Below are 72,089 nucleotides of genomic sequence, written 5' to 3'. Positions count from 1 at the left end.
TGTGAGGTCACAAGGGGGCTATGGAATGAGATCTTTAGAAGAATGGATATTGCTTGGGTAATGCCTTCACGGGTGGTGGATTTATTGGCCTGTTGGAAGGAGCTTAGGCTGTCCTCAAGTGGCGGCAGTGTGGAAGATGATCACGTTGTGTATCATATGGTGTATATGGTTGGAGAGGAATGAGAGATGCTTTGAAGATAAGGAACGCAAAATAGAGGAGCTTCATAATTTATTTATGCACACTTTCATGCTGTGGTTTTCAGCCATTGTACTTGATGGAAATAATGTCCATGATTTTCTTTCTTTAGCTAGAATGTAATTAGGTGTTTCTTTTGTATACTTCTTGTGTACAGGAGTTATGTCTATTTCATTTGTACGAATAAAATTCTCTTATTACTTATAAAAAAAAAAAAGGATTAAGAGTAGCGTTCATCGCCTCTACGAGACACTAAAACCAAAAGATTGTTGATCATAATTATAACGTTTATTGTCCTTTAAATAGCCAATTGTATTTATTTCCAACAAGACTTCAGTTACCTAGATGATCAAAGGAAAAACTTACTTGAAAGCCGGTTATCTTCAGCACATCGCACAATTGTTTACGTGGCAAATTGGGTCTACTTGAAAATGTACGGTTCGGTGAAGGACAACTTCAAGTTTGAAACGAAATCCTCTCTTCTTGAGTCTCTTCATTTTGAATAAAGAAACTAAGTTCTTCCCCCTTCGCTTCACTCTCTACCCCGCTGCTTCTCCCATTTTATCTTTTGCATATGTTCTCAGTTATATAAAGAAATCGAGTTCTTCCCCTTTCGCTTCTCTCTCTATTATGTTGCTTTCTCATTTATCTTCTCTTCTGCATTTGTTTCGTGTCCTATTCTAATTATTATTTTTTTTTCTTGAGTATGGAAAGGACAACTTTTTCTTGTTTATCTCATGGGGCTCTGGTCAACTTGCATTACGCATAATCAAAAAGCACTCAAAGAGAATTAGCTCTCATAATCTGTGATATGAGTTGGAGTCAATCGGCTTGCTTGCATGATTTTTTTTTTTCAATCGAGGAACAAATGTGAAGGAGAAACTCTCACAAGTAAGGTGCTGATTAGGAAAAGAAACTTTTACCTCTCTAGAATTTTTCCAGTACAAACTAAGAAACTCTCGTACCTCTATAGGAAGAGAATAAACTCCTACGAGGAGTAGTCTCCTTGGCTTGTCGTTGAACTCTCATTGTATTGGAGGAGACTTGTGATTTTGTTGGTTTTTATGTTGCAGGGGTGTTTAACTTACAAATAAAAATACACACTGGCAACTAATTAAGAGGTGTGCGGTGTATGAGGCCTTGGTATAGCATAACTCATGATCAAAACACAACAACACATGTTAGCTTCCTCCAAGGATTTTATATTTTGCACCTCAATACTGAAACTAATACATTGTACTCACAAACTAACACTTTGCATCCTCCATTTAATATCTAACCATATAAGATTAGACGATTTCACCTATTTTTATTTATCTTAACGAGCATGATTAAATTAAGATGCAAAGCATCAATTGTTGTTGCTTCTTTGTTACAATGATATGGGGTCATGATTCCTAGCAATGTGTTTAGTGGATTCCCACCTATTAGATAGATAGAGCAATATATTGATTTTATGTCAGGTTTAATAATCCATACCCGATATTTCTTTGAAGAACATGAGTCATTGATATACTTAAAAGGACAAGGTAAGTTGTTGACTAGAATGCATGCTAAGTGGGAGGAATGTATTGATACTTTTTCTCATGAAATATAATACACACATGGTAAGGAAAATCTTGCGGTTGATACATTATCAAGAATGTATGCCTTTATCTTCATTTTAGATGCAAAACTATTGAGATTTGAATATGATAAGAAATTGTATGCTAATGATAATGACTTTGCTAGTGTGTATGGAGTACGTGCTATAGACTAGACTAGTAATTGTTTAGAGAGAATAGACTTTGTGAGCCTACTAGTCTTATGCGTGAGTTTCTTATGCATGAGTGTGGTTTGTTGGGACATTTTGGTATAAGAAGATTTTGTCGTATTGCATGAACACTTTTAGAAGTATGGTTTGTCATTTATTGAGTTTGCATATAATTGGAATTGTTAGTTTAGTGTAAAGAAGATTTTTGACGTGTAGCATGAACATTTATTGGAGTATCATTTGCCTTTCATTGACTTGTTACATGCACGCTTGCGGGAGTATCATTTGTCATTTATAGAGTTTGCATATAATAGGACCATGTATAATACTACTTCATATTTTCAAAAAGGTTTTATTCCACTTACTCCTTTAGATTTGATGTTTTTGCTTGTTGATGATAGGAGTAGCTTGGATAGAATTTTTCAAATTCTTGAGAGAATTAATGATAATTCATATCAAGTGGATCTTCTAGGTAAGTATTATGTTTATGTTATTTTCAATGTTACTGAACTTTTTCCCTTTGATGCAGGTGGAGATTCGAGGTTGAATCCTTTTGAGGAGAGGGGGAATGATGGGTCCCAAGATAGACCAAGTCTTAAAGATTCTTTGTAAGTTTCAGATGTGACAATCACAAGATCGAGAGTTAAGAAGAGCAATGAAGCAATACAATGATTAATTCAATCTACTTGAGAAGAGTCGAGCAAGAGCCCAACATTCAAGATGAGCTTGAAAAATGAAAATTCAGTTTTGATTTATTTAATACAAGCTATGGAAGAGAGCAAAATAACATGACTTAAAGATTTTGGACAATTGAATGCTTTCAACTTATTTAATTCATTTAAAGAAATTATTTTATTAGTTTAGAATAATTGAGTTTATTATGAGAAAGGCTTAAGGGCATATTGGTAAAGTTATTTTTTTGTTGAACTAGAGTTTCAAGAGGGTTATTGTAGCGCGGTACTATAGTTGCGACACTATTCACTTAGTGACATTTTTGGAAGATGTGGCTTTATTTTACCTAGGGTTTCGTGAGTTTTTAGTTTAAATATTCTTTGTTGTCTCATTTTAAACAATATATGAAAGTTTATGAAAATTGATGAATTTTATTAATTATGAGTTGAGTTTATCTCTTCTTGTTCTTGATTGAATTTTTAAACTTATCAAAGGTAAATCACAATATTTATGGCGTTCCTCCTTTGTTATCTGGATTTTTGAGATAAGTTTTTCAACAAGTCTAAAATTTCATATAATTTACGTTCTTGAAATGAGTTTCTCAACGGTCTACATTTTTCCATTAACTTGATCTTGGCTTTCTTAGGCAAGTTTTCAAATTGATTGTAAGTTCAATGAATTCCAATTCTGCGGGTATATATCAGTGTATAAACAACGTGCAGTCGCTTTAAAAAAAAGTAAGGTCTACTATTAAAATATTAATTTCTTTTCATGTTGGTCTCATATTTGTTTACTTTTTTCAAAGTAATTGCATAGCGCTTCAGCACTCACGACTGCAAATATCATTTCTCTTCTCAAAAATCGGGATATTTGCTTGTTTTACCTCATCACTTTGTTGTGATTATACCTCTACGTTGCTTAGGAGGCCACTAGTCTCCTAAATAATTCTACGCTTCAAGATCAAGAGTTGATCAAGATGGTTTTTCTAGAAAATTGTAGAGAGATGGGAGCCTTTTTGTATATTCACTTTTTCTTTCTTATTATTAATGTACTTAAAACTCTCATTTATAGATTTTTCTAATGGGGTGGTTAATTAACTTCTCTGAAGTTAAGTGGTAGTGGTGGATAGTTAATTAATAAGTTCCCCACCCACGTGGACACAACATGGGTCATGGGGGTACCCACTATTAACATCTCCCATTTGTTCACAATGGGTGCTATATTTTGGGTTGGACCTCAACAAAAAAAATATATGAATCAACTTTAGGCAGTGTTTACATACAATGCATGCCATGATATTTGCAAGCACATTATTCATCATATTTCATTCAGCATATTATAATTATATATGTATTATGTATTTCACATTTCATAAAACACAAGTTTTCTTAAGATCAAGTAGAAGATAAGATAAAACCAGTTTAATCGAATGGCCATTTAGATGCATAGTATAAATGCAGTTTTAGCATAGATGTGCAAGCCACAGACTCAAGCGTGGTCCATTGTAGTACGCCAGAGTACTGCATAGTCAGCTTCCTTTGCTGCAGTAGGGGAAGTTAGTGCACAACCTTGCACAATAGGGTTAAATTAGTGCACAACCTTGCACAATAAAGTTAAGTGTGTTGGTTAGCCAAATAAGTCATATCAATCAAATCAATCAGTTAATTCAGATAAATCAATCATGCGTAGCATAAATATTGGTATGGTTAGTCATGATTTTAAGTTCTCAACATGAAAACTTCTATTTAAAACCTTATGTTAAGTTTGTTTATGTTATTATGAGTTTTTTACTGAATCATCAACTCATTTTAGCTTGTTTTTATGTTTTTAAACCATTAAAGGTCAGAATATTTATGAAGTTAGAGCTACAAGACTGGACTTAGATCATGACAGTGGACTTAGTCCTGGGAGCCGTGACAGTGGCTTAGATCATGTGCAAAGATTTTAAGTTATGATTTTTATTGTATAGATTTTGAGAAATTTTAATAAATTCTTCTGTACACTCATTTATAATTTTAGTATTTTAATATAAAATTATTATAAGGAATTTTTGTACTTGGAGCTTCCTTTAGAATTAAAATAAAATATTTTTAAGTCAGATTCAGTAGTAGTATGTCAACTTCCCCAAAAATTTTGAAAAGTGCTTTATTCTTAAACCTGGGGAGTGGGGTGTTACACATTATAAGGAATATTTTCATGTAGATAATTCAACCTTAAACATGTCATACCGTAGCCTTTAATGGCATATAACCAATTACATGTATTTAAACCCATTCTAAAGCATCAAAGAACATGTAATCATATTCATGGGGGTGAAAACAAGCACTATAGGCTCTTATAGCATTGTTATATAAGGTTAATTCCAATTACTTTGAGGAGCGAAATTTCCACAAACTTGGATGTTTGCTCATCTTACAACCCACATCATTTTATTTTGTTTACACCTCTACGTCGCTTAGGAGGCTATTAGAGTCTCCTAAATAATTCTACACTTCAAGACCAAGAGCTGATTAAGATAGTTTCTTTGGAAAGTTGTAGAGAGAGGAGAGTCTTTTTGTATGTTTACTTTTTCACTCTTATTATTGATGTGCATGAAACTCTCATTTATAGGGGTTTTTTATTTTATTTTATTTTATTTTTTATAATGAGGTGGTTACTTAAGTGGTAGTGGTGGGGAAGAAGACTACAATAGTAGGAAAATGCCAAGACTTGGAGAAGACTTGTTGTAGCACATTGAGCACAAGACTTGGACAACATCATCATGCTAAGGCTTGTGAGACTGATACATGACCTCGATAAGTAGATTGACAACATAACTATTGGGCCTAGAAATGGTGAGATAGATTGGTTGGCTAACAAGAGGACAGTAGTAGCTAAGATTAGGCCTTAGGTCACCATCTTGATTTGTGAGTTAGAGATGTTCTTCCATTATAAAAACTCTAGGAAAAGAGAAAAAGTTTTTGTTGTCAACCAAGATGTCAAGAGCATATTCTGTTGATTAAGGAAGATTTCATTGGTAGAGAAGGCAACTTCCAAACCAAAGAAGTACTTGAGAGTGCCAAGGTCTTTGATGCAAAAGTGTTGTGATAAAAATTGCTTGAACTTTGTTAACATCCACACCTAGCCAAGTAAAAGAAGAATCCTGAGCGCAAATAACAAAGAGCAATTGGCCTAACAAATAACAAATCTAGAGTGACTAGTTGAAGTCAATATAAGGGGGTTTTCCCAGCTAGCAAATCTGTTGCTCCGCTTTATGGGAATATCTCAGAGGAGAGCCGTGTATAATTCTTCATTAAGGTCCCTAGTATTGTCCCTATATGAAATTGTAGATTTACCCAAAGCTGTATAACATGTGATGCCCCTGACCTTTGCTTGAGATTTGCCAAAGATTGAAGTGTTGGGACATGCATCACTTCAATACTTTTCTACAAAGATCAGCATGCTAGGTTGTAGGTATATAACATTTTGTTATATGTCCTAATATTTCAATTTCTATCAAATCCGAAATGGAGGTTGGGGGCGTCACATGTTATATGGCTCTGGGTAAATCCACAATTTCATATGGGGATAGTACTAAAGGCCTTGATGAAGAAGTTATACATGGCTCTTCATCCTTGATATTCCCATAAAGTGAGCAACAAATTTGCTAGCTGAGAAAATCCCCTCATATAGACTAAAGCAAGTCACTCAAAATTTGTTATTTGTTAAATTGATTGCTCGTGTAAGTATATTATTTTATAATAATTAACTCATATTAGTATATTATTGAATTTAATTATATAAGTTCTAGTTATTTAACTATATAACTATATAACTATACTAGTATATATAATAAATATATAGATAAATACATATTTTTATAATATATGTAAAATATCGGAGTAAGATTTAGAGTCAAAGTTGAAGTCAAAGGGCAAAGTAGTAGTCAGAGTCAGAGTAGTATAAAGTCGGAGTCAAATTGGATCGGAAGCTAGTGACACCTTAGACTCTAGCTAAAAAAAAAAGAATCCGACTCCAATTTCGTTTTGTCGCAATCAAAGTGGAGTCAAATTGGGAATCAGATTTTTGCTGAACCCTAAGTATAACATGTAGATAGCCTATCACTACACTCAAAATACCCAAGACCTATATGCTCTTTCAAGAGAGAATTTTGGGAGAGAGAGAGAACTTTGAAAGAGAAAATAATGTTACCCTAACCTAACCTCTTGGAAGAGGAATTTGAAACACCCGTTTAAAAAAATGGTAATATACGGTTGGCCATAAAGGCCAGCCTTCATTGCCATGATCCCAGGCATTACTAGCCTGGGCAATGAATAGTTAGGGACATGCCCATATGGGAGAGAGAGAACAGGAGAGAGAAATCCCAATCACTTTGAATATTTCATTCAACTTGATCAAAAGTAAATCTATACATGCATTTCTGCCAACTAGAGTCATACATGAATTACCTTAATTTCTTGCATGAAAATAGCAAGAACCTCACTAATGACATATATGAATGGCATTAGATTCATATTCTAGATGTTTCTAAAATCAAGTTTATCATCTACATAAATCTTTGATAAGTAGGATTAATTGTTATTAGTAATTTGTTGGATTTTTTTTTTTTAAATTAAGAGCAGTGGAGTGTATTTTAATTTGGACAATAAAACATAATTAAAAAGAAAATAGGCACAGTTAGGATTACCTTCACTTCCCCCAGTCGCTTGAAGGAAGGAAGTAGTGATATTGTACAAGTATTTGAAAATGTTTTGACAGTTATCCGAGGCTTTTATTTGCAAACATCAGCATGATCGTATATACATGAGACCATATATATATATAAATTAATTACAAGGAGCACTAGCCTTTGTGGCAACTTTTATTTTTGGCAGCAGAAATATGCATTGAGTACAAATTATGCGATGATTTATGACCGCGACTATTACTGCTGCAAAAGTAGTGATATTTTACAAGTATTTGAAAATGTTTTGATAGTTATCTGAGGCTTTTATTTGCAAACATCAGCATGATCGTATATACATGAGACCATATATATATAAATTAATTACAAGGAGCACTAGCTTTTGCAGCAACTTTTATTTTCGGCAGCAGAAATATGCATTGAGTACAAATTATGCGATGATTTATGACCGTGACTATTACTGCTGCAAAAGTTCGAGTTTAAAATCTAGCAATACCTCAATTTTTTCCTCTCTCCCTCTCTCGCTGTATTCCTCCTCCTCTCTCTCTCTCTCTCTCTCTCTCTCTCTCTATGTTTCTCTTCCTCATTCTTCTCTCTGTAGAAGCCTTCTTGCAACACACAATAAAGCTTCTAGCTTTTCTTCTTCTCCTTCAACGCATCGCAGGTCAAGGGTCTTTATCTCTCTCTCACGCTCTTTCTCCCTTTCTTTCAAAAAATACCTTGCAAAACTCTTTCTCATTCAAATCATTCTCTTTAGATCATAGAAAAACCCACTGAGAAGAAGACTGATGGTCGAGACCTACGCTGGTCTCCTTGTTCAAAACCCCTCGTGGTCTCCAATATCTAGAGAGGATTGGTCTCCTCTAAAGGAATGAAGATTTATGGGATCTCTATTTACAGATAAATCTCTTGGATCTCTTCTGAAGAAGAATCCATAGGTATGAAGTTTTTTTGAAGGCTCAAAAGTCTACTTTTAAACTCGAAGAGCACCTGCAAGAAGGTTGTGATTTTATGGATTTTTGTTCTCGGGATTTGGTGTTTTTAGCCAATTTTGGTTTTGGCAAGTACTTTATTTCTCTTTTTTTTTTTCATTTTATTTGGGTTTTTTGGTTGATTTTAATTTGGAGTTGGATTTATTATTTTGGTGGTTCAAATGCCTATCGTGTTGAATCTGGATTTGGAGTTGTACGAGGACGGCTAGAAGGTTCAAAAGTGGAATTTAACCTTGGACAAGGAAGGTAAAATGTTATTAAGATATTTTGAACTATTGATCACCTCTTTGGTTACAGCTTATCCTTGCAGAAGTGAGTGTGTCGCTGGCAGAATTTGCTACTCGTAAGGAATAAAGTTGGAGTTTATTCTTTGTGGGCTTATTCCCCTTCTTTCACTAGCTTTAAGTTGGCGTAGATCTTATAAAATTTTTGTTTGCTTTTGTAATTCTTTCAATTTAAAAGTTTCCTTTCCAGTTTTCACCATTTAACCTAGAAGATTTCTATAACTAGCTTTAAAGTGAGATGATTAAATTACAATTGCTTTCTTAAATTAGTTTTCTTATGGCTTTAAGAGCTAGTTGGCCTCTCAATATTTTTCCATTGAATTGTTTCACTTTAAAAAATAATAATTTCATTGAAGTAATATGCTTAAGTTTTGATTGATATGGAAACATTTTTTGTGGCAATAATTTCTAAACTTCACTATCCCTGATATCATCATAAATATTAAGAACCTAAAATTAGTACATTTGATAAATCTTTGAGAATGCGGTGTTCCTTTACAGCTTAAATCTTAGATATGTCACTGGATGATCTAGATACATTCTCAAGAGAAGATAGCCCCAAATTGATGTGACATGATAAAGAAGTGAACATTTTATTCGTAAAAAAGAAAGAAAACACTTACAGATTGGCTAGCTATGCATAATAACTTAATGGCCGCCCTCTGGCAACTATCAATGTTGAAAATTGCTTGGTCATTTCAGTAATATTCTTGAGGTTTGATTGATGTAGATTTATTTTTGTGCATTCTTAACTGGTTGTAGGAGAGGAAAGTGGAAGAGATATATTTCTTCTGCATGCACTTGTAACTGTTTATAGCAGATCTCCCCAAAATTGATGCTTATGGTATTGACCATCAAACTTTGTATATGTATTTGATAGTTGAAGCATTGCATGATGGCTTAGAAGCTAAAGAGATTGAGGTGGTAAATGCTTTTTTCACATATTAGATCTGTGCAGGATGTGGTTTTTGCTGACTTTACATAAATTAGAACTGACTTTTATGATGTGTTCGACACGAGTTGTTCTAACTATTTAATATTCATATGCTTGTTTGTTCTTTACCTGTCAAAGTTGATCTTATTCAGATGCTGGCTCAATATTATCCCATGGAGTCCAAGTATTAGTCATGCATCCTAGGGAGCTTGAAAAAATTTGTGAAAGGTGATGGAATAATGGACGGACAGCTGGATGATAGAATGTATAGGAGGTTCACAGAGAGGGAAGAAAGATTGCAGAAAATAACACTAGGGATGGAGGCCTTGCAGAGGGAGAATGAATCCATAAAATGAAAGGATATAGGATCCAAAGGAGATGGAGGTCAAGCTAACAATAGATAGCACGATGAGGAGTCTCAAAGTGAAGGAGGAACAACCTAGAACAAATAGGAGGAGAAGAAAATGATTCATGATAGCTTGTGGGACCTTATGGATATATATGAGGAGATAACGAAATGAGTGGGACCGTTGTCGTCAATTGGCAACCAACTCAATAGCAAGAAAATACCATATAGCCGAGAGATAATAACGATGCTTCTCTCGCCAAAGTACAAACATATCATATAGCCAAGATCACAAACTGACCTTTACAATGGGTTCAAGGACCCGGTAGAGCACATGGAAACCTTTCAAGACCCATATGGCCTTACATGGCTTCCCATGAAGATTGCATAAAGAGCTTTCTTGTTAACCCTCAAAGGTGTGGCGAGAAGGTGGTTTGGCAATCTACAAGTAGGCTTGATCACTAGTTTTGAAGAACTTTGTAGGTAGTTCATCATGCAATTCATGACGAACAGGAGGAAGAGACGGTTGGCCGCCTACCTCATCACAATAAAGCAGGATGATGAAGGCCTTAAGGGATACCTTGGTTGAACAAGGAGCGTTTGATGGCGAATGATCAAAATAAGAAAATAACCTTGGCAGTACTCCTAGGAGAGGCGTGGCTTTAAAGCGCCTTCATGGTCAACTTGCTGAGGAAGACGTCAATAACTTTGCAAAAATTCATGGATAGGATTGAAAACTTGTCAATAAGTTTTCATTTATGAGCATTGATGTTGGTTTAATTGTTTAAAATGTGCTAAATAGGTAAAAGGTGTAAATATACACCGCGGAAGAAAATACCTAAAGGATAATTTGCATAGTTGTTCCACAAAGAAAATCTAGTGTTTAAACTTCTGACTTTTCATTCACCCAATGTGTGAGTGTGCTATGTAGATAAATTTAGAGACACACTCAAGATGCCCAAAGCCTAAGAGTTTTCACTCATAGAACAGAGAAATTTATTTTGTTGAGAGATTTTTTAGATCATTGAGTGATCTTCCAAGGAATGGAGGGTTGATTTATTAGTTGGCAGCTAATATGTATTGGTATCTTATCAAAAAATGATATTGGTAGGTTTGCTTGCGCCATCATCAATCTATCTCAAGTAGTGTTCGATTTTTCTTTTCTGCCACGCCATTTTGTTGTAGTGTAAATGACATCGTCAACTGCCTTTCAATTCACTTTTCATCACAGAGCCTTTTAAATTGCCCTGACAAATATTTACGTCCACGGTTAATTCTTAGAGACTTTATACTCTTGTTTAAATGATTCTCAACTATTATAAGATATCACCTAAAGCACTCTAATGCTTAGATTTATAGAAGATTAAGTAGACATGATCATAAGGTGAAATATCATCTATAAATGTGAGGAAGTAGACATAAGGTGAAATATCATCTATATTTGAGTGGACTAATTGCAATGGAAAAGATGCTCTAGTGGTTTTTTCAAACGGTTTTCTTTTAACTTTTTCCATAAGACAATGTTTACATGTGAGTAAAGTAACCTTAGCAAGATTGCTTGTTAGGCAATCTCAAGCTAACCTAGCCATTCTTTTTTACTCTATATGGCCAAGTTTAGCATGTCATTTATATGAATCTAAATTATTAGATGGAGAAAGAAAATCAATAGACTCATTCACACTTGAATAATTTAAATCCATTATCATAAAACTGTCTAATAGAAAAACACAACTATAAAAAACATTGCTCAAATATAAGGAAACACCATTGTTTTCAAATATAATTCGAAAACCAAGTCTTAATAAAGTAACTATAGAAAGTAAGTTTATCAGATATCAGGAGCGTAAAGCACATCGTGGAGAAATAGAGTGCGGCCTCCTCGCAAGTCTAGGTACCAAGTCCCAGCACTTCCATGCTAGCTCCATTCCCCAATTTGATATCACGACTCCCAGCTGGAATTCGACGATACTTTACAAAATCGACTCGATCTCGCATTATGTGTTCAGTTGCTTTTAAATCAACATTTCACACAGGATATGAATGAGCAACCAACATATGGTTAGTTACAAAAATAATGTGAGAATATTCAGAGTGTATTTTCTTCAGCATAGTGTAGTCATGAGAAAAGTTGCATTTCTTTCCACAATTATAGCACTCTAACTTTGATTTGCCCTTCTCGCGCTTGCCTCTTTTACTGTGCTAAGAAGTTCCTGATATTTTCTTCAATTGTTTGGTAGTTACCCCTATCTTGGACTTCTTGCGCTAGGTCTAGATGCCTTGCGTGAACCAGCCTAAGCCATATAGGCTGAATGTTTGGACTTAGTAGCCTCTAGGTGTCAGATTCTGGCTAATTTCATCCCAAGAATTTGGTAGTGAGCATATCACTGCTTGGATTTGTTGCTCATCAGTTAGGTTGTTTCCTGCCGTCTTGAGTTCACGGATCATCGTCGACATCGCCCTAAGATGCTGCTTCATCATGTGGTCAGAGCGCATCTTGTAAGAGTCAAACCTCATAGTCAATCTGCGCAACCTTGTAACAAAGTTCCACCAAACTTAATCTTTAGTGCTTGCCACATGTTTTGGGCAGTGTCATAGGTTTTGAACTCATACATGAGATCATTGTGCATGTTGCTTAATATGATAATGTACGCACAACGGTTTTTCTTAGCCCATTCAATATAGGCTTCATTATCTCTCTTGTGTTGGTCCGAGTCTCCTTTCTCGAGCTTATTAAGGCAGTGAGTTAAAGCCTCCAAAACCTCCTACTCATATAAGACATTAGATTTTACGATGCCAAATGCAATAATTTTTCCATCCAATTTTTTCTGTTTGTTTAAATCAACAATTATATTCTTGGATGTCATTTCATTATAAAATGGGCAAAAATTGGATATCACACACACGCCTAAGTAATTTGCCTCATCTATCCAAGCTGGAAGAAAAATAATATAAACACGTCGTAAGATCGAAAATTCATTAGGCTTTATAATCATCTCTTGCGTCAGAATTTCTATTCCAATTTTCGTAGAAATTTAAAAATATATATGGAAGATCAAATCCTTCCGAATATCAACCATACTCCCACTATCTTAAGTTGTCAATTAGCCATAGTCAAATTTAATGATAAAACCTACTAAAATCACAGTAACCTGTTGGACCTGTCTACAAAAATGATTATTTTAATATTACAACAATCTATTGGACCAATCTACAAAGATGATTTCATCAGTGAATTTACATTTCTTACTGAGGCCACCGCAGTCTTCCGCAGTCTTTGGGTTATACAATGCATTTACAGTTTTTACTGAGGTTACTGCATTTTTTTTAGCCTATCATTCACATTGAAAATTCTAACTAAGACTACTTAGTGGGAATTTTCTATTTTATCACAAAAATAAAAAATAAAAATAAAAAATTTGAAAAAAATGAAGGCTGATGTCTAAACATTTAGGCCTAATATATATAGTTGATAAAATAACCATATATCCATATGTTTAATTCACACATACATGTAATTATATTTAATCTAAACTATTAAATAAGAGATCACATGAAATATAAGATTATCAAATAATAAAAAAACGTGTCTACAACATATGCAATTTTATTAAATGTATAATAAATATATTTAAAAATGCTACTTGAATCAAGAGAAACTTGCAACCCGGTGGTGCGCCCTACCTGGTTTTGTGAAGTAGTGGTGGCTAAAATTTTTTTCTATATTTGAACTGTTGCCCTAACATGTTTGATGATGAAGATGACTCATTTAATGGGCTTGAGCCTTTTGGCGCATTAGTCATATTAAAAAAAATGGAGCTGGGCTAATTTCGACCTAGAGATTATAAGCCCAATGTTTTTTTAAAAGGAATAAAACAATAAAATCGGCACGCGTGGACGGGACCACTTCACAAAACCAAGCTGGGCACACCAATAGGTGCACCACTGAGCTTTGAGTTTCTCTTAATTTAGGTGGAGTTTTTAAATGTATTTATTATATTTTTAAAAAATTGTTTTATACATGTTTTTATTATTATTCTATAATATTATATTTCAGTGATCTCTATTTAATATTTTAGATTAACTATGATTACATGTATGTGCAAATTGAACATGTAGATATATGGTTATTTTATTAATTATGTATATTAGGCTTGAATATTTAGACATTTGCCTTTACTTTTTTACTAATAAAATAGAAGATTCTCATTAAGTAGTCTTAGTTAGAATTGTTGGTGTGAATAATAGGTTGAAAGAATTGCGCTGACCTCAATAAGAACTATAAGCCAAAATATTATGGTGGCCCCAATAAGAGCTATAAATGCACTGATAGAACCATCTTTATAGATTGGTCCAATAGGTTGTTGTATTATGAGTAGTTGTCTTTGTAGAGTGGCCCAAAAGGTAACTGCTGTTTTAGTAGGTTCTGTATTTACATGTAACTAGGACTAGATGACTACTTAAGATAGTGGGAGTATGATTGAGATTCAGGAGATATTGATCTCCCACATACATATATATATATATATATATATACGTAAAAATTAAGTTAGAAATTAATAATTAAACATTGTGGTGCAAGAGACGATTATGAAACTTGACGTGTTTCAATCTTGTAATGTGTTTGTATTATTTATTTTCTAGCTTGGATAAATGTGACAAATTTTTTAGGTGTGTATAATATCCCTTTTTTTGTTGCACATTTTGTAGTGAAATGATATCCAAGAATATAACTACTGATTTAAACGAGGGGGAGAAATTGAATGCAAAGAATTATGATATTTGGTATCGCAATATCCAATGTCTTAAATGAGCAGGAGGTCTTGAAGGCTTTAACTCACTTCCTTAATATGCTCGATAAAGGGGATTCAAACCTACACAAGAGAGATAATGAAGCTTATATTGAATAGGTTAAGAAGAACTGTTGTGCATGCATTATCATATTAAGCAGTATGCACAATGATTTCATGTATGAGTTTGAAACCCATGACACTGTCCAGAACACGTGGCAAGCACTGAAGATGAAGTTTGGTGAAACTTCAGCCATGAGGTTGCACGGATTGACTCTGAGGTTTGAATCCTGTAAGATGCGCTTTGACCACATGATGAAGTAGTACCTTAGGGAAATGTCAACCAGGATCTGTGGTCGAGACGGCAGGAAACAACCTAACTGATGAACAACAAGTCCAATCAGTGATACGCTCACTATCAAATTCTTGGGAGGAAATTAGCTAGAATCTGACACGCAATGAGAACATGAAGGACCTTGATGATGTCTCGCGTCACTTGGAGCTTGAGGCTGGTAAGTCCAAACATTCGACTTATATGGCTTAGTCTAGTTCGCACAAGGCATCTAGGCTTAGCGTAAGAAATCCAAGATAGGGGTAGTTGCTAGATAAGTGAAGAAATGGTCAGGAATTTCTCAGCACAACAAGAGAAGCAAGCAAGGAAAGAAAGAGTGCTTTAATTGTAGAAAGAAAAGCCACTTTGCTCGTGACTATACTAAGTCAATGAAGGTACACTTAGGGGTGTAAATTTTAACCAGCAAAGTGGAAAACCGGCACGAACCAGACCGGTTGTGCTAGTTTTGGACCGGTCTGGTTCGATTCGGAACCTGTTTCTTAAAATGGAAAATCTGCTAGAACCGGTCTGATTTCGGTTCCGGTCATTTTTAGACCGGATCGGTACTGTTTAATATATTTTTATTTATTTATTTTTTAATATTATATATAATAGATTTTATATTATATATGATTTTTATATATAATATATATAATAATATAAATTATAATTATATATATAATGTTAGTATAATTTATAAAATAAAAGTTTAATCTTACACATGAAAATTTAATTGATCATATGCTTTAAATATATAATATTATAAATATATATTATTTATTAATAAAATTTTATTATAGATTCGTAAGAAGGAAGAACTAAAAAAGAAAGAAAATCACTCAAATATTATTACTAAATTTTGATGGCCTAATAAACTTAAGACTTTCTATATTTTTTCTGATAAGTACATAAGACCTTAGTAGATAAATATAAATTATATATTAGTATATAATTTATATTAATACAATTTACATTTTATGACCTAATATTAAATACTAATAGTCTAATACTATATTACTATTAATATTATACTTTAAGTCTATGTATAAATTAGTATATAAATCATTATACTAAATAATCACATAAAATAATAATATGGTAATACTAATACTAAATTACTATACTAATACTATCAATATAGTCTATCGATAATATAGTTATAATAAACTAAACTCACTATAACAATTAACAAATACTAATATATAGACAATAGTTAATAGTTATATACTAATACTAATACATAGCAGGATGTTTTTTTACATTTCAGTTTTTTTATATAGCAGTTTTTTTTATAGCAGAATTTTTTGACATAGCAGTTTTTTTTTTATTTTTTTTATAAACAGATTTTTTATGATAAATTTATATTTTATTAAAACCGGAAAACCGGACCGAATCAGACCGAAAATCGGTAAAACCGGAGTGCCGATTTAGAAGGATAACCAGTGCGTAATCAGTTTTAAAAAATATAAAACCAGTGCCTACTAGTTCGGTCCTAGATTTTGTCCAAAATCGGATTGAACTGGACCGGTTATACCCCTAGGTACATTGACTATTCTCGCATCATTTTTGTAAGTAGCCATGTGATGGTTGCTCATTTATATCCTGTGTGGAATGTTGATTCAGGAAGGACCGAATACATAGCGCGAGATCAAGTTAGTTTTATGGAGTATCGTTCGATTCCAACTGGGATTCGTGATATGAAGGTAGGGAATGTAACTAGCGTGGAGGTGCTGAGACTTGGTACCTACATGTTGGACTTGCGGGGAGGTCGCGCTCTATTTCTCCACGATGTTCTATACGTTCGCGAGATCCGATGAAACTTACTTTCTGTAGTTGCTTTATTAATACTTGGTTTTTAAATTGTATTTGAAAACAATTGTTTTTCCTTATATTTGGGCAATGTTTTTTATGGTTGTACTTTTCTATCTGACGGTTTTATGATAATGGATTTCGATTATTCAAATATGAATGAGTCTATTGTTTTTTTTTTATCTGATAATTTAGATTCATATAAATGGCATGCTAGGCTTAGGGTAAGAAAGAATGACTAGGATCTCTCTTGACTTCTCTCTCTAAACTCAGACCTCCTCTTTTTTCTCTCTCCACCTCACGACCCTTGTTGCCGCTAGCAATCACGGAGCACGCCAGACAATGCCTCCTATAGCTCTCTCACTCCCTTGACTTCTCTCCTTTTCACTCTCGCTACCCCTACTGAGACCGTGCGTTGCCTCCAGCCACCAATGTAGCCACACATAGTAGCATCACGCTAGACGCAACCCCCTCATCCCATAGCTTTCTCACACCCTCGATTTCTGTCCTTTCCACTCGGTAGCTGCTAGCGACGTTGAGTGTCTCCTCCAGTCACTAACGGAGCCACCTACAGTAGCACTGCCACCATACGCAACCCCCAAACCATTGAAGTTGTGAGACACAGTCCTAACACCTCTCTCTCCCTTTGTTTCTCTCCTTTCGGCCACAATCTTAGAGATTTCCAGCACCACCACCAACCTCGCCGCCTCATGTCGATAAGCTCATCTATTTGGATCTCTCTCCGACAACCTTTCCCTCTTTGTATCTCACTCTCTGTTTCTCTCTTCCTCTCTTAGCTCTCTACAATGCCACATCCACCATGTTGCAGTAGCTGCTCCAGCATACCAAGCCACGTAGGCTCGCTTATGCTATGACCTAGCCCCCTGCTCAACCCATTTTCCTTCCTCTCCATGCACGGCTAAGTCATTGGACATCAAGCAACCACCGTAACCCTTCCCCATGCACCACTGCTCAACTGTGATCTACCCTTGAACAATCGTCATCCTCCCCCTAATCCTTCAAGCTAACGTAACCCACTAACCATGAAGCCATAGATTTATGAGCCACCATGGACCAGCAAGTAGAAAGCTACCTGTGCTCGTCACTGCTGCATCTCCTATTGCCTGTTCTGTTGTTAAGGGTGATTCTAGGAACTTATAAGTTGTTAGAGTTACAAAGATTTTATTAGTGGTAGCATTTTTTCCTTACGTTATTACTTTGATGGTAAGGGAGAAGTCTAAAAGATACTTGAATTCTGTTTACATATCTAGATACCAACAAAAGAAAACTAGGCCTTCTAATCCCAGTTAGTGTCTCAATTAAGTCTTTGTTGTAATCTTGTTGAACCTTCTGCGATCATTGTATGTTCAAAGGAAATTGATTTGTTATATGTGTAGGAATCAGTTTATAGTGCAACTTCATCAAACATGCATTTAAAAACAAGGTAAAATAAGAATATACTTGTATATTTAAAATATATTTGGTCATTAAATAATCCAATTGGCGAAAAGGAATCATGTAGTGTTTATGTTATGATTATATATAATGGAGCTCATCAATGCTTTTTATTTCATGTAAACCTTTTTCGAACAATTGTTATTGTAGTCTTTCCGCTGGTTGGTTGTTGAAAAACATGATGAAAAGAAAGAGTTTTCAACTTTCAAATTTTCTCGCTTGCCTTTTGTTAGCTAACAAATGAAGCCCGATTGGTCAACGAAAAAGTCAAGAGATCTAAAGAAGAAAATGATTGAAACTCTTTGTTTTTGCCAATTCTTTGGTTTTCCTAAAATGAAATAATTTTAATAAAAAGCAGAATAATAATCAAGATTGTTAAATCCCAGTTTTCTTTTCTTTGAGTTATTTTCTGACAAGGTTTGGAGACCTTGGTGTGTGCAGAAAAATAATAACACAAGGATGAAATTCTCTCCAGCATACTTTTGCTGTGGGGTCAATGCACTATTTATAATATAAGTTGTATAGATTACAATCAAGAAGCTTTATGACAAAATATACTAAAGTAACTAAAAATGGCATATACAAAGATATTGATTTCCTTCTTTATTAGCCTTGCTGCATTGACTTGATGATGCTTTATGTGATTTACTAAATGTTTCCATATCAGATAAACTATCCTTAACACCTCCTGTGGGAAAGTTGATTGTGGGGGAAGAGTAGATGGAAAGCTTTGAGTGGAAAAAGAGAATTGAGGTGGAGAAACACTTTTTGTGAATAGATCAACAATTTGAAGATTAGAGGGAACTAATCGAACACAAAGGAGGCTATCGGTTACCTTCTCTCGTACAAAGTGATAATCCAAATTGATATGCTTGGAGTGAGCATGAGAGACTAGATTAGCAGACATGGAGATTGCACTGCAATTATCACAAAGAATTGTAGGGGTACCCGAGAGAGGAACGCAAAGATCATGAAGCAAATGTGTACGCCAAGTGACTTCAGCTACAGCTAGAGCAAGAGAGTAATACTTAGATTCTGCACTACTACAAGAGATAGTAAGTTGTTTCTTAGTACTCCTAGAGATTAAATTCCTGCCAAGATATTTGGCATAGCTAGTTGTAGAATGTTGAGTGTTGGGGTAGCTAGCCTAATTAGCATTGGAATATCCAAGGAGTTGTTAAGAAGGATGAGAATAAAGATTCAAACTAAATCGAAGAGTGCCCTTCACATAGCATAGGATGCACTTAACAACACGAAAGTGATCATCTGTAGAGGCATGCATATGTTGACAAATAATGTTAACACTATATGCAAGCTTAGGACGTGTGATTACCAGTTATTGGAGAGCCCCAACAATGGGGTGATAGAGAGTTGGATTAGAGAATAAGGAGCCAACTTAAATGAACCTTTGACCAACGATCATAGGAGTAACAATAGGCTTGCATTCGACCATATCTGCACATTTGAGAATGTCAAGAGAATATTTGGTTTGACTACAAAACAAACCAGAGGAGGTAGATTGAACCTCAATGCCCAAGAAATAATGAACAGAGCCAAGATCCTTCATAGGAAATTCTTTGCCAAGATGGGCAATGAAACTAGTGAGGAGTTGAGAGTTGCTGTCGGTAAGAACAATGTGGTCAACATAAAGAAGAAGATAAATAGTACTAGTGGATGTGTGATATACAAACAAAGAGGAGTCAACAAGGCTAGGAACACAGCCAAATTGAAGTAGGAATGTACTAAATCAATGGAACCAAGCGCGAGGAGCTTGTTTAAGACCATAAAGAGCAAGTTGGAGGGCAAACATGATTAGGAAAACATGGATCAATATAACCTGGGGGTTGATCCATATATACCTCCTCTTTGAGAGTGCCACGAAGGAAGGCGTTCATAATATCTAGTTGATGCAATGGTCAACTAGCATAAATGGCAAGAGAAAGAATCAGGCTCACAGTGGCAACTTTCACAATGAGATTGGAGGTTTGATCATATCAAAACTAGAAAGTTGGGTGTAGCCCTTAGCAACAAGTTATGCTTTGTAGTGCTCAACAGAACCATCAGGAAGAAGCTTGGTGTGGAAGTCCCAACGACATCCAACAACATTTTTGTCAAGTGGGCGAGGAACCAAGGACCAAGTATGATTGGAGTGCAAGGCTTGAATTTCTTCATCCATGGCCGAAACCTACTCAGAGTGCTTGAAGGCAGATTTGAAACCACAGGGTTCCTTCAAGGGAAGGATTGAAAGAAGTGTGTCTGCGGCAAGCTTGTGACACTGTGATAGGCTTTGGGCTTGGAAATACTAGATTTGGAGTGAGTAGTCATGCGATGGGTATTACATGCAGTAGAGATAGCAAAGGAATCAGTAGCATGTGAGGTGGGCGTTGTTGCAAAAAAAGGATCAAAAGTAGCCAACAGCGGAGAAATAAAGGATGAGGGCAGAATAGAGACATAATCAATAGTAGCACATGGAATGCAGGGAGTAGCAGCAGGTGATGGAGAAGAACCTACAAAGGAGGAAGAAACACTAACAGAAGAAGGTGAAGGTAGAGAATGAGTAGGATCTAAAAATGTGAGAAAATCATTTAAGGGTATAACCAAAAAATGGTCAATATTGGTAGGGGTTAAGAAGGCCTTAGTCCAAATGGCGTCCTCATTTTCTTAAACCCAAGCGAGGACCATATCAACACGAGTTTGTTCATGCTCTGACAAAGTGTTTGTCATCACCTTGTCATCAATAACTCTACGCCAATTGGTGTTAATTGGAAATTCACCATTTGGGGCTTCACGATGAGGAAATTGCCAACCTTGACCATAAATAAAAAGAACTTCCTTTACCATTGTTTGGCATTAGAATGACGAGTTTTGAATTGCACCAGGAATCCAAAATGCTTACGAAAGTTGCAAATGTTGCCTGCAGAGCCCCTAATCAAGTAAACTACAAGGAATTCTCGGGCAATCAAATTTAGGTATTCCTCTCGAGCAGGCTCAAAACCGTCCACCATAAAATACAACTACATAGGAGGACCCTCCAAGTATGAGAATGAAGTTGGGCAGGCGCCAACTTCAAGAAATCAAGAACGTCACGCACTGGGTGACAAAAGGGAAGTGTTAAACCATGAACAAAAGCGTAGCTTGGCAAGGCCATCTTCTCAGTGTAACCTTCCTTGTCGACAACACCTAAGTGAGGAAGTTCAAGAATCACATAATCTGGAATCCCATAAAAGATCCTCAACTTTGTAAGATCCCTAGAGGTGAGAGCAAAGCGCTAGACAACAATCTCAAAATAGGGAACATCCCTTTGAATAAAAGATTCTAGAGCCAAAGAGGAGGTGCCATGAGCAGGAAGTCAAGAAGAACTCTGTTGGGTCCTTATAAAGGGAAGAATGCTAGGGTTTCATAGTAAGGATGAAGAGAAATCTGGGATTTAAAGGAAGAGACAAAGAGAGAAGCGCCAGAATGTAAAAGAAAGAATGAAGAAAAAAAAAGACTATTAAAAAGTTGTTATAAAGATGAAACAGAGTTTTATTCATTGAAGGCTAAAATGATGATTAATATTGCAATTGTTCAATACTGTTTATAACATCTGTACAAACCCATTAATATGCTGAATTAATGGCATTTTAAGCAACGAATTTCATTTATTATAAATCAAAATGCTAAATCTTCTACAGGGGTATTTCCAGAACAGAGGGCTGTTCTACCATTTCGTTAAAACTAAAAAATAGTGCACCAAAATCAGAGGTAGCTCTTCAGCTTTTTTTCTTGTCTAAATAGCAGGCATATGCAGAAAATTAATTCAAGAAATCTAGATTCGAAGCATCAATTACCACTCAAAGCTGTTGTGACAACCTTGAACTTATATTTTCCCACTAATCTTTTACAATCATACAAATGTTTCTATAATGGTACACAATCATACAACCAATAGATAGAGAACACGGAGGGAGAAGAGAGAGAGGCTTACTGTGTATATGAATTGAGAGAGAGAGGGGACGCACCCACTGATTTCTGCCTGAAGAGAGGGTTCTGGAGTCTAGGGCATGAACACGGATTTATTAGGCAACATCGATGAGGTTGCGAGGTGGGGCGAATCCTATGCTCCCTACGAATTCGCCGCCGTCTATAGGGAGAGGGCCATGGTGATTATCGCGAGGTTGGGTGAGGGGATGGTTGGGGAAGAAAGGAAAGGGCTGGCGGGATGAACCAAGAAAGGGAAAAAGGGTCTCGCGGGGATTATGCCTGGTGTTTCTTTTATTTTCTACCAATACCGGCCACTTTCAGTCGTCTCAAAAAGCATACATCATCGTGGCAAATAAATAACTACCGATGGATACATTAATGTGAGACACAATAACCTTTTGCGATTAAGTCCTTATCATGGCAAAAAAAAAAAAAAAAGTTCTATGTTAAAAGATATAACCCATGAGGACCAAGGGGTTATTTTAGTTTTTTTCCCTACTAATACACGTGGTGGCAAAAAATATATTTGCTAGTGACAAAAATTCCTTTTTCCACTAAATTATTCACACCGAACTAAACTCATGGTTAAATGGTATGTTTCCTTCCCACGAATGGTTTTGGAGACAATTAGTGGATGTTTGCCACCCTCTTGTGTCATGGAAAAAGAATGCGGCAAAAATCTCAATTTATTGTAGTGAGTTATGTGCTTCAGTGGAAAAGCAAAGAGGTTAACAACGACATCATTGCACGATATGGTGATTTAACAAAATGGGGGTGTCAGAGCAGTTACATCTTTCCCAAAATCTGGGGACACGTGCCGTGAAAGTGGGTTGTCATTGAAATCTCCAAAGCCCCAGGGAAGTGAATTGTCAAGTGAGGTGTTCATTGAATTCTCACCCAAAGCGAGCTTTAATCCTTATACCCATTCAATAACCATAACGTCCATGCAACATAATGTGGACAGTTACGCGTTTGAGTGGGGAGTGGAGCAGACTAGTAGTGACATTATTGCCAAAGGTGTGGTAATGTAAACCAACAAACGAGGTAGCACCAATAGATCATTAAATTCCTCTCATGCCCACGTGATGAGAATTACTGGGGTAACTAGAGGGACCTTTATAGCCCTAGAAGAAATGGGCACAATTATGAAGCCCGAATGATACAAGCCCAAGGCTAGAATGGATTAGTCGTTTGAGTCTTAGAGATTGGATAAAATTTCTCATGCCCACATATGTGATAAGAAGGTAACGATCCAGGTAACTTTATACTCAACGCTTTTGTGATATCCCCTTCTACATATTATTGATTTTAAGTATTGGAGGTGCTTCAGGCACTCTAGGCAATAAGCTTTCTTGGTTGCAGGTAGAGAGTGTTGGTGAACAGTGTATAGAACACGTCCTGAACATTTTGTAAATGAGATTTTTTAGAATTACTGAAAAAACTTATGAGATCTATTATTGGGTTTATGAAAGTTTGTCGACAATATGAAAAGTTGTTTGGGTAAAATTTCTATCAAATATGGGTTTTTTTTTTAGGTGGTGTGAAGTTGTTCTAAATAAGAGTTGTTTTTGGGACTTTTGGGTAGCTGGATTTGGAGAGGAAGATTTGGATTTTGTTCTTTTAAGTCCAAATCCAATATTTGGATCTTATAATAAAATCTAGATTTTAATTTATCCAAATCTAGACCAGATTTGATTAAACTTCTCAAAATATCAGATTTCAAATAACTAAAATAATTAATATAAGACCATGACATCTCAAATCTAAATAATAAAACTTGTATCAGAACTTAACAACTTGAGACATTTTCTTCTTCTGTTTCTGGTAGCAACCACCTTATTTATATATAGTACGTATAAATTCTACACGACAATAACATTTATTTAATTCAGACCTAATTTCTTTGACATTAATCATCATCATATCTTTACGTAGGGACCAAGAAAAAGAGCTATAAATTATTTTAAATATTTCTTTGCCTTTTTCTCTTACGAGTCTTCTATTGCAATACATACAGTATAAGATGTTGTTATTGCTCCGTTTAAATTTAAAAAGCATTTCATCTTATCTCATTATTATAATTTTTTTAAATTTACGTATAAAATATAATAAACAATTCATATTTTTCAAATTTTAAAATAATAATAATAATATTTTATTCAAATTTTATCTTTTATTTAAAATTATCTGATCTCATCTGACATGTCTAAAAAACATCATGGAAGTTTTCCATCTTTGTTATTGTTGTTGTTGTTTTTTTTTTTTTTTTCCTCTCTGAAAGTTGTTTGTGTTTGCATTAGGGATATGATCACAAATAGGCATAGGGAAAACACGAGAAATGTGTGAGAGCAGAAGTAAATAAGGAAAGATGATGTGTATAACCTTTTTCTCAAGGGAAACATACAGACAAGAAATATATCAGTACACCTAGTTTTGACTTGGCAGCAGTTAGAACCACTCATGCTTTTACCACACTATACCTAACTGTTATTAGCTCAAAATTTTTAGAATAATGCTACATATACATAGATTTAGGATGGTAGTCCTTGAAAAAATTGTGAACTTTTTATGTGTGTCACCTTTTTTTAAGAGAGTTGTAAAATTAGTTGTAAACTTATTATTACTCGTAAAAGTAGTCCCGACGGGATTGCTCCTAGCTCGTATAAGGTGGGTAGCACCCCTATCCAATAGTCTAATATTCTCGGATCAAAATATAAGCTTTTAATATAAATTTTACATAAATTAGGAACGGAAACACGTGAAACTCTTATTCAATCAAAATATGTCATTTTTAAGTATTTATAGAAATTTTTTTAATAACATGATATTTTGTAATAAAATGGAACTACAGCGTAACACCGTAATCCATAATTCATCTTATAATTTTCTTTAAACAAGGTAACATCGCGCTCGGGTACGTACATATCCTTTCCTTCAAACATTTTCCCATGAAACAAACAATTCTCGTTGGTTTAGGAAAATATAAGACAATATTCTCACAAGGGTATTATAGTAGTTTCATTAACATTCGAAAATCCGGGGGGGGGGGGGGGGGGGGACTACACTAACCGCCTCGAAATGAAAAACAAAAACGACAGGCCTGTCACACTCGCAAAACGGTTAGAGCCACCCGGATTAGAGGACAGAGTTTTGGGTCCAATTTAAGGGTTTAAAATGGGAAAAAAATGGGTATATAAATTCAGTTTTTATAGTATTTATGAATGAATTAAATAGCCTTAAATACCTATTAATTATGTAATTAGCATCTAACCAATAAGAATGAAAGTAAAATATCACTAAACTCCAAGTCAATGTAGCTAATTACCAACTTGTCCACAAGAAACCAAACTCTAGTTCATTACTATTTATGAATCTACTATATACTATTAAATACTTCATTTATACTCTTATTAAAACTTATTTGTTTATTTTTAAGTTAGGACAAATATTCTATCCTTATCCAAAATTATTAAATAATTGTTAAAAAAGGATCACGAGATATCATATTAGTATGTTTATAATACGTTTAATCACTACGTCGTGTCATTGAAACATGATCTCATCACGGTTATAAGATATTATATAATTAGCGTATCGTATCTCATCACGGTTGCATGATATTATGCAATTAGAGTATTGTATAATTACGTCATCTATATATATTTACGTAATCTGTATTTTAAAAATACCTAATAATTTATTATACATTAATGGTGAATCATTTATTACCTTAATTTCTTAGTCATGCCAACCTCTACTGCCCATGCCACAGGCGTTTATAGCCTACAAAAACAGCAATTCTCCAGTCAATTACTATGTGCCAATAATACATAAGCATTATTCCCTTCTATGCACATACTTCTTCTCCAAGTATGTTGTCTTCCCATTCAATCTTTCTATGACCAGAAAGCTTTAATGCATTTTTCTGGGTTTGTTTGGGCCAAATTATAATTTCCAAGCTCTGATTCTTCAAATTCTATTGGAAACCAGAGTCTTTCAATTGTTCTTTATTTAGGATTTGATAATAAGCTTTTTTAATTCCTTTTATTTATTTATTTATTTATTTTAGTCGGTTCTTGATTTTCTTTTTCTTTTTCTTTTCTTTTTTTTTGAGTCGGTTCTTGGTTTCCATGCTCTCTCATTATCGACAATTTTTTTTGTTTAGAATTTTTTGTGTCTTTTCGTGAATTTCTGTGTTTAGGAATCTGGCTGGTTTTCTTGGCGGTTACGTTGTAATTTTGCTCTTATCATTTCCCTCGACGGTTATAAGTTGCTTTTGTTTTGCTAAGGTATATGGAGAATATTAATGGAGATCAATGTCTGTCATCGCCCTCTCAGATCAGAAACGTTAATCCCTCTTCGGGTGGGTCTGCGACTTCAAAGCCTAACACTTCGTCTGAACAAGAACTCCACGAGCAAGTTGGGCAAACGGGAATGGAAGATTCGGATTCAAAGACCATTAGTGATCAAGAAGGATCGCTCTCCAGTTGCGAAAGCGGCGTTTCTGCTGCTATTTCTAAGCATTCCCCGGTGTTCGATGACGGGTTGCTTAGGCTGGTTGAAGGAGAGAGAGTTTACGACGGTATCAAGAGGAGACTCGTGTTGGGTTTCGCTTCCCGTGGCGTGCATGTAACGGTTGTCGGCATTCATAGAAACGGTTTTGGTGGTGTGAGGGGACAAGCGATATCGAGTTCGTTTCGGATTTACTCGAAGGCAATGGAAGAGAAGTTCGGACCTGGCAATGCGAATATCAAGTATGCCTGGTATGGCGCTTCCAAGGATGAGATAGCCCATATTGTTTCACATGGTTTTTGTCATTGTGGCATTTCTCGGAACAACGGATTGTTTGTGGGCGGCGTTTGTCTTTCACCAGATGATTCACCTCTGGAAAGGTAAGCTAGCTTGTGTTTATCTCAATTTCTTATAGTATATTTTTTCCTCGATGTGTTTGATAAAAGGAATTGTATGATTTTCTCAACAACTACTTATATATTGGTTACCTACAACAGTGCATGCAACTCGGTTGTTGACGAGGACGGTCTGCGATATCTTTTACTTTGTCGTGTTATATTGGGGAAGACAGAGCTTGTGCAGATCGGTTCCGAGCAGTGTCATCCGAGTTCTGAAGAATTTCATTCAGGCGTGGACAATCTTGCGGCCCCTGGGAAGTATATTGTGTGGAGTACCAACATGAACACTCATATTTTGCCCGAGTTTGTAGTAAGTTTCAGAGCTCCATCTTGCTTGGCAGGTGAGAAACTGGCCTTTCTTTGTGTATGCGTGTGTTGGGATTTCAGGGCGTTCTTGAATGAATATAGTAGTCAGTGCTGGGGGTGTTTTGCTGATTAATCCGTAAGTCAACTGTTTAGGGATGCCGAAGCCACAGCGTATTCCTACTTCAACTTGGATGCCATTTACAATTCTAATTTCAGAGCTTCCCAAGTTCTTACCTCCGCACACCGTCTCAGAACTGAGCAAGTATTATGAAGCTTTCAAGGTACTTGGAGTTGCACTTCAGAGGCCACGAACAATCTTTTTTTTCTCTATTTCAGAATAATCCATTAATTTCTTATGGTTCATTTTCTTGAGCTTTTGCTGTCTTCAGGAAAAGAAGATATCGCGAAATGAATTCATACAAATACTGAGACACAAAGCAGGAGATGAGTTGCTGACTTCGGTCATCAAGTCATACAGAGCCGAGGTACCGCTTCTGTCATTAAATTGGTTCTTTTTTGGGGTTAATAATGTCAAAAAATTGGGCATGTAATTGTTTGAACTTGTCTGATGTACAATGTGACTACCTCTCATTGAATTTAGAAATTTATTTGTTGTTGAACAATTTGCTGCATGCACCGATCTGGGAAGTGGCACACGATAAAAAGCATAAAGTCTTTTATTTTTAAGTCCATCCATCAGCAGGAATCCCTTTTATCTTTGTGACTTGTGCAGTATAAGTTGCTGCTTTTGGGATGCATATTTGTTAACACCGGGACCCACAAGCTGCAAAGATAAATACCATGAAATATATTACGTTTCTCTAGAAGAATCTACTCGAAACTGCAAGGTGTTCAACTTGATTTGAGATGGTTGATGGTAGCGTAAGGGAACATAGAATCTTTGCAGAAATTAATTTCATCAAGCACCCACCTGTCGGTAGCAAATTCTCTATGGTTGGATGAGTGGGATGTTTTTTCTGGGCTATATTGGGGGTGTGTCAGTGGAATGAAAGCTGTTTGGTTGGGGAATAACGAAGGTGGAGGGTAACCCTTTCTCCAATATGTGCCATAATCTCCTTTATTCTTGTTGGTCATCTTCCCTTGTGCCGATATTCTAGTAGAAATAGTCGAGAATAAGGAACTATATCATGGTTATTCTTTATTCTTGCAATTAGTTCATAATATCCAATGAACTATGTAGTGTGCACGTCTGTTTCTTTGATTCAACCCCAAACTATTTATAGTTACTAGTATCTTTTCAGTTTTTCAGTTTGTTGCATGTTTACATTTTATATTTTGCCTTGTATAAGGGGATCTTATGAATGAGATTTGAATGTTTTGTTTCTCCAGAAAGGTGGGGCACCAAACAGCCTCAAATAAAGGGTATGTCAAAATGAAGTGAGGATGGAGCAGACTACTAATGGTTCGCTTTTGTTTGCAGAATTAGAAGTTTAGTTTTCAATTTCTGTCAAGAACTACAATGCTGATGGTTTTGGCCTACACTAGCTACTTCTAAAGGAAACAGATGGGTTGGGATGCAGCAGATGCTGGAGGTGCTAGATGGTGTAGTATCAATCTGAGTAGTTAGTTTTTTAAATAATGGTGACCCTCTCTTTTGTAATCACCTGATATGGTCAGTTGACTCAGTTGTGGTAAAAAAATTTCTAGGTCATAATTGGTTCAATATCAGTTTTGGTAAGGTTTTGAGTCCTCTCCATTTGTGCTCATCCATTGACAAATTCGTAAGAGCATTTCAGGCTGCAATTGATCTCTTTCGGTTCCAAATTGAGATTTGGTCACAACTTTCCACCCAGAGATCACATTGGCACATACTTGATGTCTATTTTACGAGCAAATTTGGAATCGTGAAGTGTGTAAATACCGTGTAATCGTTTTGATAAAGAGTGAAATTTACTATTAAAAAATTAATTTTTTCATGCGAATTTCATATTTTACTTTTTTTAAGATGATTACGCGACGGTTGCACAATTAATAGTTGCAATTATCTTTTCTCTTTTAATTTTATCTATTCACTTTCACAAATTCTAATACGATACTTTGAAAAATATTTTTATTCAATTTTTCTTAAATTTAATAAAATATCTTCACTCAAACTATTTTATTATTATTTATAAAATTTTGATACTTTAAGCATCCAAGCATGCCCTTAAACTATGCAGAGATCACCAATGATTAGTTTCTTAAGAATTTAACAGGACTAAGACTTGGAGTTTAAACTCATCTTAACTTATCTCAAACTAATCATTGATAAGATTCACTGCTTTTTCAACATCCATAAAAGTTTAAATATATCTCAACATATTTCATATATTTAAATACATCTCAATAAAATTTATAAAATATTACTATTTATAGATCAACTCAAATCATTTAAAATCTTTTCAACACCTAAAAGCAACCTTAATGTTGTAGTGTGTGACAAGGTTAATTAGCATGAGTCAATTATCTTCGTGGGACAATGTTAGCGACACGAACATGCACAGCTACAGTGAATTCACTGCTCCCTGTAGCAGTAGACTAAGCTGCGGTGATTTCACTATCGTGTGGACAAGTAGTTTGTTTGTGTGAAGCTACAAACCAATACATCAACAGTTGTATGCAGATTCGTTCAAACAAATCAAAACAAAAAATAAAAAATAAAAAAATAAAAATAAAAATAGTAGATTCACTCACTAGCTAGTCCACTAGCCACCCTTCCAAGCGGACTCCACCCGTACTCGCTTCTCCATGCTCCTCTCCGTTAGGCCTCTCCCATCTGATTGAGATCTCTACAAATATTTCTATAGGAAATTATAGTATATTCTAATCATCCCACCCCTGATAATCCAATTGGTGCCTACTCTTCTAGTTTAACCTCGCGTCAAAACCAAGAAGAAGAAAGTAATACAAGTATAGAATATATCTCTATAAAGTTAGAATCTTTCTAAGAAAATAAATTAACAAATTTCTGGCTTCTCACCAGACTAGTTCCATCTCAGGATCAAACATCAATTTCATTAATTATTCAAAAATTTCTTTAATCATACATCCTTGATCCTTAAATAGCCAACAAAATAGAATACTATTCTAATTAGGAAATAACAATTGCGGATAGAATAAAACTAAGAAATACTAATCTAACTAGGAAAACAATAAATTAAGAAAAGATAACAATCCATTAAACAATTCTACTAATTACGAAGCATCCTACTTATTTGCATCAATCGCTAGCTCCCCTGAAGAACTTGACTTTGGCAAGTTTTGACGAGTGCAAGCGACAAATAGATATGGATGTAAACGTTGGACTTCTTATGCTTGCAACCAAACTGATTCTGAATTTGGATGATTTTTCCACTACACTAAAACCTTGTAATACCCTCCTCGATGGATTGTAACAAATTAGTGATCAAGTATGGAGGCAATTTCATCTTAAGTAGCTATATTTCTGGGACACGAAGAGTTGGTGTTATGCTTCTGGAGCTAGTAATGTAGAAAATTCATTTTCATTACCCTTAAACTCAATGAGATCTTCTATGTTAAAATTTTTGCTAATACCAAAATTAGAGGGCAAATTAATGACATACTCGTTGGTGCCCAATTTTGATGGGCTCTAAGGTAGATCGAGTTTTAAAAATCTCTCGCAAGCTCCAAATGGTGCAATAACAAAATCGAGAGTTAAGAAAAGCAAAGAAACAATGTAAGGATTTGTGCAATCAACTTGCGTCGAGTCTAGCAAGAGCCCAATATTCAAGATGTGCTTGAGAGAAGAAAATCCAGTTTTTATCCATGTGATATGCTATGGAAGATATGACTTAGACCTATTGTTATTGAAGACTTTAGACTTATTTATTTTATTAAAAGAGTTTATTTTATTAGTTTAAAATAATTAGATTTATTATGAAAAGGACTTAAGGGCATGTTGGGAAAATTATTATTTTTGTTAAATTAGCATTTCAAGGAGTTACTGTAGCGCAGCACTGTTCACGGAACTGTAGTGCTGCACTGTTCACTTAGGGATATTTTTGTAAAGGGTTGGTTTTATTTTAGCCTAGAGTTTTGTGAGGGTTTAGTTTAAATACATCTTGTTGCCTCATTTTAAGACAATATATGAGAATTTATGAAATTAATGAATTCATTGAGTTGAGTTTTATCTCTTCTTGTTCTTAATTGAACTTTTGAACTTATCAATGGTAAATTACATCCTTTGTGGTGTTCCTCCTTTGTAATTCGGGTTTTTGAGACAGATTATTCAATGGGTCTAAATTTTAATATATTCTAGGTTCTTGAAATGAGTTCTCAACGGGTCTAGATTCTCCATTCATTGACTTGAGTTTGGCTTTCTTGGGTAAGTTTTCAAATCGATTGTGAGTTCAAGGAATTTCAATTCCGCGGATTCACATCATTTTGTATTAGAGCCAGGTTTAAAAGGACTCACCCGTCGTGCATGAAACTTGGTAAAACTCCCCAGAGGAAATTACTCTGGTCTTAAACGAAGAAGAACCATATTACCCATGCTGAATTGTCTATCTTTGGGCCTTGCATTTGCAAAAGCTGCATAAGAATCTATATGAAAGGTAAGGTATCGTTTACCTTCTTCATGAACGTTGCTCATATAGCTAGAAAAATCTAGTGCAGTTTTGCTTGGTCTGAGGGGCAACAATAAGAAGTTGTTGTCGATTGGAATGCTAGGTTGAAAACCATAATCACTTCGAATGGGGTGTACCCTGTTGATATGTTAACAGAACTATTGAAAGTAAATTCTGCTTGTGGAAGTATTATATCTCAGTTGGTGACATGATTTACGACAAGGCAACGTAATAAATTTCCTAAGCTCATGTTGGTAACTTCAGTTTTGCCATCTGTTTGTGGATGAAATGCACTAGAAAACATCAGCTTTGTCCCCGTTTTCATCCACAATGTCTTCCAAAAATAACTCATAAATTTTACGTCCCTATTAGACACGATAGAAGTTGAAACACCATATAATCGGATTACTTCTTCCAAGAATAATTCAGTGATCTTTGAGGCATCATAAGTCTTGTGACATGGAATGAAATGCGACATCTTTGAAAAACGATCCACGACCACCATAATTGAGTCATATTGCCAAAAAGTTTTAGGCAACCCAAGATCAAAGTCTATACTAATATGTTGCCATGGTTTGTCCGAAATGGGGAGTGGTGTATAAAGCCTTGCTTATTGCTTGGTTCCTTTATTTACTTGTCAAATCTGACAACGATCAACCACTATATTCACATCTCTATGCATTTGAGGCCAATAGAACCGATCAACAATAATAGCAAAAGTTTTATCAGATCCGAAATGCCTAGCTAAACCCCCACCATGGGGTTCTGTAATTAGGAACTAGTGGAAAAACCCACAAGGAAGGCACAACTGTGTTTTGTAAAATAAATATATATATATCTTTCAAAGAATATTCACCACTAGATATGCTCGCATGGGTAGATAAATTACTCCACACGTTGCCAAAGTCCTCATCATTAGCATATTGCATTTTGAGACTTTCAAATCCTTTAAAATTAGTTGAAAACATATGCGACAAGTGAGGTCTCTTGCTTAAGGCATCAGACACCTTATTTTCAATCCAAGACTTATGCCTAATAACAAACTTGAATTGCTGCAAATAGTCCATCCAGCGAGCATGTCGGGTATTTAGCTTACTTTGAGAATTTAGATGCTTCAAGGAATCATGATTAGTGTAAAGAATAAACTCTCTATAAATCAAATATGGTCGCCAATGCTTGAGAGTTTGAATTAAAGTATAGAATTCCATGTCATATATCGAGTATTGCCAGAAAGTGTTATTAAACTTCTCACTATAAAAAGCAATGGGGTGACCTTCTTGACTCAATACACCCCTAATTCCTACATCTGAGGCATCACAAGTCACTTAAAAAACTTTAGAGAAATCAGGCAACTTAAGAACTGTTGCTTGCCCCATCTTCTCTTTAATTTCAGTGAAGGACTTGATAGTTGCGGCACTCAGTGATTGGGGCCATTATAGTGCTGAACCCGTGAATAAATCGGCAATAGAACATGGCCAAACCTTGGAAGCTCCTGACTTCAAAAAAATGGCTTAGAGGCCAAACCTTGGAAGTTCAGAAATGTTGGCCAATTCTGAACAGCTTGTACCTTTGAGGAGTCGGCCTCAACGCCTTGATCAGAAATTATAAAATCCAAAAATTTGGCACTTTTCTTCATAAACGAACACTTGCCTCAATTAATATAGAGTTGTTCAATTCTCAAAGTCTTCAATACCTACTCGAAATGGCTTAAATGGTTCTGCAAACTTCAGCTAAAGATTAGGATATTATAAAAATAAACAACAACAAATTTACCCAAAAATGGCTTAAGAGCTTGTGTCATAACACGCATGAAGGTGTTTGGCGCATTGGTTAATCTGAAGGGCATGACTAGCAATTCAAACAAACAATCTTTCATTTTGAAGGTTGTCTTCCACTCATCACCCTGCCGAATATGGATTTGGTGGTATCCACTTCGAAGGTCAATCTTAGTGAAAATAGATGGATCACTTAGCAAATCCAACACGTCATCAAGACGAGGAATGAGAAAACGGTATTTCACTGTTATCTTATTAATTTCTCGGCTATCTTCCTCCAAGTATCATCCTTATTGGGTGTAAGTGAAACCAGAACAGCGCAGGGGCTAAGACTCTTTCGAATAAAGCATTTGTCTAACAATTGTTGAATTTGCTGGCTGAACTCTTACTTTTCTATTGGGCTCATGCGATTGTGTAGTAAATTAGGTAAGGTTGATCTGGGGATCAAGTCTATAGCATGTAGCACATCCCACATTGGAGGTAGTTGTTTCGGCATCTCATTCGGCATAATGTCATGAAATTCCTCTAGCATTGTGGCAAGTTCTGCTGGAATATAACTATCCTCTTGTTTCATTTTGCGCCTTACCTTACTACCATTAGCACCATAGCTTCATCATGTATGACTCGACAAAATTGACGCATGGTCAAAATTGGGACAGCTTCTTTTGTTGTCTCAAATTCTGAAACCTGCAAAGGATTCAAAACAAATTTCTTATCTTTAAAATTAAACAAGTAAGTGTTAGCATACTCATCATAGGAAACCCTTCAATCATAGAGCCATGGATACCCCAATAACATGTGACAAACGGCCATAGGGATCATATCGCACCAAGCCTCGTCTGCATATTTTTTTCCCAATGAAAATTTAACCAAACATCTTTGCTTCATTAGGACTGAGTTGTTTTCATTAATCCAACTGCTCCAATAAGGAGTAGAATGATTCTCAATCTTCAGCCCTAAATGTTCTACAGTAGTTTCGGAAATCACATTCATGCCGCTGCCATTATCAATAATAACGTTCAAAGCTCGACCATTATGTTTCATGTGTGTGAAAAATATTGGTACACAACCACTTGAGATTAGCCTAGAGCTCTTTCTTAGTTCCGGTCAACACTTGATGGATCACATAGCTAGGTAAAGCCGATGCACCCAAGTGTTCTTCTTCATTGTGATTACCCCCATCGGTCTCCTTTTCATTTGATTCTTTAGCAGCATCTATTACCAATAATTTTTTTTCACATATGAAAGCTAACTTTTTATCTCTTGCAGGACACACAACAACATAGTGTCCAAAACCTTTATATTTATAACATTGTGGTCTTTCGCTAGTAGCTTTTACTTTTTCTTTCTGGTCTCCAATCACCACACCCCTAGGTTGGTCTTTCGGCAATGGTAGCCTTGGATTGAAGGCGTTGTGACACGTTTTGGTCTTGGATATGTTGACATCATTTTCCTCCCAACCGAGGTCCTCATTTATTTCTCAATACGTAGTGCCAATTGATACACCTCATCTACATTGATTAAACGTGCAGTCAACATCTCTTTGCGTAGATCATTGCATAATTTGGTGAGGTATCGAGCTAAAGTTTGTTGTTTAATCTCCACAATCTTGTTGCGGACAGTCAACTCATGGAAGCAGTCAGTAAATTAATCAACACTCAATGACCCTTGCATGAGTTGTAACATCTCTTCGAATATCATTTGCTCATAATCAATAGGCCAATATTTTTCCTTCAGTTGCTCCTTCATTTCCTCCTAGTTAGAAACTACTGGACGTCAAGTACAGCATAATTGTTCTTCCATACTTCTCCACCATGCTCATGCATGACCCTTCAATTTCATTCGAACATAACAAACATTATCCTCCAATACAGCAAACCAATCGAAATAATTCTCAATAGTCATTAACCAGTTTTCAAAAGCATTGGGTTCTAATTTTCCATAAAAATCCAGCACATCCCTTCATCCTCTTAGTCAATTCATCAAGAAGTTGGTAATTTGTGCCATGTCCACCATGACTTCGGTGAAAATTTTGTCTATGATGTCAAATTGGAGGCCCATGAACCTCAAACTCTCATTCTTCTTCATCTTCCCAATCTTCATCAACATCTCTATCACTTTTGTCCAACACCTCCCCACGAACTAGGCCACGCCCTCTCCAATTGAAATGCCTAAACTCCCTTTGAGTTTGATGCTCATCCATGGCATCTAGTTAGTGAGTGAGTTGCTCTAAAATTGTGGCGATGTGATTGATTTGGTGCTGCAAATTGAGTTGTTCTGTGTCTTGATTTTTCAAATTTTGGTTGTTTGGATTTTATTTGTTTGCCATGGCATACGAAGTACCACAATGGGTTACAAGTATGTGATGCTAAGCTATTTAAGGAAGGAACCTTGCTCTGATGCCAAAATTGATGCAAACTCTCCTGGTTCAAAGCTAAGAAGACAAAAATAATACAAACAAATAATATTTCTCTATAAAGTTGGGATCTCTCCAAGAGAATAAATCAACAAGTTTCTGGCGTTTCACCAAACTAATCTCATGTCAGGATCAAACATGCAATTTCATTAGGGGTGTAACCAGTCTGGTTTTGGATAAAATTTAGAACCGAATTGGTATGTATCGGTTTTACATTTTTTAAAACCGATTACGTACCGGTTGTCCTCCTAAACCGATACTTCAGCTTTATCAGTTTCCTGTCCGAATCTGTCTGGTTTTAATTTTTTAATATATTATATTATATATTATATAATATACATAATATAGTATATTATAGTACTTAATACTATAATGATCATATATTGTAGTATATTATAATATATAGTAATATAGTATTAGTATAACTATTAATACAATAAACTATAGTGATATAAGATTTTAAAATTTAATATTATATTAATTAATAATTTATCATATAATACAAAACTATTTTATATATAATTATATAATATATATATATATAATTAATATATATATATATATGTGAACTGGTCTGGTCCGATTAGAAAAATAAAAATAAAAACCAGATCAATTTTGATCGATTTTAAGAAAAATAAAGCCGGTACCCGAACCGAACTAAACTAGGTACCGAGCCAAACCCACCAGTTCGGTCCAGTTTATTGGTTCATTGGTTTTTTTTTTTTTTTTACACCCCTAAATTTCATTAATTATTCAAAAAGTCCTTTAATCGTACATCCTGATCTTTAAATAGCTAACAAAATAAAATATTATTCTAATTAGAAAATAACAATTGCAGATAGAATAAAACTAGGAAATATTAATCTAACTAGGAAAGCAATAAATTAAGAAAAGATAACAATCAATTAAAATAGTTCCACTAATTATGGAGCATTCTCCTCATTTGCATCATCAATCCTACATACTCATGATGAAAACAAAAGCTCTCTCCCTCCCCCACCGACTGTCTCATATATAACATCATTTTTCAAAAGAAGACTTCAAAATTTAAATCCCAAAACCTGCATTTTGGTGCCATTTTTTTTTTATTGATTTCGATTGAATTGCAGTTTTAGCTTATTGTTCCATACCCAATTCTCATGTTCAGAGGTAGTTTAATTTACTAGTTTATGCTATTCGCAGCTTGGGATAATATATATTCATGTGGAGGTTTTGCAATATCCGTAGCTTACTACTGAGAGGCCGGACCAAATTCCAATTGCAGAACAGTTGTAGTCCATGAACTCTATAATTCTGGGTTCTCGACACTTATATCTAAGGCCTAGTCCATGGTTGTGTGTATAAGCAAAAACCGTTGGGAATTTGGGAGCAGCCCAATCTTTTTAAATGAACGGGCTTGTAGATATTAACTTCGATCTAACCCAATTGGGGGCCGTGGGGGCCATGGTGTTTTGAGCTGCAGAGGGGGTATAGATTAAAGAATTGAGAGCAATGTTATACTTCCTAGGTTTTTCTGACCATTTTAACAACTTTGTTTTAATTAAAATTAAAGAAATAAAACACTTAATATTTTTTAATGAACTAACACTCACATTGGTTGATAGTATAAGATGTTATAAATATAATGAATTGTAAAATAGTTATAAAATTATCATTATTCATTTCATATTTCACACTTGAATAATTCGTATAAAAGATTTGAATATTAAGAACCATAGCATTATTAATTCCCGAATAACGGATTCGATACAACTATTTCTTAGCTAACTCTGTTACCATACTTTGAATTTATTAACCTCACACACTATACATTATATCTATAAGTTTTGTTATATACATTCACTTTTGCATACTTCTTGCATAGTTTACTGATTTGATTGGCCAAAATAATTAGTTTATATTAAAAAAAAAAAGACATAGTCAATCACATTAGTAGAGTACGTAACGAGTACATAAAAATGACTACTATATACACATTAGTGAAGTGCACAAAAAATTTGTATATCTATGTAGCAAAGTTTTTTCCATTGTAAACAAACCAAAACAGAGTTCCTTAAAGAATAAAAGGCAAAGAGACATAGGAGATATGTCTTATGCTATATACAACATTTAGATCCTACTTCTATCATATTGTTATTTTATAAAACTATAAATTAAATGATTGATATATAATACCACATCAATTTAATAGAATAAGAATGAAACAAGAGAGTAGTGGATAACATTTTTCATTTGATAAAATTTATTGAGCTATCTGTAAAACTTATAGCTCATTAATAATATGCATTACTTTTATAATGTATTGGTGGAGCTCCAAATGTATTATTTTGATTTATGATGTCATGTTTGACATAAGACATCCCAGAATGTATTCAGTCATTGATGTAAGGTTCTCTTATGAATGAATGGTAACAGTTTCCTTTTAAAAAAATATATACATCACAATAATCATAAGATAGATACTTAGTAACCAAGGAACAAAAGAACAATAAATGATTCCCCCCCAAAACTTTTCCATATTAAATACTCAGTAATAATGCAACGATAAAGGTGAAGAAAGGTAGAAGGCAAGCCAGGAATGCATCAAATTAATCATAAAATTCACAGGTTGCTCTAATAATCATGCAGCAAGGTGTCATAATTAGGTGCATCGATATGATAAAACCTAACCATTATAGCCACCAGCCAAGACTCTCACCAATTCAGTGTACTCTTTCTTTAATTGAATCGTGGTGCCCAAGTTTTATTATGGATTGCATTAATTCATATGCTTTTTGGCAAAACAACAATCACAACAGATCATATGTTTTATTAATATGGATTACTAACTAATTCTGAGCGTTATAATCTCATAAACGGTGCTATTGTTAGATGTTGTGAATAATATCCAACATTGAGACACATAATTTGTTGCAAATACCTTATCTTCTAATTCCTAATAATCATTATAGCCACCTCGGTTACTAGAAAAATTATATATATATATATATATATATTATAGTAGTTGATATGATAGGCTTCCATTGTGTTTCATTGTTAATTAAAAAAAAAAAAGTTCGTCTATTGGACATTTGTCTATAAAAGTTGAGTTCCCTCTTCCTATGAAGGGTGAGGTGAAATCTCTATTTAGGCAGAAAGTATTATCTCTTAGATGTTTATCTGTAGAGAGGATTAGCAATAGTAAAAATCAGACCAATCACAAAAGCAGTATATTGGTGGAGCTCCAAATGTATTATTTTGGTTTATGATGTCATGTTTGATATGGAAACATCTTAAAATATATCCTGTTATAAATGTAAGTTTTTCAATAAATGATGACAGTTTCTCTTTTAAAAAAATAGAGTTTTCTAGCTAACTTTGTATTAAATGGAGCTGATCCGATATAAATATTTCATGTAAAGAGATCTTAATTATAATACAAATTAAAGCTCCAGCATATAAAAATTAATTAAACACATGAAATAAATGTAGTGTCTCATGATAATTAATTTAATACATTATGACAATAAAACCACTATTTCATCTTAGCAAAAATTAATTTAATGTTTTCCTACCATCAAACAAACAAATAAATAAATAAATAAAAACATTAAACGTACGTATTAAGTCATCGCTCATCAATTACATAGTTGTAATTATTATATTTTGTTTTATTGGTACTATTATTATTAATTAGGTTGGTAATAATACTTCAGTTAATCAGAAGGTTGTCTCATTTGTACAGGTTCTAGATCTTTCAAAAACAAAGGTTTTCTGTCAACCATCACCACTTTGGGAACCCCATCAATTTTCTTCCACAGCTGCAAACTCCTCAAAAACTCTTCTAGAACTACAGGCAAATTAAGGTGTAATTAATACTATATAATGACGGATTTTATTTCTTTCAATTTTATAAATAATTTCTTTATTGATAACGGTGTCTGGAACAAAGTTGCGAGTAATCTCGAAGATATTAATGAAAGCTAAGATTGTTTGTTGGTTGTGACAAGTGTCATGCTCATATATTTGGCTGTATATCCATTCGTTATTCTTAAACGTACGTTCAAAGTTAAAGCATATGTTTTAAATAAATGCATGAGCCTTCTTCACCAAGAGAGATTGAAATGTGACACTTAAGGCTGCGAACCTTACATGAAATTATCATTTATTTCAAACAATTAAAGTGATAAAAAGAAATATATTTTATTATTTATTTTATATCTTAGCATTCTCTCTCACATGAAATATTTAATTAAATAAAATAGAATATAGAGTCAGAATTTCAATTTCAAATCTCTGCTCTCGTACTATATAAAATAACTACTTATATCAAAAAATTAAATTGATAAAAGGACGTATATTTTATTATTTATTTTATATCTTAATATCTTGTACATTATGCATATCTTGACGGGGAATGGTTGCATTTAGATATAAATTATCAACTTTGAATCGTTCTCTCTCGCTGCTTTTCTTAGTCTACGATATTCAACAAATTTAGAAAAACATAGAATATATTATCTACAAAGAAACAAACTTAGGTCAAAATATAAAAGCTAAACTTAATAGTTGAAAGAGTCTAGATGTCAAATCTACGGCCTTTGCTTGTCGAAATAAATAAATAAAATATATAATTATAAATAGATTTATAAATTAATATAATTTAATATAATATTTTAAATATATTTTATAATAAAAATACAAAAATTCTATATGTAATTATTTTTACATATTCTTTACATACTTCAATAATATAATTGGCTATGTCATTTTTCTAATATAAAATAATTATTTTAGCCAATCACATTAATAAAATATATAAAAATAATTATATATAACACAACTTCTAAAAAATATCAGACAAAAAAGCATAAAAAAAAAAATCCCACGTAAACATTCACAATTTTTGGAATGTAATATTTTTCCAACACGTGTGATCACAATCACTCTCCCATCTCTACACGACACCCCAAATTTCACGCCCAATCTTACTCATGATTTAATACTTTTTCTTTTAAATAAAAAAACAAAAACAAAGTGTAACAGCCCAAACCCCACGCCAATCCTAAGCAAAATGAGTCTCTGTTTGTACCATCTTGAGTATGACATTTATTCGTTTAGATTTAAAAACTTTTATTTTCTTTTATTATTAATTTTTTTTAAAATTTTTATATAAAATATAATAAATAATTTAATTTTTTTAATTTTAAAATAATAATAATATTAAAAAATAATATTATAATATTATTTTATTCAATTTTTATCTAAAATTATCTCATCTTATCTTTAAATTCAAATAGACTATTAGTCCGTTTGGATTTTAAAAGTATCTCATCTCATCTTATTTAATCATTATAACTTTTTCAAATTCCTATACAAAATATAATAAATAATTTAAATTTTTAAATAATAATAATATTAAAAAATAATATTTTAATAATATTTTATGATTAACATGATAGTAATATTTGTTTAAGAGATTTGTTATCCTTTGACATCTTTTAAAATTTTAAAACAAAGGTTAAATATTAATAAAATATAACGTTGAATATGTCAATAAAAAAATCTTGTAATTTCATTAATTGACAAAAATTATTAGTTTGATATTTTCTTATATTAACGATGTCATGTCAATAAAAAAATCTTGTAATTTCATTAACATGACAGATATTGACAAGAATGATTAGTTTGATATTTTCTTATATTAACGATGTCATGCGGATGTTACGCCAAAACGTTACGAACTTACGAGTATAACTGTTCCTCCTAATCGAGTTGGGTATTTCAAGTCGAAATATTGATACATTACATGAATATCACAATATTTAATTTTAAAAAGAAAATGATTTGTATTAAAGACCTACCTCATCTCATCTCGTCCTATTTTTTAAATATCAATAAAATATAAAATATTTAATTTAATTTTTTTATTAAATTAAATTAAATTTAATAAATTTAAACAAAATGCAAAAAATAATTTACTTTTTTTAAAATTCTAAAATAAAAATTATATTATAACTTTATAATATTTTTTATTAACTTTTTTATTCTCATTTCCTAAAATTTAATAAAACATCTTAATTTAATTATTTTATTACTATTCATAAAATATCTCACCATTATTTATATATATTTTTTTACCTCATCTCAACTACCAAAGAATTGATAACAATATGCAAATCCCTTACATTATTTTTCAGAAAAATACTACTCTTTCTGTTGGAAACTAACACTGAGACTTTTTTTTTTTTAATTATTAAATTTTTAACTTAATGATTGAATAAGTATTTTTTCAATAATATTGTAAATTTTTTTATAAAAATATATTTAAAAATGTAAAAAAATATATGTAAAAATAAACAAGAGATGCCGCTAGAAGCCTAAAAATAAAAATAAAAATTAATAAATAAATAAATAAATACATAAAGCTTAAATTGAACAATTTGGAACTTGCACGAAAGAAAGCAGTATGTACAGAAATGTCCTCAAACCGACCCCATCTATTTATACGTAGCCAGTTCCCTAACATTTTTGGCCATTTCAAACGAGTCACCTTCCCTGAAGTGAAGTATCAGAGCAGCAAAAGCAGGTCCACAGAGAGCTCCAAATGCAGGGGAATTCAGTGCTGTCGCCCTCTCCATCCTTCAACAGCTACTCTTCTGGCAAACTCCATGGGATCGCCACCAGAGTCGTTGAGGAACCTCGCCATGTACACGACTCAGATGCTGATCATATCTTTGCCTGCGCTCCAGAAAATCCGCATCTCCAATTCCAAGAAACCTCAAAAACCGGACCTCTGCAGCAGCAAAAACAACAACAAGAAGGCAGAGACAATAACGATGGCGAGGGCGAGGATGATTTTGAGTTCGCTTTTGTTTGCAGAGAACCGTACTCGTCCCCAATCTCCGCCGACGAGATCTTCTACAATGGCCGGATTAGACCCGTTCACCCCATTTCCATATTCGACCAAAGCCTAGTCGTAAACTATTCCCTTACAAAGAGAACCGATTCTTCAAAAAAGTCGAGACTTCGTCGTCCTCCTCTGAGAAAGCTTATGACCGAGGAAAGAGAACGGGAAGCAGCGTCTTGCTCTACCTCAGAAGCTGACGAGCTGGATGGGGTACCAACCGGAACCTACTGCGTGTGGACCCCAAAAAAAGGGCAAGCTAAAGCCGAGGCAGCGCCTTCTTCGCACGATGGCTGCAAGAAGAGCAATTCGAGCGGCTCTTCCAAGAGATGGAAGCTCCGGGACTATCTTCATCGGAGTAACAGCGACGGGAATGAGACGTTCGTCGTATTGACGCCTAGCAAGAAGACGATCACCGATGATTCGCCGGCGCCGGAGAATGGGAACAAGGGTAAGGTGCGGGATGCCGATTATGCGAGGAACAGGGCGGTGAAGGAAGCTGGGGATAAGAGGAGATCGTCATTCTTGGTTGGGTTCTTCGCTAATGTCGATGGTCTGAGTTGGAGGTTGCAGTTTGCAGCCACTGAACGATGAAAGCAATCATCCGGGTCAGAAAAAATAAAAAATAATAAAAATAAAAAAATTGAGATAATTGGTTTTTTGTGAATCCTAAAGAAAATATTTTTAGGATATTTTTAGATTTTTTTTTTCTTTTTTCATTTTATTATTCTTGTTTGTGCTTTTACATGTTTTCTTATAATACTTACGTTGAGTTTGAGTTTATATTCTTTGATCCCCAGAGCTCGTTTGTGTGCGTTTATTTGTGAAAAGTAATAGTTGATTAAAATAGCTTAAAATATTTATTAAAAATTAATTCATACTAATAAATTTACATAAACAAAAATAAATATTATAAGATCATATAAAATTGGTATAAGATATAAAAAAAAGAGTAACGTTACATATAATCGTACAATCGTTTTAAAAATAAATAAATTTTATTATTAAAAATTAATTTATTTTTATGTAAATTTTATATTTATTTATTTTTTTAAATTAAATATACTATACTTGTATATTTACGACAACAATTATCGTTCCTGTAAGAAGAAATATGGCCCAACTTTTCTTTTGCCTTACTTTTATGAGAAATGGTGTGGGTCTCACACGCTAGACATGGAAGACAAGTATATTTAGAAAAAGATTCAGCTGTCCATTTTCATGAAATGGGGGAAAGCAAATAATGCACAAAGTGGAAAATTGACTTGAACTTTATTTTTTCTATTTATCCAGACATTATATATTGAATTTGGATTATTTGGCATATATGGTTAATGTTGATGACACGATTCTAGAAACTTTATAATATAAAATTTTTAAATTAAGGAATTCAACAACTCATATCTCTCAATGCATTTTAAGGCTTCATTTAATTACCCTGCAGGTTGGATGTGCTCATAGTCTCATACATAGGCAATGGTCAATATATATAAACTTGATTTCAATAATGGGCTATTGACAAAGTCTATGAGCTCTTATAAAATATAGAGTCAGCTGGAAATTACATTATCTTGAATGTAATTTAAAGGCAGTCCTACTCAGTGTGAAATTGTTGCAATATATGGAGTCTATAACATTTAATGCTTACTTATGTGAGAGTTTTGGCCAAACCCATGGCCTCTACAATATTTAATGTTAGTATTATTGGGTTTTCTTTTTCTCTTTGAATTTGATAAAAGAATTTCAATTTTGTATATTGTTTTTAGGTGTGGACGAAACCATCTCTCTCTAAATGAGCACGATTCGTGAAATATTTAACTGAATGAGAGAAGATATCCCGAATTAGAATTTGAAATTATGACGTGTACTTTCCTTAATTAAAAGGTATCTTTGAGTCTTGATCCTGCTAGCAGCAGTATTTGTGATGTGCAAAACAAGTATGAAAGGAGGAAAGCCTGATTTATTCAAAACCAGTGTCACAATTGAGCTTTTAAGTGTAATAAGTCCTGTTGGGGAGAAGGTCTACAAGCTTGTGACATAAACTTTGTTAATTGAAATTGCACCCTTGTCCTTTGTGATCAAAACACATTTTTCCAAAAATAAAATATAAAAAATTTTGAAAAATAAGCAAACATCATCTGGAATGATTGAAGTAAGCAACTTTATCCAAGCTTCTTCTACACATCCCCATAAAGAAGAAAGGAGTCAGATGTTGCTTGGAATCTGGATCTGAATGTGGGGTATTTTCTCCATTTTTTTTTCTTGATCTTTTGGGGTGTATCCCATATCTGGGATACTTAACCAAACCGGAATAGACCCACAGATCCTCCATGAATTCCACGTCAACCCCACTTTGCAGAAGCTCTTTTTATTTTTGTGGCCAATCCTTCTTTTGTGGTTCAATCCAAGGCCAACCAACAACCCATCTGCATCAACTTTGAACTTCTTTAACACTTTCTGTCTTCTACTCTTATTTTTGGAATATACTTCTGGGATTATGTTATGGCTTATGTCATAGTGAATTTTATATTAGAAAAGTACTGTTTAAGTAGAAGATAAGTTTGATATTAGGAATTAACGAGTGATGTGCTTTGGAGAAAACTATGGCAGTTAACGAGTCCAGGGAAGACTAAGCTTTTTATTTGGAAGGCGCTTAATTTTATTCTACCAACTAAGCAGCTTCTGAAGAAAAGAAAGATCATTAGTGATGAGTTGTGTCCTGTTTGCCAGAGGGGAGTAGAGTCTATTATTCATGTTCTGTGGAGCTGCCCAGCTTCTATGGATGTCTGGGGGGAGGAAGCCAGTCCTCTTAAGAAATGGAGCTCTTATTTCCCAGATTTTAATTTACTATGGGAGGACCTGACGAACAGATTAGAGACTCATTTAGTAGACCAAGTGGCTGCGATTTTTTATAAAATCTGGGCTAGAAGGAACAGCTTTGTGTTTCACAATAAATTTCTTAGTCCTTTGGTTCTAATTCAAACAGCAATAGATGATATTGAAGTCTATAAAGAATTACATTTGAAAGTTCCTAGCAGTATAGAGAATATTTCCTTGCAAAATTCTGTTGTGCAGTGGAGGCCTCCGTGTGATCCTTTCTTTAAACTAAACTTTGATGCAGCTTTTGATTCTGAAAAAAGAATGATGGGGATCGGCATTGTGGTTAGGGACAGCAGGAGTAAGGTGATGGCTGTAGTTTCTGCACCAAAAAGTCATGTCTATAATGTGTTTTATGCATAATGCTATGCTCTGTTAAGGGGTCTGCAGCTGTGCCAAGAGTTGGGCATGCAGCAGGTGATCTTTGAGGGTGATGCTAAGGTAGTCATAGATGGCGTTAATGGTATTAAATCCAATTGTTCTTGGCAAGGACAGTTACTGGACGATATGAAATTTCTTTTATTGAGGCATACGGATTGGAAGCTGCATTTTGTCAAAAGGAATGGGAATAAGGCTGCTCACAGTGCAGCAAAGATAGGCATGTATTTAGAAAATGAGGTTGTTTGGATTGAAGATGGTCCTTCTGAGGTTCTGTCAGCTATTTTCTTTGATAAACAATGTATTCCGATTTTGAGTTAATGAAATGTTTTTCCTTTAAAAAAAAAAAAAAGTTTGATATTAGGAATTGGAAAACACTAGGGCCACCGTTGGTGGCTCCCACTGGTCAATTCTTTTTTTCTTTATTTTTTTAATGATTAAGAAAAAATTGTTTAATATTATTATAAACTTTTTATATTTTTTTAAAATATTTAAAAATATTAAAAAATAATTTGAATAAAAAAAAACAAAACAAATTTTTTTTTTGCCTAACGTTGACTCCCAACGGGAGCCACCAATGGTGCCTCTAGCATCGTCTTTAAGAATTTTATACAAGTTAAGACAATGTCCATTACAAAGAAATTTATATATGAAAAAGCTTTTCACGTAATTTAGCTTATAATCTAAGTATTTTCTTGTATTTATTAGTCATATATATAATTTCAAATTTAATGAATGAAATGAGTCTATTTCTTATATTATAAAAAAAAGGTTTAATACATAGTATTATTAAAGAAATTTTGTTCCTTATTCTAGACTTTTTCATCTTCTGTCATTGTCGTGAAAGTTGCTCTAATAGGGACAGGGTGGATATATCTCTTTTCCATTTACATGTAAGAAAATAATTACAAAATGCTGAATATTCTTACGCGTTCTCAATGGTAAAAAAGGTATATTGGGGTGGGTTGCCTGGCAAGTGCGCCATCATGCTTCCAATTCCACCAGGCCAGTAACCATCACCCAAGTGAATAGCTCCCAACAAGATAATTGGTATCTTGGCTGTACATGTTCTAAAGAAAATCCATTTCAATCTCTCTCTTGATCTCAAATATTTCATTATTTACTGTATTAGGGATAAATATACCAGATCCAAGATGCACTAAGCCTAGTCCACCACACAACTCCATCATAAGTAAAAAGAGAGAGACAAGGCAAAAGCTGAGAGAGGAAGAGAGATCAGATATGCAAAGCGTGAGGTGATATAAAGCTGTCATTATGGGCACTGTACTGACACCCCAAACCTCTATCGTGGCTTTAGACCACAGCATTGAGGCCCTATTCACTTATGTGGACCGAGAATGACTCTTTTATTCGTTTTGGCTTGTTGTGGATTTTTGTCCTCAACAGTTGGCATTATCTATGGGATTATCTTATCCTCTACACCGGATGTGGGAGAGCAACGATTTTTTCACTTACGAAATCATCTCTGAATGAGCAAATAAATTTCCTCTCAAATAAGTGTTCTCAACTTTCTCTCTTATTTTTATTAATATTTTTTGTAGAAAAACAAAAGAAGCGGGAACCCACTACTTGAGCATGCACTATGCACTTAAAGTATGCCCAAACTCCTACATGATTGGTGCATGCTGGGTATCTTATTCTCTACACTAGATGTGGGAGAATAACGATTTTTCGACTTAAGATATCATTTCTCAATGAATAGATAAATTTCCTCTCAAATAAGTGTTCTCAACTTTTTCTCTTTTCATATTGTTGCTAGAAAAACAAAAGAGACAAGAACCTAGTACTTGGGTGTGCACTATGCACTTAAAGTATGCCCAAGCTCCTACATGATTAGTGCATGTTGGGTGTGAACTGTGCACTTAAAGTGTATAGTGCACGTAAAGAACATCCCGATTGTGCATGGCCTGCATAGTACGTGAAGGGTAAACAGAACTGGAGGCTTGTAACGATAGGATCTCACCACCGATCTTACCAATTGCTTCATCTATTGTCCAACCACTCCTTTGAGTTGATAGATGTTGTTCTACCTAAAATCACATCCTATGATGTCCTAAGACCCATGGAGAACAACTCAGCCAAACCATGAGATTGGTGAGGATGCCGACGGCCACCACATGGACCACCAACGCTTTCTGTTGCCGCCACAGTGGTCCTTGACCATGGAGGTTGTACACAGTGCATGTAGTGGGTACACATTGTCGTGCACCTGAAGGAGCCTCTTCCCGAGAAGTCTTTGAGTTGGTGGATCCACCATTAGAATTGCTAGAGATTTCTGTTGCCGACAAGGTGTTTCTTGACCACAGATTCTTGGGCCACAGTGGCTTGCTAGGCCATAGTTTGTTTCTTAGCCATGGATTCCTAGGCAACACTCGGCCACAAGCTCTATGGCCATGGCTAGTTCCTCGGCTCGTATGGCTTTCATTCACCCGTGTGGCGTCTCTGTCAATGCCACCATGTAGCGTTCCCTATGTTGAGTATTGTGGAGTCTGGTCTACACCGCTCGAGCAAATTCAGACAAATTTAAACGCTCGATGTTAGCTCGACAGTGAGCTCGAGCAGGAAGTTTTCGCTCGAGTGGAGGCATTAGTTGCTCGAGTGAAGTCAGGCAGAGTTAAACCTCGATGTTAGCTTGACAGTGAGCTCGAGCGGATGCGGGAAAGAAGTTCGCTCGACGCGCGCTGGACATGCCGCTCGAGCGAACATGTATTTTTTACACAGCTCTAGGGTTTTTCTGCCGTTTGAGTATATATATGGTTGATATATCATATGGCCGTGTAAGAGAACATAGTGGGCGTACTGTGTTGAGATCCATTATTGTAGCGTGATATTCTTCAATAATAAAATCCTCTGCAGCTCCCGTGGGCGTAGGCAATTTGCCGAACCACGTAAATCTTGTGTCGTGTGTGACTGTTTGTTTTCTCGTTCCATATTTTCTTTTTCAATTCATTGTCATCATTTTTCACAACAATTGGTATCAAGAGCCAAGGTTCGGGTCTAAGAAAAAAATGATGGCTGGAGTTGAATTAAAGGCATTGGGGATCGAGAAGTTTGATGGCATAGATTTTGGATACTGGAGGATGCAGATAGAGGAATACCTCTATGGGAAGAAACTTCATCTTTCACTATTAGGAAAGCAACCGGAAAAGATGGATGATGCTAATTGGAACATGTTGGATCGACAGGTTCTGGGAGTTATTCAATTAACCCTGTCGAGATCTGTTGCACACAACGTCATTAAGGAGAAGATGACTGCGGATCTCATGGCGGCTCTGTCAGGTATGTATGAAAAGCCATCAGCGAATAACAAGGTACATTTGATAAAAATTTATTCAATTTGAAGATGGCAGATGGTAAGTCTGTTGCACAATATCTTAATGATTTTAATACTATCACAAATCAATTATCGTCTGTTGAAATTGAATTTGATGATGAGATACGTGCATTGATACTATTGGTTTTGCTGCCAAATAGTTGGGAAGCCATGAGAATGACTGTTAGTAATTCTGCTGGTAAATCTAAATTGAAATATGATGATATTCGTGATTTGATTTTGGCTGAGGAGTTGCGCAGGAAAGATTTTGGCGAGACCTCGGATTTGAGTTCAGCTCTAAATGTTGATTATCAAGAGAGATCACACGATAGGAACTCAAACAGAGGAAGATCAAAATCAAAGTACAGGGGCAAAAGCAAGTCGTGACCAGGCAACTTGCTGGAATTGTGGCAAAACTGACCACATAAAGAAGAACTGCAAAAACTCTAAGAAGACCGAGAATGATAGTGCTAATGTGGTAACTGAAGAAGTACATGATGCACTATTGCTTGCAGTTTATAGTCCAGTTGATGACTGGATACTGGATTCAGGGGCTTCCTTCCATACATCTTCCCACCGGGAGCTAATGCGAAACTATATTACAGGAGATTTTGGGAAGGTGTATTTGGCTGATGGAGAGACTTTGAACGTAGTGGGGATGGGAGACATTGATATTGCACTCCCTGGCAAGAACAAATGGATCTTCCAAAAGGTCAGGCACATTCCTGAGTTGAAGAAGAACCTCATTTCTGTTGGGCAGCTCGATGAGTGTGGTCATTCAATGGTGTTCTCAGATAGCACCTGGAAAGTCACAAAAGGGGCATTGGTACTGGCTCGTGATAAGAAAACTGGTACACTATATATGACTACTGATTTGATTGATACTATTGCTACTACCATTGTAGAGAGCACATCAGATTTGTGGCATTGCAGGCTTGGCCATATGAGTCAGAAGGGTATGAAAGAACTTCTGTCTAGAGGCAAGCTACCAGAACTAAAGTTAGTTGATCTCAGTATGTGTGAGAGTTGTGTTATGGGGAAACAAAAGAAGGTCAGCTTCTTGAAAAGTGGCAGGACGCCTAAGACAGGAAGACTGTATCTTGTGCACACAGATATGTGGGGTCCTTTCCCAGTGGCATCTCTGGGAGGTTCTCACTACTATGTTACGTTCATTAATGACCATAGTAGGAAGGTAAGAGTTTATTTGTTGAAGCATAAATCTGATGTATTTAATGTGTTCAAAATTTGGAAAGCCATGGTTGAGACAGAGACAGGCTTGAAAACTGAAATGTTTAAGGTCTGACAATGGTGGTGAGTATGTCGATGGTGGGTTCAAGGAGTATTGTGCAGTTCTGGGTATCAAAATGGAGAAGATCAATCCTGGGACACCACAGCAAAATGGAGTTGTTGAGCATATGAACAGAACTATTAATGAGCGTGCTAGAAGCATGAGGTTGCACGCTGGAGTACCACCCGCTTTCTGGGCAGATGCAGTCAGCACTGCCGTTTACTTGATAAACAGAGGGCCATCAGTACCACTAGATTGTGGATTGCCTGAGGAGGATTGGAGTGGGAAAGAGGTCAAATTTTCTCGCCTTAAAACTTTTGGTTGTCTTTCTTATGTGCTTATTGATTCTGATGCTCGTAGTAAACCTGAGGCTAAGTCAAAGAAATACTATTTCATTAGCTATGGAGACGAGGCATTTGGCTATCTTTTCTGGGATGATTAGGGTCGGAAAATCATAAGAAGTAGAAATGTGATTTTCAATGAGAAAATTATGTACAAGGATAAGTCTAGTACAGCTTCTGTAGTAGCTCCTCAGGAGTCCGAGTTTGTAAAATTGGATGACCTACCAGAGGTCACAGTGCAGTGTAGATGTGAGTGACAGGGAGAGTGGGTCCAGTGCACCCATTCCTATTATTCCGTAGGCAGTTTCAAAACCATCCACTCCTACAGTTGCAGTTCGCAGGTCAGTTAGGACTATACGTCCTCCACAGCGTTTCTCACCTACTTTGAATTACATTTTGTTGACAGATGGTGGAGAACTGTAGAGTTACGAAGAAACCTTGCAAGATGAAAATTCTAGTAAGTGGAAGTTGGCCATGAAAGATGAGATGGATTCCCTATTAGGGAATCAGACATGGGAGTTGACAGAACTTCCATCAGGGAAGAAGGCATTACACAACAAGTGGGTGTACCGGGTGAAAACTGAGCATGATGGCAGTAAGAGGTACAAGGTCAGACTTGTTGTAAAAGGCTTTCAGCAGAAGTAGGGTATTGATTACTTTGAGATTTTTTCTCCTGTGGTAAAGATCACAACCATCAGGATGGTACTGGCTATGGTTGCTACTGAAGATTTATATCTTGAACAGTTAGATGTGAAGACAACTTTTTTTCATGGAGACCTTGAAGAAGACATCTACATGTATCAGCCTGAGGGGTTTGTGGTACAGGAAAAAGAAGGTTCAGTTTGCAGATTGAAGAAGAGCTTGTATGGCCTGAAGCAAGCTCTTAGACAGTGGTATAAGAAATTTGATAACTTCATGCACAGTGCAGGGTACATTAGATGTCAGGCATATCACTGTTGCTATGTCAGGCACTTTAGCAATTCTTATATTATTCTATTGTTGTATGTGGATGACATGCTTATTGCAGGGGCTAGTATTGATGAGATCAATAATCTGAAGAAGTAGATGTTAGAACACTTTGCAATGAAGGATCTGGGAGCTACAAAACAAATCCTTGGCATGAGAATTGTTAGAAATAGAGTCAAAGGTACATTGAGACTCTCACAGGCTGAGTATGTGAAAAAGGTACTCAGCAGGTTCAATATGGACAAGGCCAAACAGTTGGCACACCCTTGGGCAGTCACTTCAGACTTGGCAAGAATCAGTCACCTGAGTCAGAGGAGGAACAAGATTACATGAGTAAGGTTCCTTATGCCTCAGCTATTGGTTCACTTATGTATGCTATGTTTTGCACAAGATCGGATATTGCCCATGTAGTGGAAGTTGTGACTAGATACATGAGTAACCCAGGAAAACAACATTGGAAAGCAGTGAAATGGATTTTGAGGTACCTAAAGAGTTCCTCAGAAACCTGTTTGTGTTTCTCTGGAGAGAGCTTGGAGGTACAGGGCTATGTTGATGCTGATCTAGATAGATATATTGATAGCAGAAAGAGTACCACGGGCTTTGTTTATACAATTGGTGATACTGTAGTGTTATGGGGTTCTAATCTACAGAAAACAGTTTCTCTGTCCACTACAGAAGCTGAGTATATTGTAGTGTCAGAGGCTGTAAAGGAGATGGTATGGCTACAAGGCTTCTTGGAGGAATTGGGTAAGAAGAATCAGAAAGGCACTCTCTACAGTAATAATCAGAGTGCCATATTCCTTACCAAGAATCCAGCATTTCATTCCAGGACCAAGCACATTCAGATCAGTATCACTTCATACGATTATTGTTAGATGACAGACAATTGTTACTTGAGAAGATTTGTGGATGCAAGAACCCTGCTGATATGTTGACAAAGGGTGTCACACTTGAGAAGCTGAAGTTGTGCGCAACTTTAGTTGGTCTTCTAGCATGAAGACAGGGGTAGTGAGTTGCAGAGGTGGAGGATATCCTGTTTGAGGAAGACGGCGATACAGCGAGTGTACCAGTCTCCAAGTGGGAGAATTGTTGAGTACTGTGGAGTCTGGTCCACACCGCTCGAGCGAAGGCATTGGCCACTCGAGCGAATTCAGACAGATTCGAACTCTCGATGTTAGCTCGACAATGAACTCGAGCAGGAAGTTTTCGCTCGAGCGGAGGCATTGGCCGCTCGAGCGAAGTCAGGTAGAGTTGAACGCTCGATGTCAGCTCGACAGTGAGCTCGAGCAAATGCGGGAAAGAAGTTTGCTCGACGCGCTCTCGACACGCCGCTCGAGCGAACATGCATTTTTTACACAGCTCTAGGGTTTTTCCGCCGTTTGAGTATATATATGGTTGATATATCATATGGCCGTGTAAGAGAACATAGTGGACGTACTGTGTTGAGATCTATTATTGTAGCGTGATATTCCTCAATAATAAAATCCTCTACAGCTCCCGTAAAAATAGGCAATTTGTCGAACCACGTAAATCTTGTGTTGTGTGTGACTGTTTGTTTTCTCGTTCCATATTTTCTTTTTCAATTCATTGTCATCGTTTTTCACAACACCCTAGTCTCGCTCTATGTAGCACACGTAAAGGTCCAAGGGTGCATGTCACTGTTCACCCAATAACCATGCATTGCGGGCACAATGCCCGCCACCCGTACACAGGGGCAAGTGGCTTGCCCATGATATCCTGTCACCAACATGGTGGGCATGCTCCCTTGGCCACCCATAGTATAATCTTGACTGGTTTTACTAGATGTCCGTTTGCAATGGTCGAACTTCACCGTCAGCATGCAAAGGAAATGGCATTGCTACACCGTCTTCTAATGTGAGCCTCATGGTCATCACGGGACGTGCCCGCTATGTATGGCTTGCATGTGTCCACCTCCCCCCCCCCCCCCCCCCCCCCCCCCCCCCCCCCTTTTCCTTTTTACTTCAACAATACACTTAGGTGTCATGATACGACGAGCAACCGGACCAGAGTCCCTTGGCAAGTGCTTTTCCAGCACTGTAGATCCTCTCTTGCCATGAGAGTTCAGCCCATCTACGTGCAACCTTCCCATGCACAGCTCTTGCTCTTCACAGTTACATAAGCACCATAGCCTCCAAATGCACCATTGGAATTGGTTAACAAACAAACTTGTTTGTCCAATGAAGAGTAGATCACTTCTTGAAAAGTTGTTGCCTTTAGAGTCAAGGTAAAATAAACAGTAAATGGGACACAATGATAAACAGGCAACAAGCTTCCCTTTGCATCCCTTCATCGCACACCGAAGACAAAAATTTAAAAATTGAGCCCCTTAACTCAGAATTGTATGAGCCTCAAGAAAGTGAACGAACAAAAATTATTTAGAAATGAACAATCTCCATTGCTATAAGAATGTTCAGAGGAAAAATCATTCAGTGGCAAACAATTTGTATTAGGAAAGATTAAAAGCAGCAACTAAATTGCTCTAGTTTGTCTATCTCAAACTCGTTATTTGAATTTCATTTTTACTAAAAAAATTAAGTTTTTGGAGGTTCTCCCCGTAAAACTCTTCGAGGTTGCACGAGAATCCCAATGGCTACACGCCCCAGGAAGATACTTTGTTGGAAATCAACCACGCAGCGTGAAATGCCAACTACAAACCCCTCTCGGGCACCACTTAGGGAATCTTAATTTGTCTTCATCAAAGTAGACCGCTTGGTATCATGGGCACCCCAGATCTTCATCATTTCCAAAAGCATGGTTGTTTGTGGGCCTCACCTAGACATCTTTAGCCTTCACCACTCTAGTAAAATGGCTTAGGTTTACAAATCTCAAATTTGGATAATCTACATTGACCTATTTGGTTTTTTCTTTTTTTAAATGGAAACCTCTGGGGGCAATCGAGCTCCATCTCTCACCGCAATAGTGCACTCATGCTCCACCTCCCACTGCGGCAGCTTGATCGAGCATCTCCTTCATCAAAGTTGAGTTCCTTGACCTGCGACGAATAACGATTGATGATAAACCCTTGACTGCTTCAACCCTTGCCCTCGAAGCCGAATTTGTTGACTCACGGCAAACTATGGGCGATGACAATCCCTTAACTGCTTCGACTCTCGCCCACATAGCCGAGTGCCTTTGCACTCGTGCCACAACTGTCACCAGAGGGTTATCTCTGGTAACGAGTCCTCGAGCTCTACAATGCCTAAGATGGACCTAAGTGGTCGATGAGCTTCTTAACCATTTAGCGAAGGTTACAACAAACGAACTTTAACATCAATTCCAATAGAAAATCACCTCAAGAAGCAAAACATCTATTACTGCCAACAAATAGCAAAAACAATCATGGAAATAAGGACTCTTCATTGACGATAAATGGTCACATATAACCATCTAAATGTTTGATTATCAGGTGAACGTTCAAACAAACTTCCCATCCTCAAAGGCCCTTACTACAAATTTTGTAAATCTTCTCGAGCTCCTTGCTTTGAGATCTTTATTGTTATGCACAAATAACAAAAAACTAGGGGTAAATTGTGGGCAAGACTAGAAAATTCTCAATGTCTTCTTGTTGAGCAAATCGATCTTAAGAATCATAGGTAAGTATTAGGAGTAAATGTACCAAGCCCAAGATGCATTAGGCCTAGTCCACCACAAAGCTCCATAGGAAGCAAGAGGGAAAAGACAAGGCAAAAGTTGAGAGAGAAAAGAAGGTCAGACACACAAACGGTAAGGTGACATAAAGTTGCTATTCCGCACCACTCTTAAAGATCTTAATAAATTAAAAGGGGTCTCCAACTTCCATTGTATAAAGAGAAACAAGAGACCACGAGAGACTATAAAATACTCTAATCATAGTGGATTTTCCTTCCAAATAACCCGTGAATATAGGCTCTATGCCAAACCACATAAATCTGTTGTCTCATTCTTTATTTACATTTTCTATATTCTTTTTTTTTTAATTATTACTATGGATGTATGTACAGGGCACCGTACTGACACTCCGAACTGCCATCGTAGGCTTCAAACCGTAGCATAGAGGCCCTAGTCACCTCTATGGGTAGGGAATAATTGTTTTCTCCATCCTAGCCTGTTATGCGATTTTATGTTTCAACATTCTACATATTAAAGCAGTCTCATTCATCACCATTAACATATAAATAATGAATTTGCATCTTGTATAGGATTTAGACTGGCAGATAGAAACTCTATATGTCCATTTTTCTCCCGCTCTAAACCCAAAATGTGTCAAAATAGGAGATTGACTCACAATCTTTCTTCTACAGGTGGGACACATTACCATGGAGATGCATCGACCAGCCGGTAAACGATTGACCTTGAGGAAGACCCTCATTAAGAGATACCTATTTCTTTTGTTTTGAAGAATAATACAGCCTGGCTTTAGTTCACGTACTATTATTGTTCTTTTTCCACATGCCAGGACAAGCCTTTTTTCTTATTTAATCAATATCATGATTATTGAAACCGAACTGTACGTTTCGTTTCGGTTCGGTTTTGGTCTTTTTTATTTTTTCGAATCGTTGTACATTATATTAAATTAAATTCATTACTCTTACTATGTGAAATAAAACTAATGTTTTGATATTCCAAGATTATAGATTATTAACAATAACGTGTTAAGAAGCATATAATGGAGGAAATTGAGTTATATATGTAAATTACTAATTTGTAATCTAATTAGTAAGTGCTATGTACTAAGATATGTAACAACTAATTGGTAAATGATAATTTGATTTTTGCAATATATTGAAGCTATATATTACAATTTTATGTTATATTAATATATTTATAATATGTATAATATATATAGTATATAAATAAATAAATAAATAAATAATTTCAGTTAAGTTCAAGATGAAAATTACAAAATTCAAGTTCGAACAAAAAAGTTGATAAATTTGAAATTCAAAATTAGATCCAATTGGCTTAATAAGAACCGGATCGTAATGGTTTGGTCAGTTGGTCTGGTTTTGAAATTTTCTCAAACACTCTTAGATGAATAAAATTTTTAAAAGTTTTACTATTTATAAGTCAGTGGGTAACATTTCACTTACTGTATCCATTATAATTATAGAAAATATTAAAATAAAAATACTTTTTATGTTAACTGATGTAGCCTATATTTACATCAATGATGTGTTTAGTGCGACTATAAACAACTTATAAATGTTCAACCACTGACTTATTTTTTTTTTCGATAGGAAAAATAAGAACGAGGAGTGCAACACAAACTTTCTAAGAGATTACCCATCCTAATATTATTCTCGACCAAACACGCTTAACTACAAAATTCTAAAGGAATCAGGTACATTAATGTTGCTATAAACGCAACAAGACATGCATGCAACATGAGAACTTTCAAGGAGGTAACAAATCCTAATACTAATCTCTCATGACTCATGTATGTGAGAAAAAATCTTTAAAGCATGACAATTTCATGGGAAAGAGGTTGTGAACCCTCAGACAACAAATCGTACTACATATGAGCCCCATGTCTTGTCTTGGGGGGAGTTGGTTGATTGTATTGTCCCCCATTATTTATTTAGGTGTGCATTATTCAATCTGCCTAGCTCTCCTTTAACATGGAGCGGCAGATGAATCTACAATTATTCGATCAAGCAGTGGAAATAACCTGGAAACGCACAAAATCATTTATTGATGTATAGAGCTTCTTACAAAAGAGCCTTCATATTAATTATCTTCAACTCTTCCTCAGAAATAATGGCCCAAAGTCTCCGGACATGTATGGGATTACAATTTTTTTTTAAAATATTCTCATACTACTTTACTATTATTCATAAACTATTGATTACTATTTACAAATTATTTCATTACTATTTATAAATCATATGAGATATTCTCAGTATCCAAACAATAGCTCGAGGCGAGCTTGACAGTAGTGAATAGCTGCGATATCATATATAGCTTAAACAGAAAGATTGAAACAAATTAGAGCATAGAGATCATATGACATATACTAGTAATGTTTGGAGTGTTTTGGTAGCTTTGTAGATTATTTATAGAGTTTTCTCCAAGCTAGTACATTGAATCAGGGAACATTTTCTTCCAAATGACATAGATCTTGGGGGATTAGCTAAGCCAACTTTCGATCTTGTCATCATCTGTTCAAATAATTGGCTCAATAACCTTGTTTAGATGTTGAGATGAGTTAAGTTCTTTATAAATAATAGTGAATTAAGATTGTGGAATGAGTTTTGTAAGATCCACATAAGATAAGTTTATATGTGTTTGGATGTTAAGATGAATTTAGATGTATTTATGTGAAATTGAAAAAGGTTGTAAGTCCTGCATGTAAAGAGGTGTTGAGTTGAAAAAAGTTGTGAATCCCACGTTTAAAGAAATTTTGAGTTGAGATGAGTTTAGTAATTTAAAAGTTAGATGTTTAGGTGTTAAACTCAGCTTAAAATTAGATTGAACTGAGTTGATCTCAATTAAATCTAACTTCCAAACGCAGCCTAAATGAGAAAAATCACAGCCCTACTTGATACAGCTCGTTCTTAAACAATATTTTGTTTTCTTCTTGTTCCGAGTTATTGGGACAGTAAATGAGAACCATTACAATAAAAATAATATAAACACCATCTCCTAACAACATTAGTTATTAAAAGGAAGAGACAAGGCCACCATGCATAGGAGGCTCCCACGATGGAATACAAATTTATTTTCTTTTTCCAGATTTTAAAGGAGAGAAGTTTTGTCATTTTATTAGAAACTAGTTGCATATTTTGGCCATATTACGTTACCCTCCAACTCTAGATTTTAGCTGTTTAGCCACACTTAACTAGTTAACTACCACTGAAGCAGATAGAAAGAAGAATGGTAGATATAGAAACAGACCTGCAACACATTTTACAAATCGATCACCATAAGCATAACAACCTCATACAAGAAAAAGGGGGGAGGGGGCCAGAAATGCTTGCCTAGTTGCATACCATCAGTGAGAATAAGGTAAGTCATGCACAAAGGGGTACCATTGCCTCTTTATTTTCTTATTAAAATAAGTGGACATGACTTGTATCTGAATTCTCTTCATATATAGAACAGCAGTCGGATTAAATATTCGTTTCAAGGGGCCACTAAAACAAACTTAAAGGTATCTATATGGGTACCTTAGCTTAAGTGGATTAAACATATTCTATCCCGCTTTAGCTCTGTTCAAACTCGTTGCCATCTTCTTGTATCTCACTTGAGTTCAGCGCTGAGCTCCCACCATTAATCTCCACAGGACCTCCAGATTCAGATATTTTTGTGATCCTCTGCAGCTCATCAGTTTGATCTGAAGGATGTGCTACTGAAGGATCATCGACCAACTGCGCTCTCTGAACTGATGGTTTTGGCTGTCGGATGGCTTCAGCTGCTTCTAGCATTGCCACTGGGGGTGGCTGAGGAGGGACCCATGAACGCTGAACTGGTTGCTCGCTGGTTCGCAAACCATATGACCCTGACTTGAGTTTGTTGTCATTTTCAATGTTTGTGACCTTGACATTTTTCTGCTGCCACCAAGGTACTGAATTGTCACCATTTAACTGAAAGTTTATTCCACCGTATTGTACCTTGGAATTCAAGCCTTCGCCATTCACTTGAGACTGAAATGCTTGGCCTGAGATGTTCTGGGCCTGACCAACTTCCCATGGCTAATCAGGAGGACATAGAGCAATAATCAGCTTTATGTGGTTTGAAGGCGATAACTTTCAGATTCGTATTCCTTTTCCACATTTTTTCAACAGGGATTAAAGTAACAAATAGAAAAAGGACTCTGTATCTATGATTTAAAACTTCATAAACCTTGCAGAAAGTCTAGTCCATTTCTGATTATCCAACAAAAAAGGCAACAGCCATTTTCTATTAGATCAAATTTTTATTTTTTAAGAGCCCAACGAACATGTTAAATGCCAAGAGCACATCAACTCATAATGCTTGGAATTTGAAAATTGGTAATGTTAATAACTGGTCCCTAGCCCAAGTAGTGCCCACAAACTATTCTCGAAAAGAACAGGAAAAAGGAGCTAGTTAAGGAGGAGAAATGCTCAAAAGCAAACCTTAGTTCGTGCTAAATGAGGATTTGATGGTTGTTGATATTGATTTGAGATTAAATCATTTATGTCCTGCATATGAATTTAGAATGACGAAGTATTAGCATTTTGACCTCACAAACAAGACGAGGGCAACATAAAATTTACAAAGTTTACTTTGATATTTGGAGGTGTCTCCCCGCTTTGGATCATGGCCACAATCTGCATCACCGTTATGGAAATCAAATAAACATAATTCATTTAAGATCGTAAGCAATACATTAACAATGCATATCAGTAAGTGGTTGTGACTTGGAACAATAAAGATCCAACATTTGATTAAAAGGTGAGTGCCACTATATGCAATACTATCAAGGAACTAAATTTAGCATTACTAGTGGAAATATTGGGTAAATTACTTTTTTTTTTATGAATAAGAAAGATTGGGTAAATTACTTACATCATTATACGACTTAGGATGAGGTGCGATTGATGGTTCTACAGTTGTGGAAGGTGAGGAAGATCTCACTGTACCAAAAATCCTAATTATAATCGGAATTTAAACCATTGAAAAAGTTAGACAATGAAGTACTGGCTCTTGATCCCTAGATAACAACCTGATCGTGAGTCATAGTCCATCTTGCTGTTTAGGTATGGTTGCTGCAGCACATTTTGAATTTAGTAAATAGATAGATGTCAAACATGGGTGAGAGAACTGTATGTTCCAAATCTTCTTTTAGAGGACAAAACATTCTCAATTTATGCCTTTGTTCAGCTCACCTTCGAACTTGATTTAGAGACTCGATTATCTTCTTGATCAACAAAAGAGGCTCTACCTTGGGCATTTGCTTGTCCTGATGTTAGGCAGAAAGAAAGGATATGCACTAAGAAGGTTAGCAGATTACCATATGCCAATAATTGGTGACACATGATATGAAGATATGTCCTTGAATTTCTGACAAAGAAAACTGGTAATTAGGATGTAGGTATTCCAGGAAACAATGTTACCACCAACAACGAAACTATGACACTCTTCAGCAGCAGATCAGGATACTAAAGGAAATTTATGCAACAGCATAGACAGCCAAGACAACTGTCTAAGCACCTGGACAATGACTAGACAGATTGCTCAGGAACTCACTAGGTAGTGCCGCATGGATTCATAATATATGCGACACTCTAACAAGATGGTTGCCAATCAAACATATATATCTAGATAATCACAAGATCGGGTAAGCTCTCTCTCTCTCTCTCTCTCTGAGTTAAACATTAAAGGGATATTTTATTTTTAGAAGAGGGAAAGCATTTAAGATCTCCTAAAGTTGTTGTAAAGAACAAAGTTTTAGATTACTTAGATTTAATTCTAACTAGATATATATCGCCTACAGGATCCTTCTTTTGGGCACATTACTCAGTAAAATCACCAATAAAATGGGCCACAACTTTATGTGTATCCACAAATAAAGTTCTGGGTATTTAATGTATAGACACATATACGCAGAAACTTAGAAGCCTTTCTGCACACACAGGGACGTAAAAATTAAATCCATTTATTACCAAGTACCAATGAGATGTGCAAACTCATCCTTAAGATATAGGAAGTGTGATGTGAACAGCTAAGGGAATCAAGTCAAAAACTGACTATTAACAGAATGATAAAATTGATGCAAAATGTTTTCTAGGCAGACAAGTTGCATATATCTGCTTGCTTAATCAGAAAGAAACTTCTTGGTACCTTCCAATTTCCTTATGGCATCAGTCATTGACTTCATTTCCTGTAATTGCACATCTAAAAGGTTTGTAAATCCTTCAAAATATCTCCTCTCTGGCCAATGTAGGACAAGGTGAAGCAATCAAAAGAGATATTACTGAGAAATGAACATTTCAAAGCAAAAAATGGAGGGAAAGAGATAGAGAGCAGAACAATGAAACTAAGAAATGTATCTCTACAGAAAAAAGCAGGAGAAACACCCACTATCAACCCACCTTCATTTCTTGATTGCGCCATTTCTTGGCTTGCTTTTGCAGCATCAGCAGCTGCAGCTGCAGCTGCTTTTGCAGCAGCCGCAGCCTCTTCTTCCAAACTTGGTTTTGGATCAGGCTTTTGCGCTAGATCATTTTCTTCGTCCAATACAACCTTGCGTATCCAAGACTTCAACCAGGGAATAATGGCATTCTAGAATAGGGAATATGTAATCATTTAATGTGAGCAAGCGAGAGATATCAAGTAGAAAAATTGTGTCACACATAACCAGTTAGTCACAAGTATTTGGTGTAAGAACCAAATGAAATCAATATCAAAGACAGCATAAGAAAATAAAGGGCAGCTATTAACATGTCTGACTTTTGGATGGAATGATAATAGAGGAGTTAAATGTTGATACCTTGACTAGTACAGCTGTTCCAGCACCTGAAACAGCCAGTAATCCGACAGCAAAAACAGCATGAAACCATTTAAATCGGTACTGCATTAAAGTACCCATGGTACCAGTGGAAGCAGCTACTGCAGGCTGCAGAGTTTGTATTGGGGCTTGTGACTGATTGTTTGATGATGATTTTACCTTCTCATCTGGTAAAATTATGATGAATTCCACACTAACATCAGCCATAAAAGGACTAGCCAAACCCTAATCACATAAAAATCCCACTTCAACACTAATAATTATTACCTTGTATATCACTGCCTGCATGCGCACTTTGGGGTGGGTCCTGCAATTTCAAAAACAAAACCAGGCACAAATAAGGAACTGACATGGGTAAGTGCCATATAAACGAATGCTCTAGAATACAATTCAAAAGCAGTATATATGTCAAAAACAAACACAAAATAACAAGATTAGATACTAAACTTACAGGCACACGCCTAAAGGCTTCATCTATCTCCTCCTTTGTGAGGCCCTTCTTCTCAAGAAAAGATCTTCTATATATGACTGGAGAGCCCCTAACTTTTGGGTGAGAAAGAAATTTGACCGCATTTTGCACTTGTTCCTCTCGCATTGGCTCGGAGTTCACAAACACTGACGGTGTAGAACTTTGTTTGGGAGCCTCTACTCTGGACTCTTGCTGATCCTGATTCGTTTGTTGTGCATGTTCTGCAGCTGAATTTACACAAAAACCGGAGGTTGAACGCATAGATTTTCTAAATTTATGAAATTTTAAACATGTGCCTGAACAGTGAAAGTATAAGTAATTACAAGCACTCAAGAAGTATATTTCCTTGTTCATAAAATTTAAGGAGAATATCAATATATGATGCTTTTGGCACGACAAGGACTTCCATAAATACGATTTGAAAGGCTTCCTTTCAGCCTGGGAACAGAGTAGGGATTGACAAGCTAGGATTGCAGTCAACTCGTGATACAAACGCCGACAAACTCATAAACACAAACACAACAAAAAATTCCCATATGCGGCATTTCATTTTCCAAGTAACAACAATTTCTGAAGCTTCCCTTTCTGTAGAGGTTGCAAAACTAAAATTCAGAAATAAAACAAGAGAGCGCCTCCAATAACTATTCCGAAATACTACAGCGTCAACAACCAAAAATAAATCAAACAACAAGGCAAAGAAAAAGAGAACACACCAAACCAAATCAACAGCAAAATATGCAAAACTAGAGAAACAAATGGCAAAAGAATACCTGGGTTCTGCGGATTTCCGACCGTTGAATTTGGTGGAGGGCCCGATTGAGTCGCCATAGCCTATTAACGACCTTCTCTGACTGAATCAACAAAAAGAAACCACCACCCAAGTGAGAGGAATTAGTGCTAAAGTTTCGAACCGAACAAAAATAAACAGCAAAGAGCAAAAACTGATTATAGAGTTGCTGACCGAAGGAGATTCAGTAAAGAAAAAAGAGTAGCTGAGGCTCAGGGGGCGCTTTGCTCATCTCAAAGTGCAAAATAATTATTCAATCACTGGCAGTTCGCGAAGACGACAAATAGGTGCACAGATTGCACTGCAGGGGCTGGCCATTTTTTTGACTTTATCCACCGGACCACAAATATGCTCTACCAAACTCAACTCTTTACAGAATTTTAGGGTCTAGGAAATTTGATCCATTCAAACGAGATGCGTTGGGTTTATTTATAAATTTTACACAAAATAAAATTTATATGTTAATTTGAGTTAATGTGATATATATTAGATTTATTTTATAATAAAAAAAAATTTGCAATTTGATCGATCGCATTGAATCATACAATATGTATTTTTTTTTTTTTTAATTTTAATTTGGTATAAGATTTGTGTATAGACCGAATATTTCAAATACTTGGATTTCCTCTCATAGCTCCCCAATAGTTCTCTGAGGAGGAATTTTCTTTCATTCACTTTTGAGTGGAAGGCATTCTTCTTGTATTAGGCAAGTTTGTTCTTGAATATTCTTTCCTCTCCCTTTGTCTTTTTATCTTTTGTATTTGTTATGTTGCGATATTCTGGATTAATGGCTGACGACATAACAAAGTTGTGGCATAAACTTTGTCTCATTGAGACTGAGAAGGTTGGTGTTGTGATTGTTGATGATGATGATGTTCAAATACTTTGTCTAAGGGCTAGTTCTGTTTGATATGAAAGGTTGTTGCAGAAAGGAGGATTAATAGGAGGCTTTCAAACCTATCATGCACAAAGTTTGGAAGTTTGTGCTGGAAATTAAAATTATTGAAGTGGGTGACAATCTGTTCATCTTTGAATTCTCTTTTGATTACGATCTTCATCGTGTGTGGGAAGGCCAACCATGGTTATTCAATTAGGATTTTCTCTGTCTGCAATTCTTTGATGGCTTTACCCCTCCTTGTGCTCTTTCATTTCATCACACTCATTTATGGGTACAATTACACAATCTACCTTTTGGATGCATGAATCCCACTACTGGTTCTTGAATTGGTACTATGATTGGTAAGATTTCCCAATGTTGATGTGGATGCCAATGGAAATTGATGGGGTAAATTTCTACAGGTTTTGGTTGAGATTGATCTATTGAAACCACTAATACGAGGGACAATGTTGTTTCTAAAAGGCCAACATGTATTTGTGCCTTTTCAATATGAGTGTTTACCAAGGTTCTATTTCTCCCGTGGAGTTATTATGCATGGTGCTTTTGGTTGTATTTGTAAAGTTGTCTCCTCATCTTCTGGTTCTACTTCCAATTTGTAATATGGCTCCTGGTTGCGAGCTTATGCCTCTTCTCAATGTTCTGGAGTTGATAAACTCATTGGTGGTCAATTGGAACAGCCTTTCCATATTCCTTCCGATGGTCAGTTATTGCCATCCTACCCTTCAGATAGATAACTGCCATGATAGTTATTGGGGTGTTGACAATAGTTCTATCCTTCATCAAACCTCATTGGCTCCTATTAAGGACACTACCATGTGGCATGAAGCCACTCCTCCTTAGATCACTATGATTGGTTGTCCACCAGCTAGGGTAACTATCCCAACTGAAAATGTCTTAGCTACTAAAATTGCTTTTGTTTCACATCATGTATTGAATTCTACTGTTAACGATATCTCTGTCCTTGATGATTCATCTCTTTCATCTTTGGCCAACATCTCTATAAATTCACATCCACATGTTAACTCCATACTGTTGGGAAAGTGAATAGTCTTTTACCTGCCATAACTTATGATTATGTAGATACTTCACCCATGTCCCTTCACAAGTGGAAATGCAAACTTAGAAGTATTATTTCTCTTGAGATCTTATCCTCTTCTATCTCACCTATTGTGACTCATAAAAGGAATCCCTTAAAAGCCTGTGTCCCTCTTGAGCCTAATACTCTACGATTGACTAGAAAATAGAAATTTGTAAACTTGAATTTGAATATAGAAGTGGTGGTTGGAAGTAAACCTCGTTGGAAGAAATGAGACTTTTAAGTTAGAACTATTGAGGGCTTGGTAACCGTCAAATAGTTCAGGACCTTAACTTTTTGGTTAAGTATAAAAAGCCTAATATCTTATTCTTAATGGAAACTAAGATGCATAAAACTAAGTTGGATAGATTGAAGCACTTGTTAGACTTTCAAGGTCTTCTTATTGTTGGTGGTGTTGGTCGTGGGAAGGTCTTGTTGTACTATGGAAAGATGAAATTCCACTAGAGATACACTTATTTTCACATTGGCATATCAATTCTTGGATTACCTCTCCTAACTCCAATCTCCCATGGATGTTGACCTGTTTCTATGGACATCCTAAAACTAATAAAAGACTTGAAGGTTATAACATATTGAGGCATATGAATAATTTACATCCTTATATGTGGCTTTGCATTGGTGATTTCAATGAAGTTCTATTTCATAGTGAGAAGTATGGTGGTGCTCAAAGGAGTAACAAACAAATTGCCATGTTCCATGATGTTTTACATGATTGTCAACTTGATGACTTGGGCTTTCACAAGGGTCAATTTACCTGGTCTAGTAATAGGATAGATTGTACTTTTACTAAAGAGAGGCTTAATCGAGCACTGGCATCTACCTCTTGGTATAGTGAATCTGGTGATGCAAAAGTCTAGGTGCTTCCTTCAGTAACCTTTGACTATTGTCTACTTTTACTCACTGTGGGGCAAAGGCACTTGTCCTCTCCTCCTCCTCATAGCTTAAGTAGATATGAAGCTAGGTGGTCTAATTATGAGGATTTTTGCAATGGTTGTTCAAGATGTTTGGTGCCAAGTAGATTCCACTCATAATGACTTCTCCTCTCTTGCAAAAAAACTTTCTTGTTGTATGAAGTCTTTGAAACGGTGGAGTAGGTAAAAAACTTCAGTTTCTAATCATTTGTTACAGTCCAAACTTCATAGACTAGATGTCATTCAAACCAATTTGACAACTTCAACTGTTGATAGAAATACCAAATTCTATCACCTGTGTGCCAATCCAAGAAGAAGGAATCGGATTTTGCAAGTTGATGACGGTTCTAGGGTTTCCTACACTAACACGACTAGGATATGCAAAGCATTTACACAATTCTATCAAACTTTGTTCTCTTCCACTAACTCTTCATGATTTGATGCATGCTTACATGCTTTGTCCCCAAAAGTTTCTTTAGATATGAATGTTGTTTTGATTCAACCTTTCACTAAGGAAGAAGTGACCTTAGCTATATTCTGAATGGGACCGTATAAAGTACCTGGCCTAGATGGCCATGGTGCATGGTTCTATCAAGATCACTAATCTATGGTTGGAAAATAGGTTTGTAATGCAGTGCTTTCTTTCCTAAATTCAAATGCTAATTTTCAGGAGATTAATTTCACTTATCTGATACTAATCCCAAAAACTAGCGATCCAAAGCAGGTTATTGAATATCGACCAATTAGTCTCTATAATGTTCTATATAAGATCATGACAAAGATGCTTACTAACAAATTAAAATTGATTTTACTTGCACTTATCTCACCAAATTAGTATGCCTTTTTCCTGGTCAATTGATTACAGACAATATCTTGGCTACCTATACCTTCATACCATACATACTCAACTTCATGGCAACAAAGGGTATATGACTTTGAAATTGGACATGAGTAAAGCCTATGATAAGATGGAATGAGGCTTTATTTGAGCTGTGATGTTTAAATTGGGTTTTGATTCCAAATGGACAGATCCGATCCTAAGATGCATCATCGACTCTTCTTTTTTCTCTTTTGGTGAATGGGGTTGCTCATGAGAAGTTTAAACAATATAGAGGGTTGAAGCATTGAGTTCTCAATTACATGTTGCAGAACACTAAGGTCTTATTTCTAGTGTGCTAATAGCCAACGATCATATTAGTGTGAATCATCTTTTTTTTTTTTTTTTTTTTTTTTTTTTTTTTTTTTTAAATTTTTTTATAGATGATAGTATTTTATTTGTAGAGCTACAATGTAGGAATGGGCATCCTTTAATATTAATATTATTATTATTAAAGTTGCAAGTTGTGCAATTGGTCGAGACACACTTGAGTGATGCATGGCATCCGTGAAATCCTCTTGTGCCTGAACTGCTTGTTGATAGACTAAGGATGAGGATAGAAAGCTTCCCTCATGAATGAGAGAGTTCCTTCTAAACCAAAGAAATCAAGCCCCAAAAAATACCAAGTCTTCTTACACCAATCTTTCACACAGCTGCTCATGCATGACTAAACTCAGCGGCAATGATTGCAGATTTCTGGGGTGATCTGAGCGTAATAACCATACATCCCTAGTTGAGGGGCATGTCCATAAGATGTGACCTAGGGTTTCTTCCTCAAGCAAGCATATTGGACATAAGGTAACAACATCTTTTTAAACAAATTCAACTTAGTGGGTAATGTATCAGTTCATGCTTGCCAGAGAAAAACCTTCACTGCATTAGTGGTGGTTAGTGACCAAAATCCCTCCTGTTAATCTTGCTTCGAAGACTCTCTAGTTGCCCAAGCTAAAATTAATCTTAAACATAAATATTAATATTAATTTCTTAATATAAACTTATTTTTAATATATATATATATAATTTATTTATACTATAATATAAATAGACTAATAGTTTAGTATATGTAAATATCATATTGTTACTAACATAGATAATTTGTAAAACTGGAAAAACTGGACTAAACTTAGCCTTCCAGTTTTGGTAGTGAATTGATTCGGTATCAGTTCTTAAATTTTCAAAACTGGTGTATACCAATTTAGTTCTAAAATATGTATAAAATTGGACCCATTACAACCCTACTAAACTCCACTGCACTTGTTGTTTGTCAATAAGGTTAGCAACCATAACATCTGCATCTAACACAAACATAGGAGATTGAACTTTACAAGAGTTGTCTTTAGGCAACCACTTATCTTTCTAAATACTAATGTGAGTCCCATTACCAACTTTCCATAGAAGGCCTTCCTTAAGCAGGAAGATAGATTGGCAGATATTCCTCCATATGTAAAAAGGTCGAGAGCAAAATTTAGCTTGCAAGAATTGTGTGTTAGAAAAACACTTAGCCATAAATATTCTGCTGGGAGTGAAGCAGGAAATACAAGAAACCACTGTGCTTGCTTGGCTAAAAGAGCAATGTTAAAACAATGTAGATCCCTAAATCTAAGACCTCCATATGCTTTCCTACAATTTAACAAATTCAAGTTTTTCAATGAATTTTGGTTTGGTTATCCTGATGACCCCACAAAAAATTAGCAAAAAGAGATTTCAGTTTTTCGCATTAAGATATGGGTAACAAAAACACACCTATACTGTAGGTTGGAATAGCTTGAAGGATAGTGTTGATAAGAATTTTTTTTTTTAGCCTGTGAAAGAAATTTATTCTTCCAATTGTCAAGTTTTTTGCCAACCCTATCCACAATCCCTTTAAGAAATTAAGAGCAACCAATTTGGATTGACCAATAAGGGAGGGAAGGCCTAAGTACTTGTACAAGTTGGCAGTAGCTTTCAAACCTACCACCTCCATAAGATACTTTTTAATTGCTGAGTTTGTATTTCAAAGTTAAGTGGGATGTGGCTATCAAGGCAATTCTAACAAGATTGATATTAGGGTAATTCTTAGAGATTCTACTGGTGTTGTTCTTGCAAGTTTGATGAAGCCAATGTCCTACTATGTTGACCCTTCACTTACTGAAGCTTGAGGGTTGCTTGCTGCTACTTTCTTTGCAAGTAACTTGGCTTAAGCTCTTTAATGTTTGAATGTTATTCCAGTCAGGTTATTCATGTTGTTTCATCACCGGATAACAACATTGGGAAGCTTAGTTGTCTACTAATAGATTTTCGACATTTAGATTTTGTTTGGAAAACCTAACATATTAAGAGGGAGCTCAATAGAGTTGCTCATCAGCTAGCTAGATAAGCTATACTTGAGGAAATTGAATTCACAGATATTGATTGTGTTGCTCATTGCATTTCATCCCTTATATTGCCTAATAGCTAAAACCCTACTCAAATTTGAAAATGCATTCTCTATTTAAACAAAAAAAGAAAACCAAACATTTCACTATTTAAATAAATCTAGTTTAAATTGACCTATATATACTTCGAACTTGATTTGACATAATTTGTATTTCGAACACAACATTTAAAGCTAATCATTTTATTCTCAACTCGACGCAAACTTAACAAAAAATTATCGAGATCTAATCTATTAATTAATTAAATAGATTGAACTAGTTTTGACATGAGAGCACAAAATCATGAAGAAAGATTCCAATCTTCTAGTTATGTGGGAAAAAGATAAATACATAAAATAAGTCATTTATACTATCCAAAATATTTATATGGGTATCAATAAATGAATTTAGACAAGATACTTGAATAAACATTATTCCCAAGATTACCATCGCGACAATGTTGTCACATAATTAAGGAGCCTAATATATTCATTATTGTCCACTTTGTCTCATTGGACCATTTTTTGTTTTCAAGTAAAACGATACATGTAAGGCCTACTTCACGTTTTATGGGCTCTTCTTTGGCCCCTATACGACACAACCTGTTTGCTTTACGACACACAACCTCATGCTTGGGTATATTATTCATATGTTATTTTATATATTTTATGTTTCTTTCAGCTTCATCTCAACGTGATATTCTTTTTTTATTTAGAATATTAAAAGATAATAAGCGCACAGGAGTCATGTTTGTTGCAATTAGAAGATAAACGAGTTTTCAAGATATCATATCTTTATATTTTAAATTAATAAAGAACAAGATTAATGTTGTTGTCATGAATTCTTCATCATCCTATAAATAGTATTAGTCAAGATGCAGGTATCCACTTATAGTTTAAAATATAAAAAATAAAAACTGATAATCAAGAATTATATATATATATATATTGACTCTATTTAGATAAAATATAAATAATAATAGAACTTGGGTTGGTTCAATATATAATTTGATTTAGATCTCAAACAAGAAACAATAAAAAATCTTTGAATATATAGTTTAGTTAAAAAATTGATGAAAATGTCTTACAGCTTGATTGAATGAATAGTCCTGATCATACCCAATACCATGGCCAGTAGAACACATTTAGTAAAGTGTTTACATGGCATAATTTGATTTGAAAGATAAATTTTAAAATCTAAACCTTACAAATTAGATCTTACAATTTAAGTTATATGAATAGTATACTCTACAAAACATATTGGCTTGAAAATAGAATAATTCTAACCCATATGCTTAAAGCTTCTTCGTTAACTGAACTCGGAGTATACATGATCAAATATATTTAGCTAATATTCTAAAAGATTAGTCCTAAAAGTTACGTATAATAATATTTTGTGACATGATCAATTCTCGTAAACGTGTGGTTCTAATAGTACAAGTACTACTTTAGGGAGACTGTTTAGATTGAAAAACACTCTTATCTCATCTCATATCATTTCATCATTTAACTATTTCAAATTTCTACACAAAAATATAATAAACAATTCAATTTTTTCAAATATATATCAAAACAATAATAATATTAAAAAATAATTTACTAACAATATTTTATTCAACTTTAAACTTTTATCTAAAACCATCGCATCTCATCTCACTATCTAAATAATCTCTAAATAAATTAAGGAAAATGATACTTATACAACTTTTTTTTTTAACAATCCTTTACACCACTCTTTTGTAAAATAGCTTATAAAAGTAATATTGTTTTATTAAAATGTAATCTCAATTTAAAACAAGGCTGTAAAAATGATTGTACATGTATCATTACTCTCAGATTAACTAAGCCAGCCATAAGATTTGGAATGATCTTTGTAGGCCTTTTTCTATATGTGTAATTTCTAGCAGAGAAATATATAT

The 72,089-nt window shown here is 35.2% G+C and overlaps 4 protein-coding genes across 6 annotated transcripts; 3 read left to right on the top strand and 1 right to left on the bottom strand.

Annotated features, from left to right (window-relative positions):
• The first annotated feature begins 25,939 nt into the window (after nt 1-25,939).
• On the top strand, nt 25,940-29,133 carry LOC122288924 (probable inactive poly [ADP-ribose] polymerase SRO5). Of its 3 annotated transcripts, none has more exons than XM_043095751.1 (6): nt 25,940-26,076; nt 26,496-27,098; nt 27,216-27,457; nt 27,576-27,703; nt 27,812-27,907; nt 28,864-29,133. In XM_043095751.1, exons 1-6 carry the CDS (start codon nt 25,970-25,972, stop codon nt 28,867-28,869), a joined length of 1,182 nt encoding a protein of 393 aa, XP_042951685.1. In that variant the 5' UTR covers nt 25,940-25,969; the 3' UTR covers nt 28,870-29,133. The 3 variants fall into 3 exon arrangements, with proteins under 3 accessions (XP_042951685.1, XP_042951683.1, XP_042951684.1); XM_043095749.1 differs by having other exon boundaries at nt 28,777-29,133; XM_043095750.1 differs by having other exon boundaries at nt 28,773-29,133.
• Nucleotides 29,134-42,706: 13,573 nt separating this feature from the next.
• Nucleotides 42,707-46,658, top strand: LOC122289022. Its single transcript, XM_043095899.1, has 2 exons — nt 42,707-43,693; nt 46,207-46,658. The coding sequence occupies exon 1, from the start codon at nt 42,786-42,788 to the stop codon at nt 43,677-43,679; it is 894 nt and encodes a 297-aa protein (XP_042951833.1). The 5' UTR covers nt 42,707-42,785; the 3' UTR covers nt 43,680-43,693; nt 46,207-46,658.
• Nucleotides 45,864-46,661, top strand: LOC122289303. Its single transcript, XM_043096290.1, has 2 exons — nt 45,864-46,268; nt 46,353-46,661. Exons 1-2 carry the CDS (start codon nt 45,864-45,866, stop codon nt 46,659-46,661), a joined length of 714 nt encoding a protein of 237 aa, XP_042952224.1.
• A 12,621-nt stretch (nt 46,662-59,282) lies between these two features.
• LOC122290029 (peroxisomal membrane protein PEX14-like) lies at nt 59,283-64,384 on the bottom strand. Its single transcript, XM_043097542.1, has 13 exons — nt 64,171-64,384; nt 63,980-64,060; nt 63,192-63,436; nt 63,008-63,047; nt 62,723-62,907; nt 62,325-62,514; nt 62,074-62,163; nt 61,119-61,192; nt 60,956-60,998; nt 60,799-60,866; nt 60,516-60,560; nt 60,366-60,431; nt 59,283-59,960 (listed from the first exon to the last, which is right to left on the bottom strand). The coding sequence occupies exons 2-13, from the start codon at nt 64,035-64,037 to the stop codon at nt 59,472-59,474; spliced, it is 1,593 nt and encodes a 530-aa protein (XP_042953476.1). The 5' UTR covers nt 64,038-64,060; nt 64,171-64,384; the 3' UTR covers nt 59,283-59,471.
• Nucleotides 64,385-72,089: the final 7,705 nt, after the last annotated feature.

Source organism: Carya illinoinensis, chromosome 12 (genome assembly GCF_018687715.1).
Source record: "Carya illinoinensis cultivar Pawnee chromosome 12, C.illinoinensisPawnee_v1, whole genome shotgun sequence".
In the NCBI taxonomy this organism is placed as follows: Eukaryota; Viridiplantae; Streptophyta; class Magnoliopsida; order Fagales; family Juglandaceae; genus Carya; species Carya illinoinensis.
Note: the sequence above shows the minus strand (reverse complement) of the source record. Positions and strands in the feature narration are given on the sequence as shown.

Bases quoted from the DNA above. Each gene is read 5' to 3' on its own strand.
- LOC122290029 (XM_043097542.1), bottom strand. From the start codon at position 64,037: ATGGCGACTCAATCGGGCCCTCCACCAAATTCAACGGTCGGAAATCCG. The intron at 60,999-61,118 runs GTGAGCTGAACA...AATGTGCTGCAG, and splicing joins TCTCTAAATCAAGTTCGAAG to CAACCATACCTAAACAGCAA. The intron at 59,961-60,365 runs GTTTGCTTTTGA...CCTCCTGATTAG, and splicing joins CTCATTTAGCACGAACTAAG to CCATGGGAAGTTGGTCAGGC.
- LOC122289022 (XM_043095899.1), top strand. From the start codon at position 42,786: ATGCAGGGGAATTCAGTGCTGTCGCCCTCTCCATCCTTCAACAGCTAC.
- LOC122289303 (XM_043096290.1), top strand. From the start codon at position 45,864: ATGGATGTCTGGGGGGAGGAAGCCAGTCCTCTTAAGAAATGGAGCTCT. The intron at 46,269-46,352 runs GTGATGGCTGTA...AGGGGTCTGCAG, and splicing joins TTAGGGACAGCAGGAGTAAG to CTGTGCCAAGAGTTGGGCAT.
- LOC122288924 (XM_043095749.1), top strand. From the start codon at position 25,970: ATGCCACAGGCGTTTATAGCCTACAAAAACAGCAATTCTCCAGTCAAT. The intron at 26,077-26,495 runs GTATGTTGTCTT...TGTTTTGCTAAG, and splicing joins TGCACATACTTCTTCTCCAA to GTATATGGAGAATATTAATG. The intron at 27,908-28,776 runs GTACCGCTTCTG...TTCTCCAGAAAG, and splicing joins TCAAGTCATACAGAGCCGAG to GTGGGGCACCAAACAGCCTC.